The sequence below is a fragment of the Zingiber officinale genome, chromosome 6B (assembly GCF_018446385.1).
Source record: "Zingiber officinale cultivar Zhangliang chromosome 6B, Zo_v1.1, whole genome shotgun sequence".
NCBI classification, from domain to species: Eukaryota; Viridiplantae; Streptophyta; class Magnoliopsida; order Zingiberales; family Zingiberaceae; genus Zingiber; species Zingiber officinale.
In genome coordinates, this window is record NC_055996.1 from 13,627,081 (window position 1) to 13,699,169 (window position 72,089).

A 72,089-nucleotide genomic window follows, 5' to 3' on the forward strand; every position below is an offset into this window, starting at 1 on the left:
AAAGTCAGACAACTCAATCAACTCGCCTCAATGAACCTGAAACATCCCCAGTTTTTTTTTTATCCCTCTCATCAACTACTATAGAATGATCATAAGGCAGTACTATCAAAGAAGTTATCATAACCAATGAGCACGATAGCATCAAACTAGGTTTATCAAGATGAACAAAAACTCCTCAAACATTTCCCACCCGAATGATAAAGAAATGAAAAATCCCTCGCAGTAAACCCAGTAGGCTCTGCACTCCCGGACAACGGACAGAACCATGCGTCCATCCCGCCTCCTCGCCTACTCCGTCCGAGGGTCTTCCGGCATAACTTGGAAGTCATCCTCACCTGTAATAAAAATGTAGTGAGTCTATGACCCAGCAAGTACAGACCAATATGCATAAGAGGATATCCATAAAGTAGAGGAGGTAGTAACTAGAAACCAAACGAAAGCATAAGTCAGATATCATATAGCAGAAGAAATACTCATTGCACAAGTCATCCTATATAGCTAATATGGTGAATATGTCACATATCCGGTAACCACAATTTGAGCCAGTCAACAGTCCCATGATCCTAGAGGTACCTCATAGAGAACATGCATTCAGTCATATAGCCGAAGCTAACCATATCAGTCAAGTTTGGATGGGCCCTCCCCGGAGCTCATCCCAGGTCACCCATCCTGTACTGCTACCACATATGCTCATATTCAACCATCTAGCTACATAAAAAAACTTAACCCACCTATAACATAACATAACTTAGTCATTAATTCCATTCTCCTGTAGCCAGTAACCATGCCATTTCACAATACCCTTTTCAATCAAACTTTACCTAACTTAAGAAAAATTATAAGCAGTATAGAATTCTCATGCAATGAAATAACTGATGAATAGTAATTAAAGCTTACAAAACAAGACCATGAACTTTAAAAAGGACAAATCCGTACCTATGGCAGTTATCAGTCCAAAAAATCCATCTCACAAAAATCCCAAACAGCATTGATTAAAGGTTCCAACAAAACAAGCTAACCAATTTCCTATCAAAGTCGGTCATGAATTTCTAACAACAACATAAGAAGACGAAAACATTAACAATCCAATCGATCCAACCCCACCAGAGCCCAGAAATTCTTGGAAACCTCAGTAAAGAAAACCGAGAACCAAAAGAAAAGAGAACACCATTCTAGTCAGCCGAAATCACCGGAAACAGATCAGAATTCCGAACCTATCAAGGAAGAAGAATACAACCCCGAATACACCATAATCCTCACAAAAACCTCAAATCATACCCATAAATGACATCACACAGTAGGGAATTGGTATCGAAAGGAACTGCACAAAGATTCCAAAACCCAAAATCTCCACAAGAATCCTCATCTTCAACCAAAATTTCATATCGAGCCTAACTCACAACAAGCATTTCTGTTCAGCAATTTAGCAAACAGGTAACGTGCATCACACCAAACTTCGTTCATTTACAGAAAACTCGAATCCAACATTAAACCCGCTTATCTAATACCAGTCAAATCCACCAAGAGAGTATAACGAAGAATTCGATTCCATCCAAAAGCCAAAGCACAGCCAAAAATCCCAATCCAAGACACAACTTAACAGAGCGAAGGCCAAATAGCAACATCTCTAAGGAAAACCAATCAAAAACATCTCCAACAAGACTACAAGAAAACCAATCGAACACATCTCCAACGAGAAGAACATTTGGATACATCTACAAGAAAACCAATCAAAAACATCTACCATCAGAGCAATCGGCAATCGGAACCTCCACAAGGAAAGAAACGAAAACAAACAGCATCCTCTACAAGAAGAACAACTGTTGGAACCTATATCATGCGTCTCAACTTCTCTAGGTTTTTTTTTTTCCCCATCCTTCTGTACCTTGCAGATATCAAGCTATCACAGTGGAATACACTTGCAACCGAATCTATCCAACCTTAGAGAACCCACGAGAAGAAACAAATGCTTTATAAATCAAAGAGAAAAGTACCATCATCTTGTCCCAAATCCTTCGACTGTACATGGAGGAAATCCAACACCAACGCAACAGATCAAGGCTATCAAAACATGAACCCTAACTCAAATCAACATGAAGAACCCGACAGAGCCAAGCCATCTTGCGGAAAACCCAAATTCACACTCGAAACCCGAAGGAAACCACAGGCGAAGCAAAAATCATCACAGAACATGGATTCACAGACCATTCGATCAAATAAACCTCATCCATAAGCATTTCACCTCCTATGTTACTCTCCCTTACCTCATGGATTTCAAGAAATCACAAGGATCTGAACTTGCCTTTCTCGGTTTTTTTTTCTTCCTCTCCACGACATTCCCAGCAGCCCTCGCGACTTCCGCCACTTGCTCGCGATTCCACGCCCGATCTGCTACCCTCGTTCACTCGTTGGCGTGCTGCTGATGTGGTGATCGCCGGACTCGTCGCCTGCTTGCAATGTCCTTGGAGGAGATGTTCGTTTAGGTCGGCGCCTGGCTGGGTCTTTGAGTTCGGCGGAGAGTTTGGTCGGAAGCGGTGGAGGTGAAATGGGTGAAGGAGGCGACGCGATTTGGGGAGAACAGTGAAGAAATCATGAACTTATACCTAGCCTTTATATATACCTAGGTCAATTAAATCTGAATCTTAAGTAATTGAGCTCAATTAACTCCTAACTTAATTGGGTATTTCTAAACATACCCAATTAAATCCCTTAAAACCTAACATATTTCCCTAAAAATTCATAAACATTTCAGTAAACTCCGTAAATTCATATCAAGTTAATTCCTGATAAATCATCCATAAAAATATATTTATTTATTTATTATTTAAATTCGAATATATTATAACATATTCGATTACACATAATTTAAACTAGCCACTTAAACTAAACTCCATTTTAATTATACTCAACCTAATTAAATATTTACTTTTAATTAAAACAATTAATTTGGGACATTACATAACCCCTACTCCGAGATTGGCAATATAAGCAGTGAGGACATGACACTAAATCATATGAACCTTAAATGAAGTGTTGTACCCTGAATAGTAAATGATAGATCTGAATACCCAGTAGCCTAAGTCAAAGTCTAGTCTATGTCGAAGAGCGTACATCAAAAAAAGATGAACTGGTCGCAAAACGCCCTGATCTCCAGATGATAAAGGATAAATGCAAGACACGATCATCTTATAAAAAGCATTGTCTCTTGGACTAAGGGGTACAGTTGACATCTTTTTAGGACGAGGTCCTTCAAAGAAGTCAGCATACATGAGATCTAGAGTCAGATGAGAGAAAGGAGCAGGTAACGGATCAGGAAGAGACTTCCTAAAAAAGATACGGTTAACTGACGGTCGGATCCGTAGAAATCGAAGAAACATGTCAAGATCAAATAACATGTCTCGAGTAGCAACTCTAATCCTAAAATGATGGGGATCAAGTTCACACAAGTTGTGGTAAAATTCCGAACAGAGAATAGGATTGTATGCATGTCTACAAAAGATGATGCTATCAAGTTTATAGTGTTGATTGATCTCTATGACCTCAGGACAAAAGGTTTGATAGAATTGGAGATCCAAACAACGAGTACCGATAACCTTAAATTTTTTATTAGGAAAAGATAGACGCAATTCTTTGGTAGAGAACCTAGGATCTTGGCTAGGATTAAGAGAGCTAGCCTCTCTTTGTGCAATAGCTCTACTTTTCTCACTATAACAAATAAATAAAATGCAATAAGTAACTTGTGCAAAAGTATTAAAAGGAATAGAATAAAAGGAAGTTTACCGAGGCATATTTGGATGGGAAGAGGCTGGAATCGGCGAGTAGTATAGGAGATAGAAGAGTAGAAGAATGGATTTGGATGAGTTGTGAGGGTTGCTCTCTTCTGCTTATATAGAAGATGATCGGTCGACCGATCAAGGGTTCGGTCGACCGATTAAGGGTTCGGTCGACCGATCCCTTAAATCTCTCATCCTTTTGACCGGTGAGCAGACATTCGGTCGACCGATAAAACGGTTCGGTCGACCGGAACTTTAATTTTGGCACGGATACAGGGAAGGTGAAGGGTAGTTGAACAGATGAGAGTTATGTTTTCAGTCGACCGATAAAACGGTTCGGTCGACCAAATAATTAAACCAGTCGTCATGTGGCATAATAAAAGTGGCATATTAAAAGGGTTCGGTTCAGTCGACCGAACCAATTGTTCGGTCGACGGATCTTTAATAATTAATTTTTTTTAAATAAAAATAATTTTTAATAAGTTAAAATAATTTTTAATAAGTTAAAATAATTTTTAATAAGTTTAAAATAATTTTTTAATAAGTTTAAAATAATTTTTAATAAGTTTAAAATAATTTTTAATAAGTTTAAAATAATTTTTAATATTTTTAAAATAATTTTTAATAAGTTTAAAATAATTTTTAATAAGTTTAAAATAATTATTAATATTTTTAAAATAATTTTTAATAAGTTTAAAATAATTTTTAATATTTTTTAAAATAATTTTAATAAGATTAAAATAATTTTAATATTTTTAAAATAATTTTAATAAGTTTAAAATAATTTTTAATAAGTTTAAAATAATTTTAATATTTTTAAAATAATTTTAATAAGATTAAAATAATTTTAATAAGTTTAAAATAATTTTAATATTTTTAAAATAATTTTTAATAAGATTAAAATAATTTTTAATAAGTTTAAAATAATTTTAATAAATTTTAAATAATTTTAATAAGTTTAAAATAATTTTAATAAATTTAAAATAATTTTAATATTTTAAAATTAATTTTTAATAAGTTTAAAATAATTTTAATAAATTTAAAATAATTTTTAATAAGTTTAAAATAATTTTTTAATAAGATTAAAATAATTTTTAATAAGTTTAAAATAATTTTTAATAAGTTTAAAATAATTTTTAATAAATTTAAAATAATTTTTAATAAGTTTAAAATAATTTTTAATAAGTTTAAAATAATTTTTACTATTTTTAAAATAATTTTTAATAAGATTAAAATAATTTTTAATAAGTTTAAAATAATTTTTTAATAAGATTAAAATAATTTTTAATAAGTTTAAAATAATTTTTAATAAATTTAAAATAATTTTTAATAAATTTAAAATAATTTTTAATAAATTTTTAAGATAATTTTAGTTTGAATTAGAATTAAATTTTGTTTGAATTAGAATTGAATTTTGAAAGAGGTTATTGAACCCATGTTAGATTCAAACTTAGCTTTGGGTTAATCAAGCAGGCGTCCTAAGGATAAGTTTCAGTTCAGTGGCGAGGCATATGACCTACTTGAATATCATTAGACCACTTACTGAAGACTTTCCAAACTGTTCCTGCCCAAAAAACTTAATACTAAATTTTGGTCTAAATAGCCCATGTTTGACTGGGGTAGCTTCGGTCAGATCCAGGTAGAATTCCATATTCAACCTAGACATGCCTTCGATAGAGTTTCCTTGACGTACTATCATCCCAATCCATTCCGGTACTATGTTATAGGGTTTGGTAAACCTTTTTCATCTAACCGTTCTAATAATCCTAATCCTAAGTATTGAGTTTGTTTTAATTAAGTTGGTTGGATTGTTTTTCTAGTTGCTCCCCCTGAGTCATAGCTTAGATAAGGTCTATCTAAGTAATGGATTTGACTCTTAGGGACCAAGTAGTGGTTTGGTTTGATTGGTTTGGTTAAGTGTTTTGTTTGAACTCATGCTTGGACTTGACTTCTAACATTTTGACTAATTAGAGACATGTATGATTTGTTTGTTTTGTTCCGTTTGTAGCCAAGCCCCGATTTGTTGTACACGGCTCGTTGCGATCCAAGTACCATATTTAGACACTTGGATCTCATTTCGAACCTTTCAAAAGTTTTCTTGAGTCGCTCGACTTAACCTTTCAAATCGGAATTTCCTTTCTCGAGTTTTTCAACTTGAGTCGAAGTTCCGACTTGAACTTGGTTAGTCGAGTCACTCAAGCTAACTTGTTGCTTAAGGTGGTCTATTTCCTTAAGTAATAAGTTATTTTGTTTTTCCGATTTTGCTAATTTTTTAAACAAGCATTTAACTACTTTAAGTAAATTTGACTTTGAATAAATCGTTACCATATTCGGATCTTCCGATCCGGTGCTTCTCTCAGAATCGTACTCGTCCTCGGACTCGGAGTCGGAATCTTCATTTCTTGCCATAATGCAAGATGGCTTGAGTGCTTTGTTTGTTCCGTGTCAGATTCGTCGGAAGAGGTTTCGTCCCAAGTCGCTTGAAGTGCCTTCTTCCGTCTTGTCGATTTGGGTCGTTCTTCTTTCCGATTTGGGCATTCGTTTTTGAAATGCCCCTTTTTGTTGCATCCATAAGAAATCATTTCTGATTTGTTTTGGATCTGGTTTGGTGGAGTCTTTTTGGTATTTCTTCTGAACTTTTTCTTAGTCAACAATCTTCGGACCATATTGACTAGTTCTTCTTCGTTTGTTGAGTCTGAGTCTGACTCGCTTTCAGACTCGATCTTCGTTTTTGATTTTGTCTCTTTGCTTGAACCTGCATACAAAGCAACTCCTTTCTCGACATGGCTCATGTTAGATTGCTCATGTAATTCCAACTTGCAAAACAATTCATCTAATTTAAGAATTGAAAGATCTTTGGAAACTTTGTACGCATCTACAATTGATGCCCACAAAGCATTCCTCGGAAAAGTGTTTAGAGCGTACCTTATCGTATCGTGATTTTTGAGTTCGTGTCCGATCAGGTGAAGACCGTTGAGGATGTCCTTTAGTCGGGCATGTAGTTGCGAGGCCGTCTCTCCAGGAAACATTTTTATATTAAGTAAATTATTTAAAAGAAGATCTCGTTTGTTTACCTTCGAGTCATTGGTTCCTTCGTGTAATTTGACTAGTGAGTCCCACAAGTCTTTGGCGTTGTCGTAGGGACCAACTGGTTCAACTCCTCCATCATAAGTCCGCACTGAATGGTGTTGATCGCCTTGTAGTTCAGTTGTGCCTTCTTGATCATTTGGGGAGTCCATTCTTCTGGTTCTATTGTTGTTCCATCCTTCGTTGGGGGAGTATATCCTTTCAAAATTGTGAACCAGAGCTCGATGTCGGACTTCAAGTAACACTCCATTCTATTCTTCCAATAACTAAAATTCTCTCCCTTGAATAGTGGAGGTCGAACCGTGCTATAGCCTTCTTGATATGAGTTCGACATCCTTGCAAAACAAAGATCAAAAAGAAAAAGTATTTCCAAGACTTTTGTCTTGGGATTAGTAGTGCTTGAAAAATAAAAAATAATGAAAAGAAAAGATTTTAAAAGTTGCTTTGAAAATCGATTAAGAAATTTTAGAGCTAACCCGTTCTGATACCAATTGATAGGATCGAGTAGCGCGATAGAGGGGGGGAGGGTGAATATCGCATCCTTTTAAAATTAATCGTTTCTTTGAAATCAAAGTCGTGCACAGCGGAAAGTAAATAGAGACAGTTTGTTTACTTCGTTCGGAGCCTAGCTCGACTCCTACTCGAAGGCCCGCGGTCCTTGACCGCACCGATGGGCAAAACACTAAAACTCTTCTCTCCGAAGTCCTCGAAGTGAAGCAGATCATACAGGTACAATAGAATAAGATAGTAACAAGCCTACTATCTTATTTGCAATTAAGTGAAAAACAAAATCGTTGGGTTCGTCAGGCCGCGAAAATCGCTTTTTCGCGTCGCGGAAACCCCGAGTCACCCAAAGCCATGGATCTCGTGCAAAGATTCGTAAACAAAATTTTTCAAAAAACCTTTTTCTTGTACGAGTTTGTAAAACCTTTAGATCTACACTAAAGTTAAGATCATTACCCTTGATGCGCACCCCACGCGAATCCCGCTCGTCCAAATGGTGCCGGATCTCAAGACCGTCAAGCGTACGGTCCTCTAGAAGTATCCACACGGACACACTAGATGGAGGTGACCAAAAACCAAGGTGTGCTAGCACCTATGTGGTTCGGCCAAGGAAGGAGGAGAGGGAGAGAGCAAGAAGAACTCTAGGAGGAAGAAGAAGGAATGAATGATGGAATAATTTTCAAAATGAAAATTATTCTCCTCATTCAAGTGGCCGGCCACCTTCTCATGTCTAACTCCCATTTCCACATTAAATGCAATTAATGTGGAGTCATAAAAGAGTTGTAACCCCCATGAGGTGGTACTCTAGGATGATGTGGATCAACACTATTGGTCCACATCTTGTCACCTCACTAAATGACATGGCAACAAGTGTAACCTCCTCATTTAATGTGGGCCGGCCACATTAAATGCTATGGAGGCTTGTAACCTCCATGAGGTGGCACACATTGATGATGTGGAGCAATCCTATTGGTCCACATCTTGCCAACTCACTAGTGATGTGGCAAAAAGTCAAGTCAAACATGACTTTTTCTCTTCCTCTCAAATCAAGTCAAACTTGATCAAATCTCTCTCATGGTTGATCTAATCCAACCATATGATTCAAGCCAACTTAATATAATGAATCTAATTCATTAAATTAAGTTGATTTAATGAGTCATAATCTAAATTAGACTCATTGAATACATGAATCAACTTGAGTCCAACTCAATTAGCCCAATTTGGATTACTCTTAATCCAATATGATTCATCAAATGAATCTAATCCTCTTGGTTCATCATATGAACCAAATCTCCATCTAATTGTCCTTAGTGTGTGACCCTATAGGTTCTTGTAACGTTGGCAATGCCCTAAACCCATTTAGGAGCATAAGTAATGAGCGGTATCTAGCAACACATCATTACTACCCAAGTTACAAGAATGTCGAGATCCGACATCACCTTGTGACTACTAATTGTGACTCCTCACAATATATGTGACATTGTCCTTCTATCCTAGACATCTAGATTGATCAATGTGAGGCATAGACCGTGTCATCCTCTAATCAATCTAAATCTTGAACTCCAAGTAGACTCACTCGATCAAATGAGCTCAACATCTAATGTTGACTCATTTGGGCATGGCCATGCACTTAGTGGTCTCACTCTATCAAGAATAGCGATGTCACTCCCGTCATATGGGAGGGATAGATCCCATCTACATCACTCACATCCCTCTGCATAATTCGTTACATACCCAGTAATCGCCTTTATAGTCCACCCAGTTACGGGTGACGTTTGACGAAACCAAAGTACATAACTCTTTATGTAGGGATCCATGGTGACTTCAGGTCTAAGGACTACTAGTCATACTAATAGTCACATGAGAAAGTATATGACACTCATATAACGATCCATGATACTTTCTCATGGCGGGTCATTCAGTATACATTCTCTAATGCATACCCATGTGTCAGCTTGATATCTCTATATCCATGACTTGTGAGATCAAGTCATCGAGCTGACCTACATGCTAGTCTTATTGTATTAACATTGTCCCTGAATGTTAATACTCGACTAGGAATGATTTAGAATAGTGTTCCCTATATCATCTCACTATCGATTCAACTAATCGATTGATATAGGTATGAACATTCTACTCAAGGACGCTATTATACTTAGTCTATTTGGCACTAATACAAATAAGTATAATAACCAAACAAATGCCTTTATTAATATACAAGAATATGATATACATGAGTCCATACAATCATAAGATGATTGGCTCTAGGGCTCTAACTAACAAAAATATATATACCGACAAATGAATCGAAGATTTAGCGTAGGTCGGTGCTTTCGAATGACGCAGCTTGCTGTACTGATGAAGATGAGTCGCTTGAAGAGCAGTAACTTGTGATCAGAAAAGTTGTTCTGGCCTCTGACCTTGAGCCTGAATTTATAGGTGCACTGAGGTTCGGTCGACCGATCCCTCTGTTCAGTCGACCAAACTAGCTCCAATCACCCACAGCTGGAGTTTGACGATGGCTCGTAAATTCTGCATTAACTGGCCTTCAATGGTTCGGTCAACCGAACCCTTTTATCGGTCGACCGAACAAGGTTTTTCCTTGTTCGCTGAAATCTGCCGAGATCACCCTTTAATGCTGATTAAATGCTGATTGGATCGGTCGACCGATCCCCAGGTTCGGTCGACCGATCAGCTTCTATTTCCTTTGCTGTTGATCGATGCTGATGATCTGTCCTGTGCTGAGTCACTATGGTTCGATCGACCGATCTTCTGGTTCGGTCGACCGATCAAGCTTTTGACCGGACTGAACTCTGCTTTGCCTGATCTGAACTGATCTCTGGTCTGAGTCAAGCTGGTCGGTTGACCAATCCTCCTGTTCGGTCGACCGATCAAGCGGAATCTGCAAAACAGAGTTTAAACAATATTCCTGCAAAACAAGTATTAGCACAATAATATAATGCATGAGTAATATAGGCAGTAGAGTTGTCTTAATCTCAACTTGGAAACCTTCTCGGTTTCTTCAGTTGGATCAGCGACCTAAGGATGTTCCCTCTGGGAACCCGACCTCACTGTCGCTCCTCCAGTTTGCTTACCTCAACCTACCTGCCAAACTTTGATCCTCCAGATCCAGTTTGGACTTTTCACTCAGCCTTGATCGACTCCCCAGGACTTTTCTCTTGATCTTCAGTCCTCCAGACTTCTCGATCATACAGCCAAGCATTGGGTCCCCTTGACCTGCTTGGACTTGCACCTAGGTTCCACGATCTGCTAAGACTTTTCTGCCTAGCCTCCAGCTAGGACTTTCCCGGTTGAGTAAACATCCTGCACACTCAGTCAACTTGTTAGATCATAACAAGACTTAACTTGAACCTTTGACAACATCAAAACTCAGGTTTGATTCTGGTGCAGTTTGCATCAACACTTCCCTGTTCGTCGAGATTTTCCAAGATTCTCATTTACTGTGCATTAATGGTTGGTTGGTTCGGTCGACCGATCCATGGGTTCGGTCGACCGATCAACTCTATTTCCTTCTCCTTCTGATCGGTGTTGATTCTGTGCTGCGTCATCAGGTTCGGTCGACCGAACATATTGATCGGTCGACCGAACATATTTATCGGTCGACCGATCAAGCTTTGATCTGACTCGGTCTATTCTGGTCTGATCTGAACACTACTTTGATTTCTTCTTGTTCGGTCGACCTATTCACCTATTCGGTCGATCGATCCAGCCGGATCTACAAAATAATGTTAGACAAAACATCCTGCAAAATAAATGTTAGCAACAATAATATTATAATGCATGAGTAATATAAAAGACCGTAGAACTGTCTTGACCTCAACTTGGAAACCTTCCCGGTTTCTTCAGTTGGATCGGCAACTTAAGGTTGTTCCCTTCGGGAACCCGACCTCACTGTCGCTCCTCCAGTTGTTTACCTCAACCTACCTGCCAAACTTAGATCCTCCAGATCTAGTTTAGACTTTTCACTTAGTTTTGATCGGCTCGCCAGGATTTTTCTCTTGATCTTCGGTCCTCCAGACCTCTCGATCACACCGCCAAGTGTCAGGTCCCCTAGACCCACTTGGACTTGCACCTGGGTTCCACGATCTGCTAAGATTTCTCCTGCCTAGTCTCCAACTAGGTCTTTCCCGGTTGAGTAAACAGCCTGCACACTCAGTCAACTTGTTAGATCACAACAAGACTTAACTTGAACCTTTGACAATATCAAAACTTAGGTTTGATTCTGGTGCAATTTGCACCAACAATCTCCCCCTTTTTGATGTTTGGCAACCAAGGTTCAAAGTTAAGTTAAGTTAAAATATACAAAAAATTAAATAAACAAGCAATTTAACTTTTAATTCTCCCCCTGAGTTAAACAACTCCCCCTAAATTCTCTATCTCTCCCCCTTTGACACGCATCAAAAATAGGGGAACACTTCAAAACCAATTTAAAAGAAAATCTTTGAGTTTAAAAATAAGTTTTATAATCCAGTTAAAATTTCACAAAGTTTTTAAACCTATAGCAGTTTGTGAAATAATATTTGAAAAACATAACAAATTTTAGATAAATCTTTTGAAGAATTTGAAAAATATATGAAAAGTTAATGAAGTTAAGATTTTAGAAACATAGCAAAGTTAAAATTTTACCATAAGTAAAGTGTTTAGGAAAAATCCAATCTGAAAAATTATTGTTTTTATAAAAAATATATAGGAAGAGTGAAATAAAGATTTAGAAAAGACATATAAGAATTAAAGAATTTTTTGGTACAATATATAATAATTTTGAAAAAAAAATTGAGAAGTGTAAAATTGTGAAAAAATTTCAAAAAAAATTTAAAAATAATTGGGAAAATGAACTTATGAACAGGAAAAGATTTGGAAAATTTGTAAGGTAGACTTGAAAAATATTGCTCGAAGCTCCCCCTAAAGTTGATAATATCCTAAAAGTCCAAGCATGGTTAAAAAGCTAAGGAAAAAATGTCCTTATAATGAAATGTCCAACCTTTGTACAAAGCTAACTACCACAAGATAGTAGTTATTGACCCAGATTGGTCAATTTGAGTATTTAGGACTAACTAGGTTGTTACTAGATAGTTGACACAAATTGATCCATGTATGTTGTTTAAAGCCCAGATTTATAGCGATGCACTGACATAAGCATCTGAAATCTTAGGCTAGGTCCTAAGCATCTCACCCATTCTAAGTTATCAAGCAAGAGACCCTACTGTGTTTGTGAGATGTTGGCTCCTAGAACTATAGGATCATCCAATTCTACGGTAGAACCTAGGCTACTCTAGAAAATGAAAATATTTGAAAGAGTTTTGAAAACCAAAATTTGAAAAGGGAATTTGTACAAAAAATAATTTAAAAAACTACTAAGTAATATTTTGAAAGCATGTTAAGAAACCTATTCTATAAAACACAACCCTAATTGTCTTCTTAGGTTACTAAATTCTGCTTCAGGTAATGGTTTAGTAAAAATATCTGCCAAGTTAGATTTTGATTCAATATAATTAAGTTTAATATTTCCTTTGGACACATGATCCCTAATGAAGTGATGTTTAACCTCTATATGTTTAGTTCTAGAGTGATGAATTGGATTTTTAGTTAGGTTTATAGAACTTATATTATCAATGTAGGTTTTTACATTTTTATAATCTAGATTAAAGTCTTTTAATGTATGGGGCATCCATAGCAATTGGGCTACGCATTCGTCCATTGCTATGTATTTGGCTTCAGTGGTAGATAAGGCCACACATTGTTGCTTACAGCTAAACCAACTAACTAAAGATGATCCTAGCAATTGGCATTCTCCACTAGTACTCTTTCTGTCTAACTTACATCCAGCATAATCTGAATCAGAATACCCAACCAAGTCAAATTGTGAAGTTCTAGGGTACCACATTCCTACACTAATAGTTCCTTTTAAATATTTAATAATTCGTTTAACCAAGGATAAATGTGACTCTTTTGCACAAGTTTGGTAGTGGGTGCACATACTTACTGCAAATAAAATATCAGGTCTACTTACAGTTAAGTAGAGTAAACTACCTATCATGCTTCTATAATATTTTAAGTCAACGGGTGTACCATTTTCGTCACTATCAAGATTAATGTTACTTGTCATAGGTGTTTTAAGTTCTTTAGAGTTTTCCATACCAAATTTTTTAAGAAGATCTTTTGTGTACTTAGTTTGATCTACATAGTTACCATCTTTAGTTTGTATAATTTGAAGACCTAAAAAATAAGTTAATTCACCAACTAAACTCATTTCAAATTCATTTTCCATTAAAGTTACAAATTCCTTTAAGAATTTTGAGTTGGTTGAACCAAATACAATATCGTCAACATAAACTTGAGCAATGAAAATGTCTGAGTTAAAGGTCTTAATAAAAAGTGTAAGATCAATTTGCCCTTCTTTAAACCCTTTAGATTTTAAAAAACTAGACAGTCTCTCATACTAAGCCCTAGGTGTTTGTTTTAGTCCATATAATGCCTTTTTTAGCTTAAAGACATAGGTTGGGTTTTCTATATCCTTAAAACTAGGTGGTTGACTTACGTAGACTTCTTCCTTAATATATCCATTTAAAAAGGAAAATTTAACATCCATTTGGTATAACTTGAAACCTTTAAATGCTGCGTAGGCAAGCAACATTCGAATTGATTCAAGTCTGGCTACTGGAGCATAAGTCTCGTCGTAATCTAGTCCTTCTGTAAGACCGTTAGATTCGATAGAGGGGGGGGTGAATATCGATTCGAAAATCTCGAGTTAAAACGCAGCGGAAAAGTAAAGAAGTAAAGAGATGAACACTGTTGATTTTTACTTCGTTCGGAGCCTGTGACGACTCCTACTCGAAGGCCCGTACTCCTTGAGTACTTTCGTTGGGCAATTCACTAGCAATTCGGATAATTACAGTTTACGTACAAATATTGCTAATGAAAAAGAAAGAAAACAAAGCTATCCGACAAACAATGAATTAAAAAGAGAGCCGGAGTGAGTCGTCGGAGCTTTGTGAATGTTGTTGGAGCGCAGAGCAGCAGAGTGATTGGACTCAGAGTTCTCAGAAGACTGATGTTTTGAAGCTCCTGCCTGGGGCTTCTTTTATATGCTGCTCCGGGCGCCCTGGCGCCTGGAATGTAACGTAGCACTCCCAACGCATGCTCCAAGTGTCAACGTCGTCACAGGGATAAATTTGCCTCCGGCGGATCCTTCACCGGACTCAGCGCCGGGCCATTCGGCGCCGGACTTTTCCTACCCGCAAAGCAGTTAGTCCGAGGCAAATAAACCTGCTTTGTTAGCACATTTTACTGTGCGCTCGAATAAAATTAGCATCAGTATGACTTAGATTCGTCTTTCCGGAATCTAGTCACGATCTCGACTTAGATATCCGAAATGGATCTAAGCGGATCGACGCCTAATGTTCCTTCCGGGAGCGTCCTCAGATCCTCCCCTCCGGTGACTTACCTCACTTACACCGCGTCCGGTCGACCCGTCGGACTTCTTCTGCGTCCGGTCAGCCCGTCGACCGGCTTGGACTTCTCGCCTATTCGGTCCCCGTCGACCTTGGACTTCGCGTCCGGTCAGCCGTCGACCGCTTGGACTTCTCGCCACTATCCGGTCACCTAGGACTTTTCCTGCACACTTGATAAAAGTGTCAGACAACAACACAACTAACTTAACCCATTTGTCATTCATCAAAACCTGGGTTAGACCGTTAGTGCTACCCGCACCAACAATCTCCCCCTTTTTGATGGAATGACAACCTGGTTAAGTTAGTGAAAGCATATGTACGAAACAACATGCATTTGTGTGGTTTTAAAGTTAGTTTGAGTTTTCAAATTGGTTTAGCTAACTTAACCACCTAACCCTCCTCCCCCTTTGGCATTCATCAAAAAAGAACAAGGGTAAATAAGCATAGTGTTTAAGTTACCTAATCATGAAAAATAACTGAGTTTGGTTCAAAATTCAAGGATAAAAGTACACTCTTTAAATCCAAGAAAAATCAATTTGACTTTGGGGGAGCTTAAAAAAACTTGTTTAACGCATTTGTTCTTTAGCTTTTGAAAATTTGCTAAGTGTAGATTGTCTAATTTTCAATCATAAGTGTATAAGGTCTAATGTTTCAAACCAAATTTCCAAAACAAGTTTGAGAAAATATATTTTCAAAACTGATTTATTTTTCAACACTAAGTTTGTAAAAGATTCAATTTTCAAAATCAAAGAAAATGATTTTGAGAAGCTTAGTTTGTAAAATTTAGCTTTGAAATTAAGATCATATTTTTAGAATGTGTTTGTAAAATTTGTTTTCTAAAATCAAATTTTCAAAGTGTAAAAGTGTTAAACCCATGGTTTAAAATACTTGAAAAGGTCAGTTTTCAAAGACTAGGAAAAATGGATAATAAGTTTGTGAGGTAAAAGAATTTCACAATTTTAAACAAGTTGTTTTTAAACTTTGATTTTCAAAATTAAGTTTAAAATTCAATTTGGAAAACTAAAGTAGTTTTATTTCTCCCCCTGAAATTGATACTTAACTCTAACCAGCTGTCTAACCAATTAGGTACTAACTAACTATCAGAAGATAGTAGCTTTCACTAGGTTAGTCAGATTAAGGAAATTATAATCAGTCAGTGTTTGACTTGACTGATGAACTTTAATCTGATTAATATCTGAATTGTATTTAACGTCCAAACTTATGTTGATGCACTGAAATAAGCATCTTAAGTCCAGACAGTTGGCCTATGCATCTCACCCCTTTCTATGTTTGTCAAACACAAGCAAGGTAACCCTAGGGTGTTGGTGAGATGCTCAAAAACTAGTCCTATGGGTACATGCTTTCTAAGGATGTAAACCTAGTCTAAGGCCAAAACTGTTTTTGAAAATCTAAAAATGGAAAGTTTGAAAACAAACAAGTTTAGCCTATAAGTTGGTGAAATCAATTTCGAAAGTATTTTTGAGATTTCCTAGTCTATTAAGATAGAACATATTCAATGTAAGTTTGAAATGCCACTAGATAAATCCAAAATATTTTACAAATAGTGTAGCTACAGAAGTAAGTCATCACTAAAGCTACTGAGATGATGAAGGGGGTGGTCCAGATCCCAAGGATCGAAGAAGTGCCATCAGCTCAGTGTGGCGGGTGTCCCCGGCAGCTCGTAACTCGGCAACCTCTCGCTGTATGTCCCGATGAAAGTCGGAGTTCTCCTGCTGGAGACTCGCCATGGCTCTCTCTAGTCCGGTCATACGGTCGGCTAGAGTGCGGGGAGCGTGTCGTGGTGCTCGAGCTGGGGGTGGTGGTGGAGCCGGTGCGGCTTCCTCCGGAAATAGTGCGAGCATGAACTCGTCCATCTGTGCGTCTGGATCGGGCTGGTGCTGTGCCCCCCTCCGCCAAGTCATAGTCCCATCATCTCTATCTACCTGCATGCCGGCTAGGGAAAAGTTCCGAGAGGATATAACATCGAACTCGGTCATATGGGCAACGTCTCCTCTAGTGACATCAATGTGCAGCGAGGACATATAGGCTGTCAGAATGTGACCAAATGGCATATGGACTCGACTGTCAGTCACGTATCCGGCTGAGTAAATGATGGTGGAAAAGATATGTAGGCTAATGTCAATCTCTAACCTATGAATCAGGGCATAAAGTAGGAATGAATGGAATGGGCGCATCAGAGCGATGTCCCGAGTGGTCAGTGGTAAAATGCAAAGAACTACAACCCTATAAAGAGCGTAGTCCTGCACTCTAAGTTCTACTGACCTAAACTGTGTCACAGTGGGATCTCTCGCTCCCCCAAAAAAATACGAATACATCGTATCGAGAGTAATATGTGAGTAGGGATCGTCGAACGGTAGATCCCTCGGAGGATAGCATAAAAAGGGGCAAGTAGAAGGACGCAACTCTAAAAACTCTCGGATAGTCGTAGGGGAAAATACGATATCAGTGCCTGCCGCCCTAGTGGTATAGGTGAAGTCGTCTACTTTTACTAGGTTATTGCAAAATTCGGCACATAGACTTATGTTTATTGGACTGGTACATTCGACAAGGTTCCTTAAATTGTAGTGGCCTATAACCTCTAAGGCAGAGGGACATGACCTTAGGAAGAACGCTCTATCTATGCAAGTAGTCCTAATGGCCTTATAAATGGTGGACTCAAATTTAATCCTAAGTTCGTCTGTGGGAAACCTAGGGTCTGTACTAGCATTGGAGGGTCCAGCACCAGTATTTGTTCGTTTCCTACTGTATATAAAGAATACTTAAAAAAAATTTAGAAGACAGAAGAAATTTTTAGAGAGTGGAAGAGTGTTTTACCGAGGAGCCATCGAAGAAAAAAAATATATAGATTTGACGACCTCGGTTGAATCGCAACAGCGTCGTCACCGGAAGAAGATTTTGATTTAGAGTACTTTCGCACTGAGGTTCAAAGTGAACCTTGGCAAAAGTGAGAGGGAGTGGGGCAGATGTTGGGGGCGCCTGCTGCTCCTTATTTATAGGGGACTCCGGGCGCCCGGGGATGCTGGGGCGAGGCGCCCGGCCCGGGCGCCCCCGACCAGAATACCAGGGGCGCCCGCCCCTAGTTTTGGACTTCCTTTTTTTTTTTTTTTTTGAAATTAATTTAAGTTAAAGTTTTTTTTTTTTTTTGAAAAAAAATTTAAGTTAAAATTTTGAAAATAATTTTTAAGTTTAAAATTTTTAAGTTAAAATTTTGAAAATAATTTTTAAGTTTAAAATTAAAGTTTTTAAGTTAAAACTTTGAAAATAATTTTTAAGTTTAAAATTTTGAAGATAATTTTTAAGTTTAAAATTAAAGTTTTTAAGTTAAAATTTTGAAAATAATTTTTAAGTTTAAAATTTTGAAGATAATTTTTAAGTTAAAATTTTGAAAATAATTTTTAAGTTTAAAATTAAAGTTTTTAAGTTAAAATTTTGAAAATAATTTTTAAGTTTTGAAAATAATTTTTAAGTTAAAATTTTGAAAATAATTTTTAAGTTTAAAATTTTGAAGATAATTTTTAAGTTTAAAATTAAAGTTTTTAAGTTAAAATTTTGAAAATAATTTTTAAGTTTTGAAAATAATTTTTAAGTTAAAATTTTGAAATTAATTTTTAAAGCCTTATTCATCTCACCCGAACTATATTATTAATCAGGGAAACCTATGGTTTTGTGAGATGAAATTGGTTTGATTATAGAGTTTTGGTTTAACTAGTGTTAGATTCAGACTTAGCTTTGGTTTCCACAAATAGGCATTCTTCGGATAAACTTCTAAGCTTGGTGAGTCTCATGGACATCATTAGAAGTAACCAACCTTTCGAAGTTTTCCGAATAGTCCTATCCACGGAACTTAGTACTAAATCTTGGTCTAACTGGTTAGGATTCGTTTAAGGGTAGCTTCGGTCAGTTCCACTTGGCCAAATGCACCAGATCGAAGCCATATCTTTCTAGACATGCGATGCCCAAGCTTCCTAACGACTATCATCCAAAAACTTCACGGTACCATGAGTCAAGTTAAACTTGGTCTCTTTTTACTAATCCATTACCTGTCGGGTTAGTTTGTTTTGGGTTACCACTGCCGGGTATGTTAGTTTTGGAGGTGCCGGCTATTCGGAGCCTCCCGAATTATTGGCCCTTAATTTAGATTTTGGGTTTGTGTCGATTCTTTTATAGTTATAACCAACTTGGTGATAATCTAAATTTTGTTGAGTTTTGAATTTTGATTTTAAGTTAAATTTATATTTTAGTTTTTGATCTGATTTATTCAAGTTTATATAATGTATTTTATCTTTAGGTATATAGAATTGATTAAGTCCTACTTGCGTGGTTAAGCACGCTTTCGGGACCCAAGCTTGTTTAGTTGCTTTGTGTTGGGTTAATAATGATTTAAAGGTTTTGTTTGAGTTTGACGTATATCCAAGTCCGGTTTTATTATAGCATGCCTTTTGGTTATTTAGAATTAAATCTAAATTTTTAGATCTTGTTGTGAATTTTTCCAACAATTCTTTTAACTTATTAATTTCATTTTTTAATGATAAATTCTCCTCCTCAAGTGTTCGATCTTGAGTTGGATTCGAATTTTTTAATTGTTCCTTGAGGTTTTGATTTTCCTCAAGAAGCGATTTATTTTCATTTTCCAACTTAACTACTTTTTTATTTAAACACGAGATAATTCTAAAGAATTTACGATTTAAGTTTAGGTATACCTCTTCGGAACCTTCGGAAACGAGTGCGGACTCGTGGCTCGATTCGGGTTCGGACCCGTCTTCCGATTCCTCTGATTCGTCTTCCGTTTCAGCTTCGCGAGCCATCAGCGCGAGGTGACTTTGGTGCTTTTGCCTTTCTCCCTCCGATTCGTCTGAGGAGGAATCGTCCCATGTTGCTTTGAGGGCTTTCTTCTTTGTTGACTTTGGTTTGTCAAGTTTCAATCTTGGGCATTCATTCTTGTAGTGCCCCTTTTTGTTACATCCGAAACATGTGACATTTCTTGAGTCGGCTGGCGAACTGATCTTCTGAAGATCCTGTTTGCTGAAGCTTCTCTTTTTCCTGGTGAACATTTTCCTTACCAGGTTCACCAGGTGTTCTTCGTCTTCAGAGTCTTGATCGGAATCTTCTTCAGATTCGGGTTTGTTCTTCTTTTCAGGAACCTGCAAATAAAGCTACACCTTTCTCGACCCGGCGTTAGTTTGCTCATGAAGTTCTAATTCACGAAGAGTTCATCCAATTTTAATTTAGATAAATTTTTGAAATTTTGTAGGCATCTCGATTGATGCCCACAAATTGTTTCCGGAAAAGCATTTAACGCGTACTGATTAAGTCTCGGTTCTCCATTTGGTGGCCTATCGCGTGGAGACCGTTGAGGATATGTTTGACCCTCGCGTGGAGTGACTTGCCGTTTCTCCTTCCTGCATTTTATATTAAAAATTTTATTTAACAGCAAATCTCTTTTTGTTACCTTTGCGTCGCTTGTTCCTGTAGTTTGATCGGTTTATCCCAAAGCTCCTTAAGCGTTTTCATGTGGTCCGACCGTTCAGTTCTTCTCGTGTTAGTCCGATGTAGAGTATTGATGGCTTTGTTTTCAATTGATGCCTTTTCTTTATATCATTTGTCCATTCTTGAGGGTCTACTATTTTCCGGAGTTGTCTCTGGAATTTTGTAAGCCTTTGTGACGCACATCCATTGGTCGTAGATCTTCATGTAGACCTCCATTCTCCTCTTCCACGAAAAGTCATCCCGTTGAATAGGGGAGGTGTGCTAAAGCCTTCTTGTTGAGACATCTTATCCTGCACACACTAAATTAACTGGAAAAAAATCCCAAGACTTCGTCTTGGATTAGCAATCGGGAGAAATAGAAACTCTAAGTTGGTGTTGTACCAATTTTGATTTTAAATGCAAAAAAACTTCCAAAAGATAATAATATCAGTTTGGAATTGTTAAAAAATGATTTCACCCCTCGATTGGTGGTTGCACCAAATCGAGGCTACTGCTCCGATACCACTTGTAGGACCGTTAGATTCAATAGAGGGGTGAATATCGATTCGAAAATCTCGAGTTAAAACGCAGCGGAAAAGTAAAGAAGAGATGAACACTTGATTTTTACTTGTTCGAACTGTGACTCCTACTCGAAGGCCCGTACTCCTTGAGTACTTTCGTTGGGCAATTCACTAGCAATTCGGATAATTACAGTTTACGTACAAATATTGCTAATGAAAAAGAAAGAAAACAAAGCTAACCGACAAACAATGAATTAAAAAGAGAGCCGGAGTGAGTCGTCGGAGCTTTGTGAACGTTGTTGGAGCGCAGAGCAGCAGAGTGATTGGACTCAGAGTTCTCAGAAGACTGATGTTTTAAAGCTCCTGCCTGGGGCTTCTTTTATATGCTGCTCTGGGCGCCTGGATCCCCTCCGGGCGCCTGGAATGTGACGTAGCACTCCCAACCAGCATGCTCCAAGTGTCAACGTCGTCCTGGGGATAAAATTTGCCTCCGGGCGCCCAGACCCCCACTGTTTCCTACCTGCAAAACAGTGTTAGTCCGAGACAAATAAACCCTGCAGCACAGTTTGTTTAGCTTCAGATACACTGAAAAAAAGAGCATCAAAGTATGACTTAGATTCCGTCTTTCCGAGACCGAATCTAGTCACGATCTCGACTTAGATATCCGAAATGGATCTAAGCGGATCGGCGCCTAATGTTCCCTTCAACGCGTCCTCATGATCCTCCCCTCGATGACTTACCTCACTTACGCGGACGTCCGGTCCAGCCCGTCGACCCATCGGACTTCTTGCCAGCGTCCGGTCAGCCCGACCCACTTGGACTTCTCGCCTCATGTCAACTCCCTAGTGGACTTCTCGCCAAGCGTCCGGTCAGCCCGTCGACCCGCTTGGACTTCTCGCCAGCTATCTGGTCAGCCCGTCGACCTAGCTGGACTTTTCCTGCACACTTGATAAAAGTGTCAGACAACAACACAACTAACTTAACCCATTTGTCATTCATCAAAACCTGGGTTAGACCGTTAGTGCTACCCGCACCAACACCTTCGACTTGACTGAAGCCCTTGGCTACTAAACGAGCTTTATTCCTTAAGATTTCACCTTGATCATCTAATTTATTCCTAAATACCCATTTAGTGTCTATGACTGTCTTACCTTTTGGTCGAGGTACTAAATCCCAAACCTGACTCCTTTCAAATTGATTTAACTCTTCTTGCATTGCAATTACCTAGTCAGGTTCTGTTAATGCATCATTTATGTTTTTTGGTTCAATTTTAGATATTAGTGCTATTTGACTTAGGTTTCTAAAAGTAGATCTGGTTTGAACCCTTAATTCAGGATTTCCTATGATTTGGTCAACTGGATGATTAGGGTTAGATTTTAATATTCGTGGATTAGAATTGCCAAAATGTTTGGTTTGTGTTAATTTTTCTTCTTCTTCTTGATTAACGGAATCATGTTGATTAATTGAAATATTGTCATTTTCATTAAAGGTTACATTGGTGGTTTCCTCAATTTTCAAAGTAGATTTATTATAAATCCTATAAGCTCTACTTATAGTTGAATAGCCAAGAAAGATTCCTTGATTAGTTTTCGGAGTAAATTTTCCTAAGTAATCCTTAAGGTTTAAAATATGCACATGACAAACAAAGATTTTAAAATATTTTATGTTAGGAATTTTGTTAAAATAAATTTCATAAGATGTTTTATTTTGATCTTTATTAATTATAATTCGATTTTGGACATAACAAGTTGTACTAACAGCTTCAGCCCAAAAATAATTAGGTAGATTGTATTCATTTAACATTGTTCGTGCAGCCTCTTGTAAAGTTCTGTTTTTACGTTCAACTAGGCTATTTTTTTATGACACGAAAACTCATGGTGATAACCATTTTCTAGGCATAAATTAGTAAAATTTTGATTTTTGAATTCTCCTCCATTATCACTTCTGATTTTCTTGATTTTAATTTCTTTATCATTTTCAATTTGTTTACAGAAATTTCTAAAAGTTTCAAAAGTTTCATATTTATTAGATAAGAACTTAACACAAGTATATTTAGAGCAGTCATCAATAATGACTAGGCAATAAAGACTTTCATTTAGTGATTTAATTCCATAAGAGTCAAATAAGTCCAAATGTAAAAGGTCAAGAATTCTATTGGTTCTAATTTGATTAGTAGGTTTGTGAGTTGATTTAATTTGTTTTCCTTGTTGACAAGAATTACAAAATTTATTTATAGGATTTCCTAATTTTGGCAAGCCCTTGACTAATCCACTTTTGTTTAATTTTAGTAAATTTCTAAAGTGGGTGTGAGCTAATATCCTATGTCACAACCAAGTTTCATCATGATTTGTTAAAAAACATTTGGGTAGCGTTTTAGGTAGATGAATTGAGTATATATTTTTTTATCTCTAAAGCCTTTTAATGATATATTAGATGAGTCATTGTAACTTATTAAGCATTTAGAAGATAAAAATTTAACCTTAAATTCTAAATCACAGAGTTGACTTATATTAAGCAAATTATATTAAAAATGTTCAACAAGTAAAACTTTTTTAATTGAAATGTTAGCCTGTAATTGAATTTCACCTGTGTCGATTACCTTCAGTTTGTCATTATTTCCAAAGACAACTGATCCTAGATTTTTGAATTTGATATTAGCAAATTTGTGTTGATCCCCAGTCATGTGTCTGGAGCAGCCGCTGTCCAAGATCCATTTATCGAAAGCTTTGGACTCCTACATAAAACATAGGATTTTAAAAAAAAAGTTTCGCTAATAGATGATTTTAAGTATGTAGGTAAATTTTTAGATTCTATTGGTATTATTGATAAGTTTAATAAGTCTGATCAGGTTTTAAAAATGATTAAGGTTTAATAGGTTTAAAAATAATTTTAATTAAGTGTTTTTTTAAAAAAATAATTTTAATTAAGTTTTTTTTTAAAAAATAATTTTAATTAAGTTTTTTTTTAAAAAATAATTAAGTTTTTTAAAAAATAATTTTAATTAAGTTTTAAAGATAATTTTAATTTAGTTAAGTTTTTAAAATAAATTTAATTTTAAAATAATTTAAGTTTTTTTAAAAATAAATTTAATTAAGTTTTTTTTAAAAAAAAATAATTTTAATTAAGTTTTAAAATAATTTTAATTATTTTTTTTAAAAATAATTTTAATTAATTTAATTTAATTTTTAAAAATAATTTTAATTAAGTTTTTAAGATAAATTTAATTTAATTAAGTTTTTAAAATAATTTTAATTAAGTTTTTTAAATAATTTTAATTAATTTTTAAAATGAATTTTTTAAATAATTTTAATTAATTTTTTAAATAATTTTAATTAATTTTTTAAATAATTTTAATTAATTTTTTAAATAATTTTAATTTAAAATAAATTTTTAAATAATTTTAATTAAGTTTTTAAAATAATTTTAATTAAGTTTTTAAAATAATTTTAATTAATTTTTTAAATAATTTTAATTAAGTTTTTAAAATAAATTTAATTTTAAATAAATTTTTTAAAATAATTTAAGTTAAGTTTTTAAAATATTTTTAATAGGTTTGATATTAATTAAGTTTATGGTTATTTTGAATTATTGAAAAAAGTTATTGAACCCATGTTAGATTCAAACTTAGCTTTGGGTTAATCAAGCAGGCTTCCTAAGGATAAATTTTCAGTTCAGTGGCGAGGCATATGACCTTCTTGTGTATCAACGGTGGACCACTTGCTAAAGACTTTCCAAACTGTTCCCGCTCAAAAAACTTAATACTAAATTTTGATCTAATTAGCCCATGTTTAACTGGGGTAGCTTCGGTCAGATCCACTAAGTCTAGTGCACCAGGTAGAATACACAAGATTCAGTCTAGACATGCCTTCGACAAAGCTTTCTTGACGTACTATCATCCCAATCCGTTCTGATGCTATGTTGTAGGGTTTGGCAAACTTTTTGTATCTAACCATTCTAAGTAGAAAGTAAACCTAATCCTAAGTGTATGAGTTTGATTAATCATGTTGGTTGAATTGTCTTTCTAGTTGCTCCCCCTGAGTCATAGCTTAGATAAGATCTATTTAAGTAATGAATTTGACTCTTAGGGATTAAGTATAGGTTTGGTTTAATTGATTTGGTTAAATGTTTTGTTTGAACCCATGCTTGGACTTGACTTCTAACATTTTGACCAATTAATGACAAGTATGATTTGTTTGTTTGTTTAGGATTGTAACCAAGTCCAGATTTGTTATACACGGCTCGTTGTGATCCAAGTATCATGTTTAAACACTTGGACCTCAGTTCAAACTTTTCCAATGTTTTCTTGAGTCGCTCGACTTGACCTTTCAAGTCAGAATTTTCTTCCTCAAGTTTTCAACTTGAGTTGAAGTTCCGTCTTGAACTTGGTTAGTCGAGTCACTCAAGTTAACTTGCTGCTTAAGGTGGTCTATTTCCTTAAGTAACAAGTTATTTTGTTTTTCAGATTTTGACAATTTTTTAAACAAGCATTTAACTACTTTAAGCAAGTTAGACTTAGAATAAATCGTTACCATATTTGGATCTTCCGATCTGTTGCTTCTTTCAGACTCGATGTCGATCTCGGACTCGTACTCTTCATTGGACTCAGAGTCGAAATCTTCGTTTCTTGCCATAAATGCAAGATGACTTTAATGCTTTGTTTGCTCCATGTCAGATTCGTCGGAAGAGGTCTTGTCCCATGTTGCTTGGAGGGCTTTCTTTCGTCTTGTCGATTTAGGCCTTTCTTCCATCCGATTTGGGCATTCATTTTTGAATTGCCCCTTTTTGTTGCATCCGTAACAAATAACTTCTGATTTATTTTGAGTCTGGTTGAGTGGTGTCTTCTTGGCACTTTTTCTGAATTTTTTCTTCGTCAACAATCTCTGGACCATATTGACTAACTCTTCTTCATTTGTTGAGTCAGCGTCTGACTCGCTTTTAGACTCGATCTTTGTTCTTGTTTTAGTTTCCTTGCTTGGACCTGCATACAAAGCTAATCCTTTCTTGACATGGCTTACGTTAGATTGTTCATGTAATTCCAATTCACAGAATAACTCATCTAACTTAAGAATTGAAAGATCCTTAGAAACTTTGTACGCATCAATAAGTGATGCCCATAAAGCATTCCTCAGAAAAGCGTTTAATGCATACCTTATTGTGTCATAGTTTTCAAGATTATGTCCGATCAAATGAAGACCATTGAGGATGTCCTTCAGTCGAGCGTGGAGTTACGAAGCAGTCTCTCCAGGGAACATTTTAATGTTGAATAAATTATTTAAAAGCAAATCCCTTTTATTTACCTCAGATTCGTCAGTCCCTTCATCTAGTTTGACTAAGGAGTCCCACGGTTCTTTAGCGTTGTCGTAGGGACCGACTCAGTTCAACTCCTCCATTGTGAGCCCGCACTGAATGGTGTTAATCGCCTTGTAGTTTAGTTATGCCTTCTTGATCATTGGAGGAGTCCAATCTTCAGGTTCTAATGATGTTCCGTCTTTCGTCGGTGCAGTGTAGCCTTTCAAGATCGTGAACCAAAGTTTGATATCAGACTTCAAGTAACACTCCATTCTATTCTTCCAATAACTGAAATTTTCTCCTTTGAATAGTGGAGGTCGGACAGTGTTGTATCCTTCTTGATACGAGTTTGACATCCTTAAAATAATAACAAATAGATTTCCAAGACTCTCATCTTGGGATTAGTAGTGCTTGAAAAATACAAACAATAAGAAAAAAATTCTAAAATAATTGATAAAAAGAAGAAGTTTTTAAAAAGGTGCTTCGAGGCTCTGATATCAATTGTTGGATCGGATGAGTGCGATAGAGGGGGGGTGAATATCGCGCTTTCTAAAACTTTTCTTTTTCTTTTAGAAATCAAAGTCGTGTAGCGGAAAGTAAAATGAAAGACTAGTTCGTTTACTTCATTCGGAGTCTAGGCCGACTCCTACTCGAAGGCCCGCGATCCTTAACCGCACTGATGGGCAATCCACTATAACCCTTCTTTCCAAAATCCTCGGAAAGAAGCAGATCATGCAGATACAAAGATATAAGATAGTAACAATCCTACTATCTTATATGAATTTAAATGCAATATAAAAATATACCGATGATAGTAAGTAAAGGTTGAAGCTCGGTCGGTACTTCCGGACGGAGTAGCTTGAAGAGTCATAGAAGACTTGTAGCACAGTCCGCTTGCAGAGATGAGCTTTGAGATGATAAAAAAATAGTGTTGTTAAGCCTCAGATCTCGAGCCCCTTTTTATAAGTGTAATTGACATTCAGTTGACTGAACCAACTCCCTTCTATCCTGGCTGGAGTCTGACGCTGATTCGATCTTCAGCATTAACTGGTCATTAAGGGTTCGGTCGACCGATCCTTCTTTTCGGTCGACCGAATATGCTCCTTCCCTGTTCGTTGAGATTTGCCGAAATTCGCATTTACTGTGCATTAATGGTTAATTGGTTTGGTCGATCGATCCATAGGTTCGATCGACCGATCAGCTCTATTTCCTTCTCCTTCTGCTCAGTGTTGATTCTGTGCTGAGTCATCAGGTTCGGTCGACCGAACATATTTATCGGTCGATCGATCAAGCTTTGATCTGACTCGGTCTGTTCTGGTTTGATCTGAATACTACTTTGATTTCTTCTTGTTCGGTCGACCTATTCACCTGTTCGATCGACCGATCCAGCCGGATCTACAAAACAATGTTAGACAAAACATCCTGCAAAATAGATGTTAGCAACAATAATATTATAATGCATGAGTAATATAAAAGGCAGTAGAAATGTCTTGATCTCAACTTGGAAACCTTCCCGGTTTCTTTAGTTAGATCAGCGACCTAAGGTTGTTCCCTTCGAGAACCCAACCTCACTGTCACTCCTCCAGTTGTTTACCTCAACCTACCTGCCAAACTTAGATCCTCCAAATCTAGTTTGGACTTTTCACTTAGCTTTGATCGGCTCGCCAAGGCTTTTCTCTTGATCTTCGGTCCTCCAGACCTCTCGATCACACCGCCAAGCGGCAGGTCCCCTAGACCCACTTGGACTTGCACCTGGGTTCCACGATCTGCTAAGATTTCTCCTGCCTAGTCTCCAACTAGGTCTTTCCCGGTTGAGTAAACAGCTTGCACACTCAGTCAACTTATTAGATCACAACAAGACTTAACTTGAACCTTTGACAACATCAAAACTTAGGTTTGATTCTGGTGCAACTTGCACCAACACTAATATGTTCTCATATCAGGCCCACCGTTGGGCCTGATATGATCCCATATTAGGCCCATGGTGGGTCTGGTATTTTCCTATATCAGGCCTTCTCTGAGCCTGATATGGTCCAATATCAGGCCCAGCGTGGGCCTGATATTTTATATATCAAGCCCAGCCTGAGCTTGATATTTTCCATAATCAGACCCCAACTGGATCTAATATTTTCCCATATCATGCATGTTGGGTATGATATGGAAAATATCAGGCCCACGTTGGGCCCGATGTGGTCCAATATCAGGCCCAGTGTAGGCATGATATTTTCCCATATCAGGCTCATGTATTGAAAAACAGCATGGGATTTAGGAGGTTGGTGAGAGGGGTAGGAAGGGAATAATACTATTGTTGATGCTCTTTTTGGTAGTTTTGAAACCAGGGTATTTCTTTTGGTAAATAAGGAAACATGGTCGCTCCTTTTGATAAAAAGTCGTAAAAAAATTCTCATTACAGAATATCAAATTTAATCATACACTGGAAAAATAATGAGTTGTTGTGCTTAATCTTAAGTATATGGTAATCCAATAAGATCATGCAGCATGTAAATCCAAAGATATCCCAATGAGATCATGTTGCAAATTTTTTAATATCTTTTTCTATTCTCTCTCTATATATAATGAGTCCTAATAAAATTGGGATTCTAGTCATAGGTCTTAGTAGCCTATGCCTAAAGTCGGCCTTAAATCCGATCTTCGACCTTCTTAAATTTCTCGTATCATACATCCGATCTTCCAAGAGCTTCTTTTGTAAACTCATAATTTATATTAGATCCAACGTATTAACGTAAACTTAAATAATTATTAAAATATTGAAATTGTCAGATATGATTATACCAATAAATAATAACGATAATAAAAAGGTAGAAGGAAGAAGAAGAAAACGAAAGGCTGCTGGGAAAAAACATGGGTGAAAAGAGAGCTCTGATACATATAAAGAAAATACAGAGTACACTAGAAGGAAAAAAAAACAATTAACTTTTGTTCATTTATCTTTGTCCTAAGATCATAGGATATATATAATGTATATCAAATACTTAGTTAATTGTTCATTAATAAAGAATAGAATTATTTTAATAATTATTAAATTCGAATGCTAATTTGATTTTATCTCGATCTAAGCTTTTACCCTCTTCTTCTTGTTTTTTTTTTTTGTTCTAATCAAACTTGCAAGATCTAAGTTTTTGGTTACCTCATTGTAGCGTGATGTTTTTGGTGGTTGATGGAGATGGATTAAGACATGTTTGGGTGTGCCGTTTAGCATTGAGCATAACGGAGGTTGTGATTCGTGGTTCAGGACGATCTCAGCCAAACTCCAAAAACTTCCATCGAAATATCTGGAGTGGTATCATAATGTGCCCACTCGTCTTCTACTTCTGTATGTCTTGACCTTCAAAGTGGAATTCCACATTAGAGGTCTATTTTTCTTTCACCAAAACTTCATCTCAATTTGTAATTCAGTAACTTCTCTATTAGCAAGATCTCATTATCTCCTTAACTTTCAGGATTGCTGCACTAAGTGCCTATCAAGGGGCAGGGGCCTAGCTATATGGGGCATAGGGATGCGGCCGCCCCCTAAAATTTGAGGGAAAAAATAATATGAAATTTTTTTAAAAAAGTATTTAATTATAAAGTCTAAAAATTTTAGAATGTTTCATAAAATATTCAATTAAAATAAGAATCGAGCATTATTTTTTCTCTCTACGCAAACCTTTTTTTTTATCTCACGATATTTTTTTCCCTCTCTCTCCTCTTGTGTTTTCTTTTTTCCTCTCAATTTTCTTTCCTTTTTTCTCTCTTGTAGTGTTCTTCCTCTCATAATCCTTTTATTATTTTTTTCTTATTCCTAATTTTACCCTTAAATCCTCCATTGTATATTGATATCGTTGTTGTCCATGTTGCTATCGCCAACACCATTATCATTTGTTGACAGTGCTATCGTCGTCGCTTCACCGACGCTCCATAATAAACACTTTTTGATTGAGGTAAAATTTTATTGTTTTATCTCTTTAGATTATGAATTTAAGTATTGGAAAAATATATAGTGTTAATTTTTCATATATTTATATTTTTATTTGCTAGTTAAGTATGTCAAATATTTAGATCCTCTATGTATTTAATGTTTGATTTGTTATACGAAGATGATCAATTTTATTGACAATTGTTTGAAAATTTGATCAATTTAATTATATCATTTATTACAACTCATCGTATAATTCATGTCACTAATCAGCGATGAAATAAATTATGATATCTAATTTAGAGATAAAAATTAAATTTCATTATCAATTCCATCTCTATACTTATTTAATCTATTTAATTAGCTACCAAAATTCAATTCCATTACTATTTTGGCAATGGAATAAGTTTTAGTCACTATTTAGCCACTAAATTAAGTTTTCATCACTAATTGACTTTCTAATAATTTTCATTTTCAATTTTTTCTTCCTATTGTCCTAAAATCTTCTTCTATGATCGATCACCTCTCTGATCTTTGACATGCTCCTCTCCTCCCCTCTTCTCTCCGATCTTCGACATTGACATGCATCTTGTTAGTATACTCGATCATCTCCCCTTCCCTCTCCTTTCTTAGCGGCAAGGTCTCACTTTAACTACGGCCTTACAGTGAGGTCTTACCTTGACCACAGCTTTCCAGCGAGGTGGCGAGGTAAAGCACGACCTCAGTAACGTGTCATCGTCAACTTGAATCCCCTGCAAATTGACTACCCACGAGACTGTCAAGGGGCCTTCCTCACCATGAATACATCCATTACGCACCTTTTCCGTGTGTTGTCGAAGTCTTGGCCCCGCCACGATATGCCAGATCAAGAATTTACTTCTAATCTCGAGCTTAAAATGTTCTGAACTACTACTCAGTTTCATAAATTGAAATTTTATAGGCAGCAATTTTACTGGTTCCGAGCCAAGAGTATGGTTGCCGTTGCGATGACCACTTGCTGAACATTTCCTCCGTCAGTCAAGACAGTGATGAGTCGACCCCGACAGAAAGTAGACCTTTTGACTGAGACTGCGCCTGGAATTCCACAAGTAACAGCAAATCGACGAGCACCACTTGTTTCCTGAAGTCGTCGAGGTCAACACAGTTGATCAGAGAGCTCCAACGCAACACAATTTGGTTCTTGTGATTATTCGAAGAATGCGCTAGCTATAGAATTCCACATCGAAGTGCAGATTGACGAGCATAAATGACTCAACAAAGTAGCGCAGAGTTTATCGTCCGGGGAAGGAGCTGGCTTCTTGTCCACTATGAGATGGTTCTGTTATCCTTGTTCCTCTTCCAATGGCTGTTACCCTCTTCTTCCTCCACACACATAGGTTATAGTGCACTATTTGGGGGTTCGAACTGCTCAAATGCCCCCTACCCTTTTGAAATCAGTAACGAAAACCCAAGCCTTTCCAAGTCCCTTCCAGGCCTCCAACTCTGCTGCAACCAAAGCTGCAACAACAGTCTCAAAGTCCTGATCGGGGGCTCCTTCATCGACGTCATGGAGATCTCATTGGAAGAGGGCTATCTGAGCGTGCTCGTCGACCACGCCATAAAGTTTGGCTGCAGTCGCATATCAGATAGATCCCCGAAAGGCAACCTGCTCGACCTTCGGGGCACCCCCTACACCTTCCATACCAGGAACAAGTTCACGGTGCTTGGCTGCGATGCGATGGCTACGGTCAGGGATTCGTTCAGTGGCAACATCGTCAGCGGGTGCGTCGCCTTCTGTGTCAGCTACGCCGATGAGCAACATGGCCAGAGCCACTGCTCCGGCGTCGGGTGCTGCCGGGACGCTATTCCTCCGCGGCTTCAGTACGCCACCGTGGAACTGTCCAGCATCCGAAAATTGACAGAATCTATGGAAAATATAACAATGGTGTCAGGGGGGTGCAACGAGGCGTTCTTGATGGACGGGAACGACTCATTCATCCCAGTCCTAAATACGAGAAGGCCGATCGTCCTGGATTGGTCCATAGGAAACAAGTCTTGCGAGGATGTGACATCCTCGCATATTTGCGGCCCGAACGCCTCCTGCTACAACTCGTCGGACGGATTGGGTTATCGGTGCAAATGCCAAGCCGGCTACGAAGGCAACCCTTATCTACAAGAAGGTTGCCAAGGTAATTCCAACAATAGCCTAAAATCCATTCGAAGGTCATGCTCCAGTGTGATCGCTTCTGTTCACGTCGAATCGTCTTGTGATGGATTTGAAATTTGCAGATATCGACGAATGCAAGGATCATTCGCACAATTGCTCGGGGAAATGCGTTAACATACCCGGGGACTACAATTGTACTTGTCCACTAGGGACCAAAGGAGATGGTAAAAAAGACGGCGTTGGTTGCAAAAGAGACACTTATATTGAGATTGGTTTAGGTGGTCGTCAATACAAATTCTGAATTACTATTCTTCAGATAAATTCTGCTTAAAGATCTAATCATCTTTCTCTGTTTCAGGAACTTCGTTGGCTCTTCTGGTCATATTACTAACAACAGGCTTCTGGATTTTCTGTGAACTGAAGAAAAGGAAGCAGAGTAAATTAAAGCTGAAGCATTTTCTCCAAAATGGTGGCTTGCTGCTGCGACAGTACGTCTCTGAAAACCAATTCTTCGCTCGCATCTTCACCATCGAGGAACTTGAGCGAGCGACCGATAATTTCAACGAGAAAAACGTCGTCGGTCGCGGCGGATATGGGACTGTCTACAGAGGAACGGTGCTGCCGGATGGCGAGGTGGTGGCCATCAAGAAATCCAAGTTCGTGGACGAGACCCAAATCGAGCAGTTCATCAACGAGGTGGTGATCCTCTCCAAAATCACCCACAGGAACGTGGTCAAGCTCCTGGGCTGCTGCTTGGAGACGGATGTACCGCTGTTAGTCTACGAGTTCATATCCAACGGCACGCTCTCGCAGCATCTTCATGAACAGAGAATGCCTACTTCCGGCCGGCTATCATGGGAAACTCGGTTAAGAATCGCGACGGAAACGGCAGGAGCCCTCGCGTTCTTACACTGCAAGGCCGCCTCCGTTCCGATCGTCCACAGAGACGTGAAGTCGGCCAACATACTCTTGGACGAGAATTGCACGGCGAAGGTGTCGGATTTCGGAGCTTCGAGGCTGATCCCGATGAACCAGACTCATGTGACGACGCTAGTTCAAGGGACGATCGGGTACTTGGATCCGGAATACTTCCAGACATGCCAATTGACGGAGAAGAGCGACGTCTACAGCTTCGGAGTGGTTCTACTGGAGCTGCTGACGTCTGAAAAACCAGTGTTGTTTTGCAGAATGGGGACGGAGAGGAATCTGGCGTCGCATTTCATGGAGTACATGGCGGAGAAGGGCGGCCGCGCGGGGGTCTCGGAGTTTCTGGATCGGCAGCTAGTGTGGGAGGCCAGGACGGCGTTGCCTGTGCTGGCGGTGGCGCAGTTGGCCAGGAGATGCCTGAACTTGAATGGGGAAGACAGACCGACGATGACAGAGGTAGCAGTCGAGCTCAGCGCGTTGAGGCGGCTCGCGATGCAGAGCGAGGAGTGGCGTGACCGGCGAATTAGCATGAGTCCGCGGCGGTTGGCTGCTGTGGACGAGTCGATGTTTAACGAGGAAGATCGTCTGCTGCCGTAAAGACATTGCAGAACTAAATTGCTATCTGCAAATACTATTTAACTGTTAAATGTATAATCTTATATTTTCTAATTCTAATATTGATTGATAGTGTCTGTGATTTCTAAATGGACCATGGGTGGTTACGGGTCATTATCTTTCCATCAAAATTGGACGCTAACTTTTGTCATCGAAAAAGATATTGGAATCAATCTAGTTCCATTTGATATCGTTCTTTCCATCTCGTAATTTAGTATTTAGAGGTGAAATAACTGGAGTTTGAAAATTCCGGATTTGGATGGTTTTAGAAAAAAATGCAAACTTCAGCGGCTAAATGGAAATTTTCCTGGACGGCTTGGAATGTGTGCCCTCTGTTTTTCTAATAATTAGGTTAATCAGTCCGCAGCTTGTGCGCATAAATAGATTTAAGGAGGTTGCCTCGGTGGGGAGCGACGGCCTTCTGCCCGCGGTTGGAAGGCGGCGAAGGGAAGGTTGGTTATGCCCTACCGCCAAGAGGTATCGTCGACCTTTTCCTTTTCGTTCCTTCATCTTCTCCTTCGATTTCCTCTTTCAATTGCCAGCAATTCGTGCTGGATCACGATCCAGCTGTTGTTTCTTCGTTTTCTGTTTGCTCCTGCGATTGCATCCCTCGATGGACGCGAACGCCTCGGTAGCACTTTGGAATACGGAGCTAGGCGTTAGCCCCGATAGATCTGCTTTCGCGCTGAGATCTTAGTGTGGCCTCTCATTATCGTTTCTCCGTTTAATGCTCGATTTTTCATGGTTGTATGATGCCCTTAGGCTTGATTCTATGTAATTTCTGAGTATAGATCTGTCATTGCTGCTGTTATGTTAAGAAATTTTCGATTTTGCTTATGAATTTGCTTATTTCGACCTGGGGTTTTCCAGGGGTGCACAATTGCTTAGCCCTTTGGTTACCAACGGATTGCTGAGTTTTCTAGGTGGTTTCCTGTTGGATTATATCTTTTATGTAGATAGATATGTTCTGGCGATGCAATTGCAACTAATTCTCTAATTCGTTAAAAGAGTCCTGCATTTTCCCCCATTAGTTCCCTTTTGATTAGGACGGAATCGCTACACAGTAATAGTTATGAAATTCCTTGGACATGCTTGCAAAAAATAACTTGAATTTCATTTTTGATGCCAGAAACATTGTTCTAACCCATTAGGTCAAATTAACATTTTTCTATTTTGGTATTAAATAGGAAATAATCATAATACCAATTACCTTATTTAGTATTTTCATGTTTGTTGTTGAGTCAGGCTATAAAAGAAGGCAAATGCCATGTGATCTATCATGTCTGAATTAATAAAAATCTAATTCATATTCTTTGTTTTCAATTTTCCTCTGGGTGAGGTAATTAACTTCTTCAACTTTGTTCTAAGTTCCTGGGTGACATTTCAATTTTGGCATTGGTTCACTTCCTTAGTTCCTTACCACTTGTTCTATCATCAGTACACTCATGCAACATTGCAACATCATGAGCACCACCTCCTCAATCTTAACCAAAGTTGTTGCTCACCATTTCGCACTTGCAATTTCTTCAACCTCACTATCAACAACAATGAATGTAACAACGTTAGTGGTGATGAGGTTGTTGTTGATAAACTTGTAATAGGTTAGAGCCCACCTTCTACATGCCATAATGATCCATGCAATAGTAGTACAATAGGGGACATTAAAGGTGATAAGTGCTGTAGTGAAGTATAACTCTAACATTGAAGTTATTATCAGACCTTGTAATGTTGCTCCTCCTTTTTTTTTATCTTATCTTTGATCTCGTTCTTTTTGTCTTTGTCATTTCTTGCATATTTGGTGCCATCATTCTCCACTTTGGTAATTGCTTTAGTGGTTTCTCTCCATAGGTTTAGGGTTCACATTGACTTTAGGATTGGCGGTGGTTTCTGTGCATTTTAAGTTTGAGGATGAATATTATACCGAGAAGCTTTTACCCTTTGAAGATCAGATGAACTCGTCAACTTTAGTCCAGAGCATTGGATTGTCAAAGACTATTTGCTACTTTGATGTTTTTTTTGTTATCCATGTCAAGTGCTAAATCATTCTTATTTTTTGTCTGTCAGGCTGTTTCAATTGTGTGGCAAACTAGTAGTTGATCAATGTTTATGTTCCAACTTGCAAAAGAGTGTTAGTGTTAATAATTATACATGTTAACTTAAAGATATAGGTCTAGTATCTCATTGAATGATAACTACTAGTTGTTGTTTAAATCATTGTATTTGAATGTAATCGTCTCTTTAGATGAGAACTGTACAATTTTGTCCCTGCCATCTTATTACATGAGAGAAAATTATAATTGGATTTATATGCATTGTCCTGCTTGGATATCCTTGCAAACAAGGTTCTTTGGCATTCCACATCATGGTTGTCATTTTCATGGACTCTATCTTGCTGTAAAACAATATGTACCTTATATTTTTCACTCCACATCAATTCGTAATTCATGATGGCATTTAAGCACTTCAATATTTGAAACAGAACTAATCTAATGGACTGTGAAGGTTTCATACAAGGTCATGAAGATCTCTGTCTGAACAAGACATGGAGCAATATATTGTGTGTTATTAATGTAATCTGGTAATACCAGCCATTTCAGTTGGTCAAAAACTCAATGATTCAATAAAAACAATGTTGGCCTAGTTTAACTTTGTGACTGTTTTTTATGACTTGATTTTTGGTCTCTAAATGGAGCTTATGTATCTTCAGCAACACCTATATAGGTTATTTGATATATGTAAATTGATCTAGCTGATAAAACTTGCAAATTTGGAGAGATCATATCCATAAACTGATGAGTTCATACAATAACCATCCTATTGTCTTGTTTATCTCGACAAAATATAGTTAGGAAGGCATGGGTGTATTTTGTGATTCTATTAACTTGTGCAGTTACTAACAATTGCTTGAGAAATTGTATCAATTTTTTTTAGATTTTGCAGATTTATGCTCCCGTGGGTTTCAAATTTGCAGTTCATACATGGAGCAAGATCATTCTTGGAGGCCTTTCTCTCTTTTCCAAGTCTTCTTATTCCAGGAAACTCTTTGTTGGCGGTTCATTGCTCTTGGAAATTTCCTCCTTGTCTCTTTTGTCAACTATACTTGAGGCAAGCTACTGTTCCATCACCACAAGGACCAGACCATATGCAGCTTTCTTCTATTGTTAGTGTTTCATCAACAATCTTTTACAAGGAAAAAATCAACTTGTTTATGCTGTACTTTATGAGTTCTCAGTTTCAGTTTGCTCTGATACAGGTCTTCGTTAGCCGTGTCCACCTGCACATCATCATAAATTCAGGCTCTTCTGCTCTTGAGGTTGAAGGAATATTCAGTATATATTGCTTTTGTCCTTTCTTGCACCATCAACTTCAAGTTTTATCTTTATTATGATTTAATAAGGTTGAATTAGATACTTTCAGTTTCCTTCCATCCTTACTTAAGCATTCCACATGCTTTTCATACAGCCAAAATGATTTATTAATAGTTGATTGCAACTTTGTTTAAGGTTCAAGGCATTCAAGAAATTAGTTAACTGATTGCTGAAACGTAATACTTCTGTGTATGGCCATCAAGATGATCTAGCATCTATCACATTTCAAATCATAGTGGATCTTTCCTGAAGCTTGTCAAAGTTTGATAGCATACATAAAAGAGTTCTTTTGTTGAAGCATTAGTTTTGTTTTGGTTCTATCGTGTTGTTGGAGATTCTACGGAAATTCAGCTCCAACAACAATGGAAAGGTCAGTCGAATAGCATTTAGTGCTGTTTTGACATGCAATGTTGAGACATGATGATCAATTAATTGTTATAGGTACAAACTAATTAAAGAAGTTGGAGATGGAACTTTTGGAAGTGTTTGGCGTGCACTTAATAAACTGACTGGACAAATTGTATGTTATTTCTCTTTACTGTTTATCTATATCTATCAAATGCTATAGCCGTAGTATTTTTTTGTCATCTTTTTCATGTTAGTAAGGTGGTTTTGTAGGTTGCAATTAAGAAAATGAAGAGGAAATATTACTCATGGGATGAGTGTATGAATCTTCGAGAAGTTAAAGTAAACCACATTTTTTCTGCATTTTGTAACTCATTTATCTTCTTTTTTATATTTGGTATACTAAAGAAGGTTATAACATTTTTTTTTTTTCAGTCTTTGCGGCGCATGAACCATCCAAATATTGTCAAGCTTAAGGAGGTTATAAGAGAGAATGATATTTTGTACTTCGTGTTTGAATACATGGTATAACAATTCATATTTTCTTACAGTTTATTTCTATAATAGTCTCAGATATTTAAGAACTTGCAATCTGTATAGGAATTCAACCTTTTCCAAATTATGAAAGACAGAGGCAAGGGTTTCTCGGAGGCAGAAATTCGTAATTGGTCTTTTCAGATATTTCAAGCCCTTTCTTACATGCATCATCGTGGCTATTTTCACCGAGACCTTAAGCCTGGTATTGCCTATTGTGATTATATAATTGCTAAGTGGTGTATACATCTTGAAAATTACTGGACACATTTGGTTTGATTAGTGAATTAACTAAAATGATACATGGTTGTAGTAGTCAGAAAAAACTTGATATTTAACATTGTTCTCTCTTAAGATCAAGATTTATACTTAAATCGGACGTACTGCATGATCAGAAGCTACAACTACTAGTCATGTTTGTGGTCAAAATAGATATGTTGATAACCTATGTTACTAGCGGTGATAACTGAAGTTTAGTCAGGAAAACTTTATAATGAAATGACATATCAACTCAGCAAAGCATATAACAAGCTAGTGAGAAAAAAAGAGAGTTTTTTTTTAGTAAACGGTCAAGTGTGGCATGGAAGTGTTGCACAGGTACAAGGGAAGGTGAAGAGTCTGAGTACCAGAAGTAATTATTAAAAGCTTTGTTAGAAAAAATTCTTCAAGGCCACAGTATATAATAGTTAGATGTTAGCTTCCAGAGGCATAACAAGAAATTCTTGTTGGGAAAAGACAATTTTTTTGGTTAAAACAATTTCATAATCAATGGAGGGATTATAGGCTGTGGAACTTGTTAGTAACTACTTGGGAACCCTAGTAAGAACTTGTTTGCTAGAAAGACCATTGGTCATCTTTGTCCAAATATTTCCCAGTTGGTTTATTTCCAACTTGGTTCGTGAAGCTGTTCTTTAGTGTCCTTCATGGTACTTATTCTTAAATGTTATTGTTTCTTAAGAAATTTAATTTAGAAGTTGGAATTTTGTGAATGAGAGTTCTCGATCTGAATATTGATCCTGTTATGCCCTTGAAAGTCCATTTACGATATTGTTAGGTTTATGAAAGCCATTTAGCTCATCTTTTTATTCTGAGATATAAAAACAGGAGAAGGCGATAGGGAAACTTTATGTCATTCCATTAGAAATCATAGGTCATTCTTATGTTCGTAAAAGTCAAGCAATACTAATTTATTTCCAGAGTTAAAACTGTGGCCACATTGATATAGCTTGTGACAGCTTGTATTGAATAGTTCACCCCCAAGTCTGATTAATGATATGCTTTTGAAACTTTTTGAAGGTCAGTGTAAATACTTTTCTCAGTTGTCATACATTGAACACATAAAACCATGCTTTGTTTTATCTGTTCACATCCTTTTCATCAATCTATCTATCACTTAAAGCTGTGAATGCCTGCTATCCAATTTGTTGTTTTCACTAATCACTGGAACTTGAACTTGACTTGTTTGGAAATTGATTCATGAATGAAAATATGAAATCATGGATATTCATGTTGTTTCTGCAATTTCTTCAAATATTTGTGTTGATTAAAAGTATTCCTAATGTAGGCATATATTTTTGAGGCAATTCTTATTTTAAACATTGTTTGCTGCAATATTCAGAGAACTTATTGGTCACAAAGGACATCATAAAGATAGCAGATTTTGGCCTTGCTCGAGAAGTTTGTTCACAACCACCTTACACCGAATATGTTTCTACTCGCTGGTAAACTTCTTATCCCTTTTATCATTAAATTGTAGTAGTTTTACATATTCTGACTTTCCTATCCATGAATGTGCTAGGTACCGGGCACCTGAAGTCTTGTTGCAGTCATCCATGTATGATGCCTCAGTAGGTAAGTTATTAATCAATGACAAACTTGTCAGTCTAAAGCTATGTTTATGTGATTAGTTATATTTGTCGCATTTCTCTTGGTTTAGATATGTGGGCAATGGGTGCTATCATGGCAGAACTATTTACTCTAAGGCCACTTTTTCCCGGTGCAAGGTAATCATGATGATTCACTTATGTAATTCATTTGAAAAAGCTAAAACTGTGGCTTTCTATTTAGTTTATTATCTTGTTTAGTTTGTTTTACAATTGACAAGGATTTTTGTATAAACTAAACTTAAATGATAAACTGCAAAGTTGTGTGCTGTTCACTGATCAGATTTCATAAAAATTAATAAATGCAAAAATAATTACATCCTTAAAGACAATTTGCTAGACTAAAAAATCAACTCACTGATCAAGTTGCTTTACTCACATGGAAAATTTTCTGCTTTTATGATTATTTCTACTGGGATATTCTTTGAGCATTAAATCTCATTCAGAATTGTGGTTTTTGATAAACCTTTTAATATATGTTGAGAAAACTCAGGGTGAACTATGACTAGCCTTTTGTTTCTAGATTCAAAGTTTTGCCTACACTATTATTATAGAATGAATTTATATTCCAATTTAATTTCATTTTAGTTTTCATAAAGTGCTTGACCAGCGAGGCAATCCCCAGGATTAGGATACAGAAGAACTATAATTGAAGTGTTAACTCCACTTGGTTATTCTTTTAATGTGTTCAATTTTCCTACTCATTTCTTTCTTGTGTATTATTTCTTTCCCCCTTCTGTTTTACAGTGAAGTGGACGAGATCTACAAGATCTGCAGTGTGATTGGTAGTCCAAATGAGAAATCTTGGGCTGAAGGGTTGCAGCTTGCAGATGTGATGAAATATCAGTTTCCTGTGGTAATTTGTTTGCAAAGTTGTATCCACAAATGCTGGTGACTTGCATAGCGTCAGTCAGCTGTTTGTTATACAAACTGGATTCTACAGTGGCAATTTACTGATAATATGTTCTATCTGAGATATTATCTACTAGTGCACCAGTCATCCTGTCCTGTAATTCATTTTCTACTGAAATGAGTGTACTGTTGCATTTTTTTCCAGAACCAAAAGATTTTTTTTTCATGCATCAGTCAGAAATTATTTTCTTGGATTTTGAGACCTGATGTCCTTGTTGAGCCCACCATTAAGCATTCTTCTAAACTTGTAGCCACCCAGCTCATTCTCTGTGAGTATTAATTGTTAAAGTTATGTTGAACAAGTGAATATAAACCTCATCAAACCAGCTCTATGAATAATTAGAAGTGGGAAGGGGAAGGAGAGATGCATTGAGTTGATTATCACATGCAATTTTTTGCTTTATAACTGGTGACTTGAGAAGCGAAGTAAATGAATGTTAATGGAAAGATTGGGATTAAAAATGTAGGAAGGTATTCTGGATGTTACTCTTCTTGTTTGGTAACTTTTCATGGAGAGTAGCTATTCTATTAGTTAATTTAATTGTCTTAGATATTTTGGTTTTGAGGACTTTTGCATGCTTATTATTTGGTCATTTGGTTTCACTTTACACATTTTTTCCTTTCTCGTGCGCATTTGCGCATAACAACTCCATTGATCCAGACATGTAGACAAATGCTCATTTCTCCCCCATTCCATTCCTCCTCTTTCTGGTACACTTTTTTTACTAAATGTGATTGCTTGAGACTAGTTTCTTTTTTAATGCCCATCATAACATTTTAAGAGGTGTCATGGTTTCTTAGGTTGGTAAAAAAACAAATGCAAATTCTTTTGTTCTCAAAGATTTTAGTTGTCTGAATGCATGTTAAAATTCATTGTAGATGTTACAAGCGTGAAAGTCATCAGTTCTTAGGGACAAGCCTCTCTGTTCTTATTTGCTTCTATTTCATTGGATTACTTATTTCTTAGGTTGTGCTGGTTGCTGCAATCTTTTTTCTTCAAGAGTTTCTATCTACCAATTTCTAGTGTCACAAAGGCTTATATCATCATGGTGTTGCTATATCTCATGTATTGTTGTGTAATATAATATACCATCAATGTGAAACATAACTTTGTTTCTTGCACAAACTTTATTAAAAAGGTTTTTTTTTCCTGTTCCGGCAGTGTTCTGGTGTCCATCTATCGTCACTAATTCCATCAGCCAGTGAAGAGGCAGTCAATCTAATTTCAGTAAGCTTTGTTGACTTTATCTGGATGTTTTTACAAGAGACAAATATATTCTTTATGCCATATTAGCTGAATCATTTTGTTCCATTAGTAAGTTTTATGTGCTATTAATGTTACATGTAGGCACTTTGTTCCTGGGATCCATGCCAGAGACCAAAAGCCGCTGAAACTCTTCAGCATCCCTTCTTTCAAGTGAGCATCTCCTTCCTTTAGAATTGTGTTTGCACATAAATTTATGCTGGTTTTTGAACGTGAACAGGTGCTAATACTATCATTATTGTTGCAGTCTTGCTTTCATATCCATCCACCTCTTCATTCTAGGGAGGGAAGATTATCTCACACGCCTCCTGGTTCGTGTTAATTATTTTGCATCCTTATTCCCATGCTTTCAGTATCACATAACATTCTCAAACTTCTCAAACTCTATTTTGTTCCAGTTGGGATTAAGGGAGCTATGGAGCAGCATAGTAGTAGAAGAAATTCAGCTGGATCTCTTTCTGTTACAAGATCAGCTAATAATGTTGTGCTAACAAAGGCGAATTCTCCTCTGAGAGCTGGTATTTTCTTATGTAGTTTGACATTGAGCATCGCATAAAATAGGAACATCAGATTTAAAAGATGAAAATTAATATGGCACAATTGAACTTGTGAAATCACATTAAATTTCTGATTTTTAGTTTGTTAACTCAGTAGACTTGATCATTACCTCACTCTATCTGGTAGATCTTCATCACCTATATCACTAGCTGCAATTTAGGAATTCAATCAAACATGGCCCTGAATTTGTTACTAAGATGGAAAATCTATTCCAGTGTTGATTAATGAAGCTGAAAATCTCTGAAACTCAACATCAGACTTACTGTTGGAAAGGAACCCATTAGTTATTATTGAAGTTACAAAGGCACAGCTCATAAACTGTTGATTGAGATATCAAAATCTTTGCAATTGATTTGCAAGTTTAACTAAGAAGATCACAATGATAATTGGATAACAATCCTAACATTTTTAGTTTCTGTTATATTCATAGGTAGAAACCAACTGAAATTTATGCTGTATGAAAATATGATTAGTCTGACTACAAAATGTGGGGAAAAAAAGACTAGTATAAACTTCCATCTAGAGCTAAATTTTTATCTTCCTTTGCTTTTTATAGGTGCACAGAGGAAACTGGAAATGGATAAACAGGTGAGCTACTTGCAGATTTTCTTGGTGGCCTCTTTGTATTCTACCTTTTTTTTTCGTCTCATTTATATGCTATTATTGTTCACTGCAACTAGGAACTCGAAAAAAGAGAGAAATCTGTGAAGGACAACCTGAAGCAATCTCGCTATAAACCACCTGCAAGAAACGTTCCAGGCAAATATACTTTCTGTGCCTGCCATTTCACTATGATTTTCTGCTTCTTTTTTTAGCATTCTTTGATCGTCCATCTGTCTTCATGCAGCATACTCAGGCCACAGCACTCGTAAGATGGCCGATTCGCGAGAGAAGATGTGTGCTGAAACAGCGGACAAACTGGCACGGATGTCAGTGAGCTCTGGCACACAGCTGAAGAGCACAAGACTGCCCCCGCCACCACCTCCAATGAAAGCCGGTGGTTGGCACGGCCGAACGGATTTTCTCGCTCGATCACATGAGATTCCTTCGGCCAAAAGGTACTCGAGGAAAGTCATGGGCTGAGATTCCTGCGCCCTTGGCGCATGCTGGCCTCAGGGTCGACGACTTGCAAGCTTCCAGTAAAAATAAATATATCTCGACTGCTAATCTGTATATTCCTTGCCCGTTTGCTCGAGTTGCTTCTGGTTAATCTGCTTGGAAATTAACACAATGAAATCTGTGAACGTTTGCTAGTTTTGCCTGGTATTTTGCTGAGAAAGTGTTTTAGGGTGAATGCGGGTTGGCTAGGCCAATTGTATTAGATTCAATCTTTATTATTGAATTTCTAAGTCAATGGTATTTTAAATGACATATTTAATGCAATACAAAAAAAAAAACAATTATGAATTTGAATGATACCTTTTCAATATAAAAACTTTCTTCCTAGAGCAATTGCTCAATGACTTATGATAATATTAACTAACTAAACAAATTAGGGAGAGCAATTTACATTCCTAACGGAGATTACAGTTTTGTAGCTTATTACAAGTCAAACACTGCTCTGCATGGTTCCCCAAAATTATTCTACTATCCTCCCAGTGCACAATATTACTTCAAGTTCAACAACAACAAATATACCATCAATGATTAACCACAATGACTGTTTTATATGGCCGGTGTATCGCAAACCTACTTCGCCATCCTATCACACTGCTGCCTGTGCGTAACTAGTTCCCCAGCCGACCAAGTCAATGTCTTCGTCCATCCATCTACCAAACTCATAATTAAGATCATAATTAAGACCACTAATCTCATTGCTTGACATCATCATTACGTCGAATAACTGCTCCTCGCCACCGAGCTCAAAGTGTTGCATATCGAGATGATCAGGAGGAGCGTCGACTCGCGGGCTCAAGTCTTTTTGATTGTTCATCTTCAGGTTGAGGTCATCAATAGACATTGATCTTCTGCTCAAGTGCGTATTCCAGTGGTTCTTGATCTCGTTGTCCGTTCGTCCGGGCAATCTTCTAGCAATCAACGACCATCTAGAAAAAAAATTAATCAATATTTTTTTAATATATATATATATATATAAAACTTGTGGAAAAGGAACGAATCCGGTAAAAAATAAAAATCCAATCGTAGATCAATCATTTGTATCGGCTCCCATCTTTTCGTATCACGCGTAGTTGTCGCTATTGAAGACAACAACGAGTCACGTGGCATAGTTCCGTTGGATCAGTACGGCTAAAACTTTTCCTTAATAAAATAATATAAAATCGACAAAAATAAAATTTATATCTATTTAAAAAAAAAAAACAATTTGGGCCCGACTGACCTGTTGCCGAGAAGGTTATGAAGTCGAATGATAAGATCCTCTTCCTCGTCGGTGATGTTCCCTCTCTTGATGCCCGGCCTCAAATAGTTCAACCACCTCAACCGGCAGCTCTTGCCACATCTCTTCAGCCCTACACATAACGAAGAAGAAGAAGATGTTAAACTTGATTAATTAGCAAAAATGGAAATTAATTAAGGTTAATTAATTAATTAATCGCGTACCGGCTTCGGCAGGAAGGGTTCTCCAGTTCTTTTCGCCATGGCACTGGACGTACTCCGCCAGCTTGCGATCCTCCTCCGCAGTCCACGTTCCTCTGTTCACCACCATGCTCACCACTCCTTTCTTCTTCCTCCTGCTCTTCCCCTCCCTCTCCTCCTTCCTCTTCCCCGTCTTCATTAAATGTGGATGTACCATTGTACCTTCTGCCCGCAGGCAGCAGCAGTCTTGCAGTTGCTCATATATAACGTAGCAGAGACAAGTGTACTGTTGCATGGGGCCATATATATTCCTTGCCACCCAATGCATGCATGACGGAGACTATTCTCATACCAGTACGTACTCTGCGGTAAACCCTGCAGTAGTCTCTATCTACTGCCCAAAGAAAAAGAGAGAAGAATAAGAAGAAAGGTTGGTGAGATTTGCTGGACGAATCGCTTTGATTACTGATCGAGAATAATTAATTCATGTGTGTGGTTTGGCTTTTCTAATAAAGTGTGGCCCTCTGCAGCTTTTTTTTGCATCCAGGCAATTGTTTTTTCCTCGTTTTTTTTTAAAATTAAAATAAAATTAAAATTAAAAAGTAGTGAGGATGCAGATTTACGTATTGCTCGTGAACTGAGAACGTCATGTATAAGAATAAGTTAGGTGAAGCGCACAAAGCAGAGTTAGTTGGGGAATAAGTTAGTTTTAGTCTTTTTTTTTTAAATTTATGTATTTTATTTTTTTTAGAAAATATTTTTTTATTAAAACAAAGAGTGACGTCAAATAAAAATAAAATAATGACTTAAGAGATAGTGGAATAAAAACAAAATGAAAAAGCAGAAGGGACATTTTTTTATGTCTATATTTAGATTAATAAAAGTGGCATATTTTTATTTTTGAGACCAGAATAAACGAAAATAACAAGGACAGTGGCATATTTTTATTTTTGACGTAGACAGTTGATGTCGGCTAGTTGTTTTACCTAGGACAAAGCTAGTTAATTTTACGGGATTAAATTACGGATATGTGACAATTTAAATATTTTATAATGGCATCATAGTCCCGGGACTATGTTGCTTTACATATCAACTTAGGGCATGATGTTAAGCTCCTTCGATCATTATAAATCCTAATTAGCTTTTAATTTTGTACGAATTTATGACTTTAGCAAAATTAACTTGTACATACAAATCGTATAATACTCAATCTGATTGGCAGCTCTACTTGTGAATCGTCTAATATCATCTTTTAATGTATAACTCGTTTGGTATAGTTTACTAAACCGATTGATACAGTCCGATCTCGGAGCGGTTGATAAAAGCCAAGCCACTCCTACCAGCCCTACAAGTCCTAGTTCAAGTTCTAAAAGACTTGTTGGTGTAGAATTGAGCAGTGCCTTGATATATATACTGAAGCATCTACCTTTCTTCTTAAGAATCATCCATGCCTTAGCTCATCTGTTGTTCCAACAAGGCCTCTGAGACTTTCGGTTGGATAAGGAAATAAAAGAGTTTTCTCATACTACTAGAGATTTAGGACGCTCGGGTTCAAGACTACGGTTGAACTTGTTAGATTATAGTTTTTAGGATAATTTGTTTTTTTTTTCTTTTGTATTTAGGGTTTAAGATTTCTTAATTGATTTCTTAATTTAATTATATAAGGACTTATCTTCATTATTTTTACTATGAATTTTGGATTTAATAATATAACTAGATTTTTTTTTTAAATTTCTATATGGTATCAGAGCGGTTCTCCTTCTCTGACCTAATTTTTTCTATTGCCCCTGTTATTGCTTTCTGTCGTCTCCTATTGCTACTGTCGATTTCGGCGCCGACACCCTATGCTGTCGTTTTGACACCGACATTTTTTTTCTACCAATTTTGGCATTGACGCCCTGTGCTGCCGATTTTGACGTCGATGCTCTTTTCTGTCGATTTCGATGCCGACCCCCTATGTTGTCGATTTCAGCACCGACATCCTTTTTCTGTTGATTTTGGCACCAACGTCCTATCCTACCGATTTCTACGCCGACATCTTTTTTGCCTTGAATTCTTTGTGCGACTACGAGTCATCTTAACACCAGTTTTTACAAATCGTACATATGTGCATCCTTACGGTTTGGTTATTTTGAGCATTATTCGTTTTGTCATCATGACTGATCATACAGATGTTTCAAGGAAATCTTATCCGTATATGTTAGAGCAGTTTCAATAGTTCTTTACTTCACAACTTTCTGTCACATTAGTTTTCTCTCATATATATAGGTTTGTCATCGTCTAGTATTTCAGATATATCTACATCCTTGTGGATTTTGAACTATGGTGTCTCCCATCACATGTTATCTAATATATTATCTTTTATTTCTTTTCTCCCAGTTTATCTATATCTATTGTGATTGCTAATAGTATGTCTATGTCATTAATTAATAGATGTTGGTTCAATTGTTACATCTTATTTATCTCTTACTAATATTTATTATATTCTGAGTCTTACTTTAAATCTTATTTCTATTAGTCAATTATGTGAGTTTGGATACCTAGTCTCTTTTTCTTCATTCAATTATTATGTTCAAGACCCACAATCTTAGAGGCTGATTAGGATAAGTCATGGGCAAGGAGGACTCTATGTTTTAGATCAACTCAAAGTATGAGAAGTTGTATCTTCGAGTGTGGATTTATCATCTTTTCATTTGAGTCGTTCATCTCCTGATTTTTATTTGTGGCACTCTCATTTAGGTCATGTTTCAGCATCTCGTTTATAGTTTTTAGCTTCTACAGGAGTATTAAAATTTTTTAAAAGTTCTGATATTTCTGATTGTAGTAGTTGTAAACTGGCCAAATTTCTTACATTATCATTTTCTAAAAGTCTTTCTTTTTCTTCTACTCCATTTGATCTTATTTATTCTGATGTGTAGGGACCCCTCCTATTCCACTATAAAAAAATCATGTGAATAACGACGGAATCTCTGACTAGAATTAATTTCAGTTTGTATTTATTGACTGATTTATATTCAGTCGGTAATCACTGACTGGAATAAATTCAATTGGAGATTATTGACTGAATGTCAATTTCAGTCGATAAATACCGACTGAAAATGAATGCAGTTGGTGAACTACCGATGGAACTGACATTTCATCGGAAACTACCAATGGAATTGACATCCCGTCGGAAAACTCCAACCCTAAACTGTGGAAGCGTGGCGTGGATTTGACATTTTCTGACTGAAATGGATTCAATCGGTAATTCCAAATAAAAACTAGGGCACAGGCTTTCTCACACGCACATGACCTCCTCTCCTTTTCCCGACAATCAGTGAACCCCTCTTCCGTTCTCGGCGATCAGCAACCCCTCTCCTCTCCTAATTTGGGCGACTCGGAGTACGCTCCTCTCCTCCTCCCTCCTCTCTTCTTGTCAATTTCTCACGCGCACACGAGGCGGCCTCAGGCTTGCTCACGGTCAGCCGCCGCAGGCTTGCTCGGGATTGGTCGCCGCAGGCCTACTTGCAACCGGCAGGCTGCTGCAGTGGCCTGTTCGTGGCTCGCCGAGGCCTACTCGCGACCGGCCGGCTGCTGCAATGGCATGTTTGCGGTCGGCCGACCATCGCATTGGCCTGCTAGCGGCCGGCTGCCGCAGTGGCCTACTGGCGGCCGGCCTCCGTAGTGGCCTGCTGGCGGTCGGCCTTCGCAGTGGCCTGCTGGCAGGCGGCCTCCACAGTGGCCTGCTAGCTGCCGGCCTCCGCAGTGGCCTGCTCGCGGCCAACAGCCGCAGTGGCTTGCTCGCGGTCGGCCGCCGCACTGCACTGCTCGCCGCCGACCGTCGTAGTGCCCTGCTCACGGTCGGCCGCCGCAGTGCCGTGCTCGTGGTCGGCCGTCGCAGTGCCTTACTCACGGCCGGCCGCCACAATGCCCTGCTCGCGGTCGGCCGCCGCAGTGGCCTGCTCGCGGTCGGCTGCCACAGTTACCTGTTCGCGGCCACAACCGACCGTCGCAGGGGCCTGCTCGCGGCCAGCTGTAGGCGCTTGCTCAGCCGTAGAGGTTTTTAATAGTTTCATTACATATTTGTGGCTAATATCTATTTATTTGAACCTCTTTAAACTCATGCAGAGGATCTCAAATATTTGAGACAAACAAAACTTAGATGTGATGTTCAGGTGGATTTGGTAATTTGCATGGCCATTGTTCTATAAATTAGATTTGTTTTACTTGCATTATCTTTTATTTATTAGAGTTAGTTTTATTATATATATTTCTATTTCATTTAATGATACCCTAAGCAATGACATGAGTTTATTGGAAATTCTAAGTGTATAATGATACCTTATGCAATAACATAAAATTCTAAGTTTGTAATGATACCCTAAGCAATGCCATTATATTCTAAATTTATCATTCATTTACTTTAGTGTAGAGGGGATTTTTGGTAATATGATACAAAGATCATGAGATGAAATTGAGCTCATGCTTTATTTAAGCTTATTTCAAATTATACAAGTTTAATAATATTTCAAATTATATTCTCATTAGGTAACAATATATATGAACAAACCTTGAATGTACAATTGATTAGAGAATATATTTATCAGAGATGATTTTATTGCTGAAGTTGAATAGTTTGTGAATTTTACTAAAAGCCGTCTAGAATGTATGAATGATGTCGAGTTACGGTGTCCGTGCAATCATAAAAAATATCAAAATAGAGCTTTTCGTGATGAGGATACTATAAAAATACATATATGTAGAAATAGTTTTATGTCAAATTATTACAATTGTTACTGTCATAGAGAGCCTTATTTAAATGAACCAATTGGGTCTTCCGGTGGTTTGCCATCTGGGACAACTATTACCGTTCCTGAAGCATAAACTAATATTGATATTGAAATACAATCAATGGTTCATGATGCGATGAATGCAGTTAATTATTCCAATATAGATGCAATAACAACACTTGAATATCAGCAACTATATGAAATGTTAAAGATTAGTGAAAGAGAAGTGTGGGAAGACATTTTTTCTAATAATTCGTAACTATCAGCTACTGTAAGGTTATTGAATATGAAAGAAGAACATCATTTTTCTGAAAGATGTTACGATGACATCTGTCAATTGATGTTAGAGTTGCTCCCTGCAAATAACATAATGACTAATAGCTTCTATAAAATAAAGATATTAATCAAAGGTTTAGGTTTGTTTGTAAAGAAGATTGATTGTTGTATAAACAACTGTATGATATTTTGGAATGAAGATAGTGATATGAATGAATGCAAAATATGTACTTACCCTCGTTTTAAGCATCGTACTCATATATCAGGAAAGAAAAAGAAAAATATTATTTGGAAAGTGATATATTATTTTCTGTTAACTGCTAGACTTCAACGCTTGCATGCATCTGCCACTACAGCTTGCCACATGATGTAGTATCATGAGCATGAGCATGAGCACGAAGGAGGTATAATGTGTCATCTTTATGATTCCCCTATATGAAAATATCTTGATATTGTATTTCCCTCCTTTACAATTGTAACGACCCGGCCCTTTGGCCTCTTGGGCGGCCCTTGTGGCGACCCTTATGTCGTCGGCCCATTTGGCGACCTCTCATGTCGTCGACCGACGACCCTTGGCCGTGCCGTTACTCACTAGGTCTTCCCACCCCTGGCCAGTGGATTTTTGCCTCCCCCAGGATTCGAACTCTAAACCTCCAGGCTTAAGTATTAGAGTTTATGAATCCTGGTAACCAAGTGAGATCATCTCACTTGGTTACCAGAATTCATAAACTCTAAGGGTGCGTTTGGTTCAAGTCATCATGTATAACCTTGGTTATGTGATTACTAGGTAATCACATAACCAAGGTTATAGGGAATAAAACATAACCAAATATTGTTTGGTTCAACTTAGGTAATGCAACAAAAACTTGTTTGTTTGAAGGTTTTAATGAATACCCTACTTTAATATTTTACCGTATTACCCTCAGTTACAAAACTAACTATACATAATATTATTATTATTATTATTATTATTATTTATTTATTTTTTAATGTTTTTTTACTGTTCTTTTTCTTGTATATTTTTTTACTTTTTTATGTGTTTTTTTTTAATGTTTTATATTTTTATATTATTTATATTTATATTTTTTATTTTTTTACATTTTTTTAATTTTAATTTTTATTTATTTATTTTTAAATTTTTTAAATTTTTAAATTTTTTTTTTTTAAAAAAAAATTTTAAATTTTTTTTAAAATTTTTTTTAAATTTTTAAATTTTTTAAAAAAATTTAAATTTTTTAATTTTTAAAATTTTTATAATTTTTTTTTTAAATTTTTTTTAAATTTTTATAACATTTTTTAAATTTTTTTTAACATTTTTAAATTTTTATTTTTTATTTTTTTAAATTATTTATTTTTTAAAAAAGTTAAATTTTTAAATTTTTTAAAACATTTTTTTATATTTTTTTCATGTTTTTTCTTATCAGAGGGTATTTTTGGTAAAAAAAATTCGTTAACCCCGGAATCAAGAAAAACCTTCGTTTTCTGAGGTTTTCCGATTCCGGGCTGTATGACCCTTTTGCTGATGTGTCGGGCATGGAACATTACTTGGGAATCATCGAATACCTAAACCAAACAAGGTTTTTGTTAATAACCTTGGATGGATAACCAAGATTATCAAGAATAACCCCGAACCAAACGCAGCCTAATACTTAAGCTTGGAGGTTTAGAGTTCGAATCCTGGAGGAGGCAAAAATCCACTACCAGGGGTGGAAAGTCCTAGTGAGTAACGACACGGCCGACGGTCGACGGTCGACAACCCGAGGGTCGCCGAATGGGCCGCCAAATGGGTCGGGTCATTACAATAAAAAGGCGCCTTTTTATTGTAACGACCCGGCCCTTTTAGCCTCTTGGGCGGCCCTTGTGGCGGCCCTTATGTCGTCGGCCCATTTGGCGACCTCTCATGTCGTCGACCAACGACCCTTTGGTCGTGCCGTTACTCACTAGGACTTTCCACCCTTCGAACTCTAAACCTCCAGGCTTAAGTATTAGAGTTTATGAATCCTGGTAACCAAGTGAGATCTCACTTGGTTACCAGGATTCATAAACTCTAATACTTAAGCCTGGAGGTTTAGAGTTCGAATCCTGGGGGAGGTAAAAATCCACTGCCAGGGGTGGAAAGTCCTAGTGAGTAACGGCACGGCCAAAGGGTCAACGACATGAGAGGTCGCCAAATGGGCCGACGACATAAGGGCCGTCAGTTGGGCCGCCACAAGGGCCGCCTAAGAGGCCAAAAGGGCCAGGTCATTACAACAATGGAACCACGTAATGTGAGATTAGGACTTTCTGCAGATGTATTTCAACCATTTGGTTAGTCGGGACAATAACATTCATCTTGGCCAGTCATATTAACACCATACAATTTATCTCAATGGATGTGCATGAAAGATGAATTTATGTTCCTTACCGTACTTACTTCTGGTCCAACCAATCCCAAAGATAAGATAGATGTTTTCTTACAATCTCTGGTTGTCGAGCTGAATGAATTATGGAATATAGGGTCAATAACTTATGATGTTGCAAGTAAAACTAATTTTATAGTGCATGCTGCCTTATTATGGATGATCAATAATTTTCCAGCATACTCAATGTTGTCGGGATGGAGCACAGTTGATAAATTAGCACGCTCACATTGCATGACAGAGTTCGATGCATTTTTATTATCTTACAATGGAAAGGTATCTTGGTTTGATAATCATCATAAATTTTTACTAGTTGATCACCCTTTTAGACGGAAAAAAAAATTCTAAAGAATATTGTAGTAAAAAAATCTCCCTCAATAATCCATGCTTAAAGTGAAGAAATCATTGAACACATAGATAGTTATGGATTTCTCCCAGTATCTCAGCTTAATTATAGTGAGATAAATAAATATCTTGTTAGGATGTGCAAGTGTGGTTGGAAGAAAAGGAGCATTTTCTAGGAACTGCCTTATTGGAAGTATCTACTTATTCGATATAATATAAATGTGATGCATGTTGAAAAAAAAATCTTTGGTAATATCTTCAGCATTGTGATGAATATGCCTAAAAGAACTAAAGACACTGCAAAATCTCGTGAGGAATTAAAAGAATTAGTCAACAGACCAGAGTTGCATCAGAATGAAACAACCAATAAATTTCTAAAAGCTTGGTATACATTGGACAAAGATGGTAAACAAGTTTTATGTAGTTGATTGAAAGAAATCAAATTCCCAGATGGATATGTTTTGAATATGGCTCAATGCGTAGATATGAACAAGTTAAATATGTTTGGAATGAAGAGTCATGACTACCACGTGTTCATGCAAAGACTTATTCTAATAGCTTTTTATGCTTTACTTCCCAATAATATTTGGCAAACACTTAGGCCACGTTTGGTAGAATGTAATCTGCCTTGTAATGTAATCAGGATTCCATTACAAGGCTGATTATTTTGTTTGTTTTAACTTTAAACCTGTAATGTAATGTAATCTTGATTACAAAAGGTAGTGAATTTTTGTATTCTCGATTACAAAGCAAATACTATGTAATCCGATTACATTACGAGGTCACTGTTTAATCAAAATTTGAATACCGAATATACCCCTAGTCAGTCGACCGCCTGTTGCCGGCAGGCCATCGCCGCCTGTCGTCGGCAGGCCACTGCTGCCGACCGTCGATGACTGCCACCGTCGCCGACCGCTGTCACCGCCAGTCGCTGACCGCCACGGCCGCCGCCGCCGGCTGTCACCGGACGCAAGCTCCGACAAAGGTGCGGCGTCCATCGATAGAAGTCGCAGGATATTTTTGCCATTTTATAATAATATGAATTACATTCCTTATAAAAAATAATGGATACCAAACAAAAGAATGTAATCACCCTTGTAATCAAAGATTACATACATTATATTACCAAACGTAGTAATGTAATCAAGATTACATTACATTACATTACATTACAAATTTGATTACATTATAAGCTCGATTACATTACACCTAACCAAACGTAGCCTTATAGAGTTGAGTTAGTTTTTCAGAGATTTGATAGCGAGGTGTATTATGATGGTTGATATGCTTCAGCTCGAAACAGATATTCCTCTCAGACTTTGTATGCTAGAGCACATATTTTTACTTAGTTTTTTTGATTTAATGGAATATCTACTAGTATATTTACCATATGAGGCATGAATAACTGGTCATGTGCAGTACAAATGGATGTATCCATTTGAATGATTTTTGAGAAAAATTAAAGAATAATGTTCATAACAAAGAAAGAGTTAAGGGGTCAATGTTTTTTATTTTCAAATTTTATGGTAAACCAATGAGTGTATCTGTTTCTAAATGGTTAACTGAACAATAATACCATGCTGCAAGAACATACATATTCTTAAACTGTAATGAGGTCAAATCATATATAAAGTAAGTTGACTTTCTCTAATCAAACATTTATCTCTTTGTATTTGTTTGCTTGATATCCTAATTATTTTAAAATTACCTTCTTTCATAATTTGTACGAACAATAATTATATCTATAAAATCTATTAATGGGTGCAAGTGAGGTAGCTGAAAAGTTAGAGACTGAATTTATATTATGGTTTTAAATATATGTAAGTTAGAGAAATTTTCATAATTATTCATTAAATTAATGAATCTTCCTAATTTATATCATAACTATTTTGATAGGTGAAAGATCGTAGAATATCAAATGTGTAAGATGATAGAATAATTAATCTTGCATCAGGACCCTTCCGTCAAATAATAGTCTACTCTGATTACTATGTTAATGGTCTCAAATTTCATGTGCCACAATGAGATTCACGGAGATTAACTTATAATTCTGGTATTTGCATTAAAGGATCTATCAACAACAATAACACAGAGTTTGATTACTATAGTAGACTTGAGAAATCATAGAGGTTGAATATCCTACATTGTCTATAAAAAGGTGTGTGTTGTTCAAATATTCATGGTATGATCTGACCCTAAGAACAGGTATCATAATACATCCAAACTATAATTTAGTTGAGATTAATGCAAATAGAAGGTTCAACAAGTTTGAACCTTTCATTTTTGAGGTACAAGCGAGTCAAGTTTTTTTTTTATTTTGAATACCTTATAAAGAGAAGAAGATCTAGTGAATGATTGTCTATTTGTCTAATTAAGCCTCATTCGACAATAGTGTTGGGATTTTCGGGCTGCAAAAACCGCTTTTACGTTGCGGAAACCCCGAATCTCATGCCACCGGATCCGTGTGAAGTTATAAAATTTCGTAAAAACTTCGTGTACATGTTTTCTAGCCTAGATCTACACTAGATCTACAAGGAAGAGACTTATACCTTTGTAGCGAAGCCCTTCGCGTATCCCGCTCATCCAAGGTTCGTCGGATCTCAAGGTTGTCAAGTGTGTTGGGATCCTTCGTACGGCTAGAGAGGGGGGTGTGAATAGCCGACCCCAAATCTCTCGCGTTTCTTCCTACAATTCGTTAGCGCAGCGGAAAATACAAAGAAACGAAAGAGAAGAAAACCAAACCTTAACACGAGGATGTAACGAGGTTCGGAGATTAGGGCTCCTACTCCTCGGCGTGTCCGTAAGGTGGACGAGTCCAGTCAATCCGTCGGTGGATGAGTCCCCGGAGAATCGGCTAATACAATATACTCCTTGTGGGTGGAGAAACCTCGCCACAAACGTTTGCAACAGCAAACAAAGAGTACAAGAACAAAGAGTAAGCAAGAAATACAATAAGAATACACAAGCACTCTACCAATCTTGCTTTCTCGTCGACTGGAGTCCGGATGAAGCAGCAGCTTCAAAAACTCTAACAGCAGCAGCTGTTCCAGTCGGTGAAGCTCACGCGAAGCTTTGGACGAGCTCAACAAAACTCAAGCACAGCAGCACTTAGCAACAGGAAGGAGGAAGAAGAGTTGTCGCACAGAAGATGCCCTCGATCCTTTTATACCTGCGAAGAAGAAACAGCGAAGAAACTAGCCGTTGCGTCAACGGCTAGAACTCGATCGGTCACCGACCGATCAGCCCCAGGCGATGAACCCTCGACACCGATCGGTCCCGACCGATCGGTGTCGCGATCAATCTCGATCGGTCCCCGCATCGATCCCGCCTCCAGCCTCTCACGCATGCAGAATCGCACTCGCCTTGATCGACCGTGGAGACCGATCGGCATACACCGATCGGTCCTCGGACCGATCAGAGCTTTTTCTCCGCTCGATGTTGCGATCGGTCGTGGACCGATCAGAACCCATAGTATGCCATCGGTGGAATCTGATCGGTCACAAGACCGATCAGAACATCGCTGGATCGATCCGGTAGACCGATCCAGAGCTTGGTTTTGCCCAAACCAAGTCCAACCAATATCCGGTCAACCTTGACCTATTGGTTCATCATGCTTAGCATCCGGTCACCCTTGACCGCTAAGACTCCCCACCAAGTGTCCGTCAATCCTTTGACCTACTTGGACTTTCCAACACCAGAAGTCCGATCATCCCTGATCCATCTGGATTTTCCAACACCAGAAGTCCGATCATCCCTGATCCATCTGGATTTTCCAACACCTGAAGTCCGATCATCCCTGATCCATCTGGATTTTCCCCTGCCTGGTTTCACTCACCAGGACTTTCCAACTGCCTAACATCCCAGTTAGGACTTTCCCACTGCCTGGCTTCACTCACCAGGACTTTCCACACTGCCTAACATCCCAGTTAGGACTTTCTCATTGCCTAACATCCCAGTTAGGACTTTTCCTCGTGCCAAGCTCACTGCTTGGACTTCTCCGTGCCAAGTCTCCATACTTGGACTTTTCCAGTGCCAAGTCTCCATACTTGGACTTTTCCCGTGCCAAGTCTCCATACTTGGACTTTTCCGTTGCCAAGTCTCCATACTTGGACTTTTTCCCGAATCAGGTCAACCAGGTCAACCTTGACCTACGGTTGCACCTACAATCTCCCAAACATCTATTCTTGTCCCATATCAAGAATAGAACTCTCTCACGAGTGTCAAACATCAACATGCAACTCAACTAGGTCAATCTTGACCTAAAGTTGCATCAACAATCTTCCCAAGTCAAACATCAAAATACAACTCGAGTCAAGTCAACTCGAGTCGGGTCAACCAGGTCAACCTTGACCTAAGGTTGCACCAACAATCTCCCCCTTTTTGATGTTTGACAAAACCATAATCAAGTTTGGTTAACCCGATAACCTAACTTAGGTTTCTCCAATAATTCTCCCCCTTTTTGACACACATCAAAAAGAATTCCAATGTTCTACCTTGAACATTCCTTGACATTCTTCCCCTAGCTTAGGTTAACCCGATAACCTAACTTGGGTTCTCCAATAATTCTCCAATGAACACTCTCCCTTTTTGACACACATCAAAAAGAAAAAGGAGAGTATCAAGGTCAAGAGTTTCTTCCTAATGAAAGTCCCATACCTTTCATTGAAACTCTTAATTTCCCCCTTGATACTAAACTCAACAATCAACTTAGTGATAACCCCATATCACTAATCCTCAAAAGTCTTAAGGAGTAAAAACTCCTCCTAAAAGTCAACTCCCCCTTGACAATTAGGTAAAACTCCCCCTAAAGGTCAACTCCCCCTTGACCATTGCACCAACAATGTCTTGGAGAGTTTCAAACCCTTAGAAACCTAAACCACAAACTTTCACAGCTGGAATTTCAGATATACAGTTGAAATTCAGCTTTTGGCATGCCCTGATCGGTCACCAGACCGATCAGGATCCCATTGGATCGGTCCCCAGACCGATCCACATTCACTGGGATCGGACTGCCTCTTACTGGATTGGTCTCCGGACCGATCCACACTTCCCTGGATCGGTCCAGTGACCGATCCACTCCTTTCTGGATCGGTCCAGTGACCGATCCAAGATCCCTTATCAGAATTCCTGAATTTTTACCCGAAATTCAGAAACCCATAAACAATTCTAGAAAATTTCAAAAATTATGAAACTTTGAGGATACACTCCTCATAACACATACTATCAAGGAAAAATAGTTTTCTATGAAAATAACTTCCATTTTTCAATCTTGATACAAAATTCAAAAGCTTTGAAATAGTTCAAAGTTAAGTCAACTTTGTATCACAATGTTCAATGATGAATGCTATCACTATGAAAGCTTCATCAAGGTTTTTCAAATCAATTTTAAAATGCTTTTAAAACCATTTGAATTTAGGACCATAATCTTAGGGCTAAATGTACATGACTTGTACACAAGCTTTCCCTATGATCCTTCATTTCTTGAATTAGGCTCATCTAGGTACAAGACCTATGTACCTTGATCCTAACTCATGATCCTAATATCTCACACACATCTAAAGTGTATCAAACACATCCAAGTCAATTTTGATGTGAGATATGGGTTTAGGTTATCTTAGACTAAGTTCTCATGCATTTGCTAAACTACACTTTGATCTCAATATCAAAATGTGTTTTTATCCTTAAATCAAATTCATTGATTATTAATGCAAGAGATGATGACATGGCATAAATGATATCATAAATGGAAAACATGTGCCAAAGTCATGATGTCATGGCATAAAGTATGAAACTTGACTAGAGCATGACATATAGATAACCTAAGCATTATCATGACATTTCAAATGATAATAAGATAAATATGATGTCATGGCATGGCATATGGCAACCAATCATGGTAAGTTAGCACAAATAAAATACCTAAATTCCCTATCTAAGTATCCTTAGCCTTAGCTAACTTAAAATCTAACCCTAGATTGCCCATATGTCCCTAAGAGAAAACCAAAATCCCAATTATGGTATTTCTCTAGGTTTTCTAAGATTGTGCCAAATAAGATTAAAATCGATATTTTTCAAATATGGCACAATTTACTCTTCAAGGAGTAAATAATAATTCTATTTCATTTTCAAAAGTTATCAAAACCTTGAAAATGCTCCTTGAGTGTCAATTTCCTCAAAGTTGGGTTAACTACCCTTCTAATTGGAGTTGACACTCTCTAACCCATCTATGGGTAGAGAAGATGCTCCTAGGAACCCAATACCTATTAGAGCTCATTGGGTTCACTAAATATTCACTAGGGATAACTTCCCTAGCAACCCTCCTAATGACCCTCTTAGGCTTTGAAGCCTTGGTCATTTGGGTCTCATCAAGGTCAACTATAGGGGTGACTCCCCTTGTAACCTTGGTAATGGTCTTCCTAGCCCTAGGTTTTGTTCCATAATCAAATGGAACATTGTGGTAAGTGGGCTTGACCATTTGGGACTTAGGTTTGTGACCCAAACCTTTCTTGTCCTTGGACTTGAGTTTTTGACTCTTAAACCCTAGAGATGACTTCTCCATGTTTTTAAGAGCCTTTTCTAAATTATCAAGTCTTGACCTCAAGACTTGATTTTCCCTCTCCAATACCTCAAGTTTTAATTTGTCATTTTCTCTTGAGATATTCCTAGGCATGTGTCTAGTCTTCTTGGGATTTCTACCTAGGTTTTCCTTAACTTTAGAAGCGTTAATCCTAGGGTTGGTATTTCTAGTGTTATTCTTACCTAGGCTAACATGTTTAGCTCCTAAACACATGTATTGGTTCCTAAAGTTAACATGCTTATCATTATTAACAATTGCAACAAAACTACTAGCATGAGTTTTATTAGAATTGCAATAATGAACCTTAGAGGTTACCTTAGGGTTTGCCTTAGCTCCCCCTATCGATGTGCCCGGTCTCTTGCCCTTGTGAGGTTGCCTCCCCCTCGGACATTGGCTCCTATAGTGTCCCCTTTGCTTGCATTGGAAGCACACCACGTGCTTCTTGCCTTTGCGTGTTGGGACTCCGGCTACCTTGACCTTTGGCGCCGGTGGAGTCTTCCTAACTCTCTTTGGACATTTGCTCTTGTAATGTCCATACTCCCTACACTCAAAGCATAATATATGTAATTTATTTGAAACTAAAATGCTTGAGTTACCTAGGGTTTGGGATGGATGACTCTCTCCTTCATCCCTTCCGGAGGTAGAATCTTCTTCTTGCTCCGATCTTGAACAAGAGGAACTCTCCTCCTCTTCTTCCTTGGATGTTGAGTAGCCCTCAACTCCCAATTCGCTCCCTCCATGATGTGAGCTACTTGGCTCACTAGGCTCCTCTTCATGGCTTGAAGTGGAGCTCTCCTCATGGTACTTGGCCAAGTTATCCCATAATTCCTTGGCATTGTTGTAACCTATCTTACACAAGATGTTAGTAGGCAATGAAAATTCAATTATTCTCGTTACCTCTTCGTTGATTTCGGATTTGTGAATTTGTTCTCTTGTCCACTCCTCCTTCTCAAGTGGTTTTCCTTCCTTATCCACCGGAGGAGTAAAACCTTCTTGTACACAAAACCAATTCATTATGTTAGTCATAAGAAAGTACTTCATCCTTACCTTCCAATACGCGAAGTCGCCACATTCGTAGAAAGGTGGAATGGTGACATCTTCTCCATAGAGATCCATTCTCTAGCCCGTGCTCCCCCGGGTGTTGATCCGTCGAAGAGCGGCCTCGCTCTGATACCACTTGTTGGGATCCTTCGTACGGCTAGAGAGGGGGGTGTGAATAGCCGACCCCAAATCTCTCGCGTTTCTTCCTACAATTCGTTAGCGCAGCGGAAAATACAAAGAAACGAAAGAGAAGAAAACCAAACCTTAACACGAGGATGTAACGAGGTTCGGAGATTAGGGCTCCTACTCCTCGGCGTGTCCGTAAGGTGGACGAGTCCAGTCAATCCGTCGGTGGATGAGTCCCCGGAGAACCGGCTAATACAATATACTCCTTGTGGGTGGAGAAACCTCGCCACAAACGTTTGCAACAGCAAACAAAGAGTACAAGAACAAAGAGTAAGCAAGAAATACAATAAGAATACACAAGCACTCTACCAATCTTGCTTTCTCGTCGACTGGAGTCCGGATGAAGCAGCAGCTTCAAAAACTCTAACAGCAGCAGCTGTTCCAGTCGGTGAAGCTCACGCGAAGCTTTGGACGAGCTCAACAAAACTCAAGCACAGCAGCACTTAGCAACAGGAAGGAGGAAGAAGAGTTGTCGCACAGAAGATGCCCTCGATCCTTTTATACCTGCGAAGAAGAAACAGAAGAAACTAGCCGTTGCGTCGCAACTTGATCGGTCAGTAGACCGATCAGAAAGCGTGCCAGGCTTACCTGATCGGTCCCCGCACCGATCAGTGTCGCGATCAATCCGATCGGGCGGACCGATCAGCTCTATCCTCGACGGTCCCCGCACCGATCGATCGGTCCCCTCCCAGCCTCTCACGCATGCAGAATCGCACTCGCCTTGATCGACCGTGAGACCGATCGATACACCGATCGGTCCCCGGACCGATCAGAGCTTTTCTCCGCTCGATCGTTGCGATCGGTTGGACCGATCAGAACCCACGATGCTAAATCGATCGGTCACAAGACCGATCAGAACATCACTCGATCGGGCAGACCGATCCAGAGCTTGGTTTTTGCCCAAACCAAGTCCAAACCAATATCCGGTCAACCTTGACCTATTGGTTCATCATGCTTAGCATCCGGTCACCCTTGACTGCTAAGACTCCCACGTGTCCGGTCAATCCTTTGACCTACTTGGACTTTCCAACACCAAGTCCGATCATCCCCGATCCATCCGGATTTTCCAACACCAGAAGTCCGATCATCCCCGATCCATCCGGATTTTCCAACACCAAGTCCGATCATCCCCGATCCATCTGGATTTTCTGCCTGGTTTCACTCACGGGACTTTCCAACCGCCTAACATCCCGTTAGGACTTTCCCACCGCCTGGCTTCACTCACGGACTTTCCACCCGCCTAACATCCCAGTTAGGACTTTCTCATTGCCTAACATCCAGTTAGGACTTTTCCTCGTGCCAAGCTCACTGCTTGGACTTCTCCGTGCCAAGTTAGGACTTTTCCAGTGCCAAGTCTCCATACTTGGACTTTTCCCGTACCAAGTCTCCATACTTGGACTTTTCCGTTGCCAAGTCTCCATACTTGGACTTTTTCCCGAATCAGGTCAACCTTGACCTACGGTTGCACCTACAATCTCCCAAACATCTATTCTTGTCCCATATCAAGAATAGAACTCTCTCACGAGTGTCAAACATCAACATGCAACTCAACTAGGTCAATCTTGACCTAAAGTTGCATCAACAATCTTCCCAAGTCAAACATCAAAATACAACTCGAGTCAAGTCAACTCGAGTCGGGTCAACCAGGTCAACCTTGACCTAAGGTTGCACCAACAAAGTGTACAACCCTCTATGTGTATCCACACGAACAAATCGATGGAGAGAATCTCTAAAGATGTGCTAGCAACCTTAGAGGATCAGCAATGATGGAGGAGAGGGAGAGAAAAAAGGTAGAGAGGAAGAAGGAGGTTACACACATAAAATGAAACTCCCACAATGACATAAAGTGGCTGGCCACATTGAAATGAGGTTATATACCTCCATGGGATATCAAGAGTCACAACTCTTGATCTCCCTCATGATGTGGCACACACATAAGCCAACCTTGATGATGTGGAACATCATCATTGGCCCACTTAATGCTAACTCACAAATGAGGTGGCAATGGTCAAGTCAAACTTGACCTTTCATCTTCCTCTCAAGTCAAGTCAAACTTGACCACTTCTCTCCCATGGTTGATCAAATCTAACCATTGGTTCAAGTCAATTTTAATTTAATGAATCTCTATCCATTGAATTAAATTGACTCAATGAGTCTAAGTCTAAATTTTAGACTCATTTAACACAAGAACCAAATTGAGTCCAACTCAATTAGTTTACTTTGGATTACTCTTAATCCAATTTGGTTCATCACATGAACCTAATCTTCTTGGTTCATCAAATAAACCTAATCTCCATCTAATTGCCCTTTATGTGTGACCCTATAGGTTCTTGTAACGTTGACAATGCTCCTAAACCCTTTTAGAAGCATAAGTAATGAGCAGTATCTAGCAACACATCAATACTACCCAAGTTACAAGAATGTTGAGATTCAACATTACCTTGTGACTACTAATTGTGACTCTTCACAATATATGACAAGTGTCCTTCTATCCTAGATATCTAGATTGATCAATGTGAGGCATAGACCGTGTCATCCTCTAATCAATCTAAATCTTGAATCCCAAGTAGACTCACTCAATCAAATGAGCTCAACATCTCATATTGACTCATTTGGGCATGGCCATGCACTTAGTGGTCTCACTCTATCAAGAATAATGATGGCACTCCCGTCATATGGGAGGGATAGATCTCATCTACATCACTCACATCCCTCTGCATAATTTGTTACATACCCAGTAATCGCCTTTATAGTCCACCCAGTTACAGGTGATGTTTGACGGAGCCAAAGTATGTAACTCCTTATGTAGGGAACCATGGTGACTTCAGGTCCAAGGACTAATAGTCATACTAATAGCCACATGAGAAAGTATATGACACTCATATAACGATCCATGATACTTTCTCATGACGGGTCATTCAGTATACATTCTCCAATGTATACCCATGTGTCAACTTGATATCTCTATATCCATGACTTGTGAGATCAAGTCATCGAGTTAACCTACATGCTAGTCTCGTCGCATTAACATTGTCCCTGAATGTTAATACTTGACTAGGAATGATTAAGAGTAGTGTTCCCTATATCATCTCATTATCGATTCAACCAATCGATTGATATAGGTAAGAACCTTCTACTCAAGGAGGCTATTATACTTAGTTATTTGGCATCAATACAAGTAAGCATAATAACCATAAACAAATGCCTTTATTTATAAGAAATATGATACAATGAGTCCATACAACAATCATCAAATGATTGGCTCTAGGGCTTTAACTAACACATAGAAATGTCGAACGCCATCACTGCTCAAAACCATGATGTATTTTAGAATGACGAAGTAGAGTGACATTCAGTTGATTCACAACTCCAATTCACATCACAATTACTTGTAGATGTTAATGTCACTTACGAGGAGATAGATGATAGAGAGATATCCAGTAGTGAGCATCTTGTTAAACTAACAAAATCTAGTGATGACGACTTAGAAATTGTTAATGTTGAGTAGAAATGATTTCAGAGTCTAGCATTGATTAAATATTAGTATTATTGTTCATCAAGTAAGTTATGCTTCCATCATGTTTTGTTGCTTAATTATCATGTTAATAAACTTTATTATGATGTGCTATAATATTATTTTATAGATATTATATATCATGGTAGACCATCTAGCACCACTCCGTGGATCTATAATGCTTAGGGTTGTTGGAGAGTCGTAAGTATTTTTTATTATTAGTAATTCAAGTTCTTTATTTATAACATATATCTTATATCTTAATATTTTTTATATGTAGGTTTACTCCAGATGGTCATCAAGTAGCGACATATATTATCAGGAAATTTAAAGAAAGAGTCTGTATTTCTAGTACTATATGGAGGCATGCAGACCATGAGACGAAGGATTTTTATTATAATAAATTTGTAGTAAGTAAATTGAATATGTACAATATATTTATCCTTTAATATACTAAATTTTTAATTTTTAATTACAGAAAAATATACATGAGAGGATGGACACGAGGCAGAATTTGCAACGACTTGGAATATTATTGTGTCAAATTATACAACGACCTCTTATATTATATTAGAAGGAATGCCACAAGGCCAACTTATGTATCCGACAAGATCCGGGGAGCATAGACGACCACTTGGTCTGTAGAGAGATGGTAGGCAAAATCTCTAAAAACTCGAGAAAATAGGAATATAAAGTCAAGTGGCCCAAGCACCGGATCCGCTCAGCATACATCAGGATCTCAATCCATTGTTGAGCACGCTATGGATCTGGTGAATTTAATTTAAAGTTATATAAATGAAATTTTTATTTATAAACAAACTTGTATAATTTGGGCCCAACTTATTTGTGTATGCAAGAATGTTCTTTAGAAAGACAACCCACTTGCCTGGAGATCTTTCTCAAGACTCACCAAAGAAAGGATGGAACATATATTGATTTTCAACTGAAGAGCATTGGGGTTCAAATTATTAACTTTATTATATTTAATCATTAATAATGATTAATTAGCTTTAGTAATTGTGTAAAAGATATAAATCGTATATTTTTTTCCCACATAGGAGGAAATGACAAGTAGGGTGGCTCAGACATCTCAGCCACCAGTAGAGGGATGAGAGTCACAGGATTTATCCACCAAGTAAATAAATGATATTATTATGATATTATGGGTGGAAGGACAGAAAACTCCTCTACATCCTTGGATCCTAGGCTAAGGTGGTATTTGATCGATTGATGACTCCTAAAGGCTGCGCTAGTTCCTCTTATTCTTCTTCTAAGGTGGAGTCATTAAGAAAAAAAATCAAGAATTGAAGACTCAATTGACCATGATGGATCAGAGGTGGGAGGAGAGGTGGGTTGCTTAGGAGCAAAGGTGGGCTACTCAGTCGGCGAGCAATGAGCAGGCATTAGCCTAGATGCAAATAGTCATTGCTGCATGGGCCTAGTTACATCCCCAGTCATAGCAGGCCCAGTCACAACATGATATTGAGCCACAGGAGACTTGAGACCCATCAGACCCTGTTGATGATTAGATTATTCTAAGGTATGTTCAACTACAACTTGATTTTTTTAATTTATCATACATAAATTAAGTAAAATATATTTATTCTATTTAGATATTATTAGATATTTATCTTCAATTGCATTACATTTTTTTAGGAGTTTGTATTGATACATTCACCAATCACCATCATCACCATCATTGGATATCCAAAATATAATCCAAGTATTTTTTACATATAAAATTAGTTATATATTAAATTTTTGAGTTATATATTACATTTACATTGATTCATTCTGATCATAATATCTTGTATTTGACTTTTACAGGATTGTATTTGGATATATGTCTAGGAGATGTATCATGGTATATATTTTGGATATTTTATTTTGGGCATTAGATACTTTTCATTCACTTTTAGATAGTTATGATTCTATGAGTATTTTGTATTTTGATAGTTATGATTGTGTTTTGTACTGAATTTTGGATATTTCGATAGTTATGATTGTGTTTTGTATTGAATTTTGGATAGTTTTATTGTTTGTATATTATGAGCATGTTGTAGTTGTGATTATATTTGTTAGTATATTATATGGATTGTGATTTATGTGTGGATTGTGTTTGTATTGCCATCGTTTGTGATAGTTTTTATTGATATAAAAATTATATAGAGAATATGTTGTAAATATGCGTAGGTTTTTTTAAAAAAAATTTCATTTAATTTTATCGACAGAATAAGTATTTCGTCGATGATTTTTTACGGAAACCACCATTCCGTCAGAAAATATCAAATTTGTATAGTGAAATTTCAATACAATACCGATTGAATTACCGATTTAGTCAGTATTTATTGACTGAATTCCTGGTTTAGTCAGTATTTACCAACTAAATTCCTGGTTCAGTCGATAGTTTAGCGATCAAATTATGAATTTAGTCAATAAATACTGACTGAATTATCGATTCAGTCGGTAGTTTACCAACTGAATTACAGATTTAGTCAGTATTTCTACTGCCTAAATTTGAATCAGTCGATAAATTCCGTTATCCCACCATCTAGATATGCCAATGGGATAGTGATTCAGTCATTAAAATTTACCGATGGAAATTTAAATTCTGTCGGAGAATACCGACTGAATATCATTTCCGTTGGTAAGTTGCATTTTTAACCCCACGGTTTCCTGTATTATGTTTCATTTATTGATGATTGTACTCATTACTCTTGGACATATCTTATGAAATACATGTCTAATTATCTTATAATTTTTAATAACTTTAGAGCTTTGGTGAAAAATCAACATTCTAGTGTCATAAAGTGTTTTTGTTGTGATTTGGGGGATGAATACACTTCAAAAACTCAACATTCTTTGATGAATCCATTAAGGAATGCAGACTTTATGTCCATTTGAAATAATTTGAATTCCTTATGTGCTGCATAAGTTAGTAGCATCCTAATAGATTTAAGTTTGGCTACAGGTGCACAGGTTTCATCATAATCTAACCCTTCTACTTAGTTGAACACGTTAGCTACTAGTCTAGCTTTATTTCTTACTATTTCTCCTTTATCATCTAGTTTATTTCTAAAGACCCACTTGGTTCAATTATGGATTTATTTATGGGTTTAGGTACTAGTTCCCAGATTTGTTTTCTTTCAAATTAAGCTAGTTCTTCTTGCATTGTAATTATCCAATTTGGGTTAGGTAGGGCTTCTTGTATAGTCTTGGGTTAAATTTTGGAGATAAGGGCTATTGGGCTAAGTTTCTATAGGATGATTGAGTTCAAATTCCTAGGGTCAGGTCACTCAATATTTTGTCAGGTGAGTGGTTGGTTCTTACCCTAGGTGGTCTTATTTCAGGATTAGTACTTGGTTCTTCTGATTCACTTAATTCATGTTTAATTTCATTAACTTCATCATCTTCTATGTTTATTGTATTTTGATTATTATTTTCATTAATTAAATTAGGTAGGTTATTTTCTTCATCAAAAATTACATTGATTGTTTCTTTAACTTTTAGGGTATTTTTGTTACAGACTCTATAGGCTCTACTGGTTGTGGAATATCATAAGAAGATGTCAATTGTTGATTTTGATCTAAATTTACCTAAATAATCCTTAGTGTTTAATATGTATACTTTACATCTAAAAACTTTTATATAGCTTAGGTTGGGTATTTTATTATAATATATTTCATAATGGGTTTGATTGCAAAATTTATTTGTTAATATTCTATTTTGAATGTAACAAACTGTGTTTATTTCTTTTGTTTAAAATTGATTACTTAGGTTGTATTCGTTTTACATGGTTCTAGCAGCTTCTTGTAATGTCCTATTTTTTCTTTCCATTAGTCCATTTTGTTGATGGGTTCTATGACATGAAAATTTATGGTGATATCCATTAGTTTGGTAAAATTCAGTAAACATATGATTTTCAAATCCCTCTTGATCACTTCTGATTAATTTAATCTTGGTATCTTTTTTATTTTCTATTAATTTACAAAAATTATTAAAGGTTTCAAAGATTTCATCTTTGATTTTTAAAAATTTTACCCAAGTAAATCTTGAGTAGTCATCAATTATTACTAAGCATTATTAGTTTCTGTTTAGTGACTTGGCTCTGTTGGTTAGCCCTAGGAAAACGTACCGGTTCCACTGTACAAAAATTTTTGTACAAGTGTCGAACCTTTCCTTAAATAACCTATTGTGTTCTTTAGAAGTTAAATTAGGAATCGCAGACGGAACTTAACATCATTGATTCCAAATTTAACTTATATGTTCTTAATGGTTTAGATTTGAATCGCAAACAGAACTTAGCACTATTGATTCAAATCTACCTATGTTATTAATTTCATTAAATATTAATTTCCAAAATTGGCTTCCAGAGCAACTACCACCGCCTAGACAAAGCCTTTTAAGGAAAGCTAATATTTAATTTCCTTAAATAACTCTAGGTTAACCAAAAAGAACAATCGAATCACAAATTCGAAAAACAAAACAAAAAGAAACACATCTTCGAAACAAATCCGAAAATCTAGAATCTAATACCTCTTGTGTTTGGAATTCATACAAAAGAAATACAACTAGTATGATGCGGAAATTAATTACTAATTATACTTTCCTTTTGTATGCAACGACCTCTTGATCTTCTACCGTATTCCTCTTTTTATCCCGGACGTTGTGTGGGTAATGATCTACCGAGATGAGAATCCACCTAAGCCACCTTCTTCTCCAAGCATGATTCGGCCACCACAAATATTCCATGAATAGATGTGATTCGGCCACCACCACCAAGCTCCAAGGGATGCTTCCTTTCTCTCCTTCTTCTCCATGCTAAAATCCGGCCATCTTCAAGCTCCATGAGATTACAAGGTCCGGCCAATGAAGAAGAAAGAAAAGGAAGAAGGAAAAATAATAGGGGCTGGCCACCATCAAGGAAGAAAAGAGAGGAAGAAAAATAATAGAGTCGTTTTCCATGAAGGCACCTCTACCTCCTCTTTTATATTCCTTGGTCTTGGCAAATAAGGAAATTTAATTAAAAACTTCCTTAATTCTTTTGCCATGAAAAGAAAAAATTTATTTAATTAAAAACAATTTTCCTTTTCATTATTACATGGCCGACCACTTATTTCCACAAAACAAGGAGAGTTTTAATTAAAACAAAAATTAAAACTTCCTAATTTGTTTCCGGAAATTTATAAAAAAATTCTCCAATAATTTTTCCCTTCACGGTGGGTTAAAAAAGAAATTTTATAAATTAAAATCTTTCTTTTAAACATGTGGATAATTTCCAAAAAGGAAAGTTATCTCTAAAAATTAAAATCTCTTTTCAATCTACAAATAAGGAAAGATATCAAATCTTTTCTTAATCTTTTGTAGAAACTAATAAAAGAGAATATTTGATTTTTAAAACTCTCTTTTAAATTATGATTATGGTTAAAAAGGAAAGTTTTCTCAAAATTAAAATTTCCTTTCAATCTAAAATAAGGAAAGATTTCAAATCTTTTCTTAATCTTTTGTAGAAAGTTATAAAAGGAAAGATTTAAATTTTAAACTCTCTTTTAAAACCATGATATCCACATAAGAAATAATTTTAATAAAAATCATTTTTAATATTCTAGTGGCCGGCCACCTAAGCTTGGGACCCAAGCTTTGGCCCACCAATTGCTCATCCACTTGGTCTTGGCCCTAGCTTGGGTTCCAAGCTAGCTGCCGGCCCCATTAGATGGGTAAGAAGATGAGTATGTGGTGGGTATAAATCTCAAGAGGCCACGATAGGGACCGAGAGGAGGAATTGGTTTTGTCTCCCGATGAAATTCGCCCCGAACACACAACTTCATCAATAATAATTCATACCACTAAAGAATTATTATTGAACTATCGCACCAATCCCAAATTATATTTTTGGGCTCCTTCTTATTATGAGTGTGTTAGTCTCCCTGTGTTTAAAGATGCGAATGCCCACTAATTAAGTGAGTTACTGACAACTCATTTAATTAATATCTTAGTCCAAGAGTAGTACCACTCAACCTTATCGTCATGTCAGACTAAGTCCACCTGCAGGGTTTAACATGACAATCTTTATGAGCTCCTCTTGGGGACATTATCAACCTAGATTACTAGGGTACAGTTTCCTTCTATAATCAACAAGTCACACTATAAGTAACATCATTTCCCAACTTATCGGGCATTTTGATTTATCGAACTAAATCTCACCCTTTGATAAGTCAAAGAAATAAATATTAAATATATGTGCTTGTTATTATATTAGGATTAAGAGCACACACTTCCATAATAACTAAGGTCTAGTTCTTTTATTAAATCACTATAAAAAGAACTTACCTTAAATGTGTTAGGATGTATACTAAAAGCCTAGCTTTTGGTATAAACATTTATCTAGAAATAAGAATCACATTGGTCAAATGTCTACATTCATGATAAATGTAGTTGTTCAATTAATTTGTATTGTAGATAACATGGTATGTGGTGTCACACACAGAAGATCATGTTATCAGTACCTTATAAATTATAAACAGTAGCTCACGATCATGATGGAAAGGAACAAACCATTGGAAGGTCGTAGTGTAATTAGGTATTAGTTTATCTTAACTATATAATTACACTAGTACACTTAGAGTGTATTGAGTATGACCATTAGAGGTCGTTTCTTTTATACTGACTTTATAAAGGAACAAAGACCTCAGTTATTATGGAAGTTTGTACTCTTAATCCTAATATAATAACAAGCACATATATTTGATATTTATTTCTTTAATTTATCAATGGGTGAGATTTAGTTCGATAAATCAATAAGCCCGATAAGTTGGGAAATAATATCACTTATAGTGTGTGTTGTTGATTATAGAAGGAAACTATGTCCTAGTAATCTAGGTTGATAATATCCCCAAGAGGAGCTCATAAGGATTGTTATGTTAAACCCTGCAGGTGGACTTAGTCCGACATGACGATGAGGTTGAGTGGTACTACTCTTGGACTAAGATATTAATTAAGTGAGTTGTCAGTAACTCATTTAATTAATGGCCATTCGACATCTTAACCACAGGGAGACTGACACACTCATAATAAGAAGGAGCCCAAAATGTAATTTGGGATTGGTGTGGTAGTTCAATAATAGTTCTTTAGTGGAATGAATTATTATTGATGAAATAAAGTTGTGTGTTCGGGGCGAACACGGGAAGCTTAATTTCATCGGGAGACCAAAACCAATTCCTCCTCTCGGTCCCTATCGTAGCCTCTTGCATATAGAGATTTATACCCACCACATACCCACCTTCTTACCCATCTAATGGGGCCGGCCAAGCTAGCTTGGAACCCAAGCTAGGGCCGGCCAAGACCAAGTGGATGAGCCAAGTTGGTGGGCGGCCAAAGCTTGGGGTCCCAAGCTTAGGTGGCCGGCCACTAGAATATTAAAAAGGATTTTTATTAAAATTATTTCTTATGTGGATATCATGGTTTTAAAAGAGAGTTTAAAATTTAAATCTTTCCTTTTATAGCTTTCTACAAAAGATTAAGAGAAGAGATTAATCTCTTTCCTTATTTGTAGATTAAAAGGATGGTTTTAATTTTTGGTAAAAACTTTCCTTATTTGTAAATCATCTACATGTTTAAAAGAGAGTTTAAAATTTGAAATCTTTACTTATTTGTTGATTAAAAGGTGGATTTTAAATTTTAAGAAAACTTTCCTTTTTAACCATGTTCATGATTTAAAAGAGAGTTTAAAAATTAAATATTCTCTTTTATAAGTTTCTACAAAAGATTAAGAAAAGATTTGATATCTTTCCTTATTTGTAGATTAAAAGAGATTTTAATTTTTAGAGATAACTTTCTTTTTATCCAC

At 37.1% G+C, this 72,089-nt stretch overlaps 3 protein-coding genes across 9 annotated transcripts; 2 read left to right on the plus strand and 1 right to left on the minus strand.

The window, feature by feature from the left end:
- Window positions 1–31,212: 31,212 nt before the first annotated feature.
- On the plus strand, window positions 31,213–33,814 carry LOC121992033 (wall-associated receptor kinase 5-like). The gene is made up of 3 exons (XM_042546146.1): window positions 31,213–32,217; window positions 32,318–32,473; window positions 32,554–33,814. The coding sequence occupies exons 1-3, from the start codon at window positions 31,296–31,298 to the stop codon at window positions 33,717–33,719; spliced, it is 2,244 nt and encodes a 747-aa protein (XP_042402080.1). The 5' UTR covers window positions 31,213–31,295; the 3' UTR covers window positions 33,720–33,814.
- A 243-nt stretch (window positions 33,815–34,057) lies between these two features.
- Window positions 34,058–43,972, plus strand: LOC121992034 (cyclin-dependent kinase F-4-like). 7 transcript variants are annotated; one of them, XM_042546150.1, is made up of 19 exons: window positions 34,058–34,214; window positions 36,678–36,897; window positions 36,976–37,134; window positions 37,241–37,475; window positions 37,547–37,625; window positions 37,724–37,792; window positions 37,886–37,975; window positions 38,051–38,189; window positions 39,603–39,705; window positions 39,783–39,835; window positions 39,921–39,987; window positions 40,615–40,723; window positions 41,942–42,007; window positions 42,128–42,196; window positions 42,291–42,354; window positions 42,442–42,561; window positions 43,158–43,189; window positions 43,282–43,360; window positions 43,449–43,972. In XM_042546150.1, the coding sequence occupies exons 4-19, from the start codon at window positions 37,468–37,470 to the stop codon at window positions 43,682–43,684; spliced, it is 1,383 nt and encodes a 460-aa protein (XP_042402084.1). In that variant the 5' UTR covers window positions 34,058–34,214; window positions 36,678–36,897; window positions 36,976–37,134; window positions 37,241–37,467; the 3' UTR covers window positions 43,685–43,972. The 7 variants fall into 7 exon arrangements, with proteins under 7 accessions (XP_042402084.1, XP_042402085.1, XP_042402082.1 ...); XM_042546151.1 differs by having other exon boundaries at window positions 36,976–37,050; XM_042546148.1 differs by having other exon boundaries at window positions 36,991–37,134.
- A 121-nt stretch (window positions 43,973–44,093) lies between these two features.
- Window positions 44,094–45,389, minus strand: LOC121992036 (transcription factor MYB3-like). Its single transcript, XM_042546154.1, has 3 exons — window positions 45,161–45,389; window positions 44,940–45,069; window positions 44,094–44,646 (listed from the first exon to the last, which is right to left on the minus strand). Exons 1-3 carry the CDS (start codon window positions 45,351–45,353, stop codon window positions 44,307–44,309), a joined length of 663 nt encoding a protein of 220 aa, XP_042402088.1. The 5' UTR covers window positions 45,354–45,389; the 3' UTR covers window positions 44,094–44,306.
- Window positions 45,390–72,089: the final 26,700 nt, after the last annotated feature.

Excerpts from the sequence above, each read along its gene's own strand:
- LOC121992034 (XM_042546150.1), top strand. Across the intron at positions 42,562-43,157 it reads GAATTCTCCTCTGAGAGCTG|GTGCACAGAGGAAACTGGAA; the intron begins GTATTTTCTTAT and ends TGCTTTTTATAG. Across the intron at positions 43,361-43,448 it reads ACCTGCAAGAAACGTTCCAG|CATACTCAGGCCACAGCACT; the intron begins GCAAATATACTT and ends GTCTTCATGCAG.
- LOC121992036 (XM_042546154.1), bottom strand. The coding sequence starts at position 45,353 with ATGGTACATCCACATTTAATGAAGACGGGGAAGAGGAAGGAGGAGAGG. Across the intron at positions 45,070-45,160 it reads AACCCTTCCTGCCGAAGCCG|GGCTGAAGAGATGTGGCAAG; the intron begins GTACGCGATTAA and ends CGTTATGTGTAG. Across the intron at positions 44,647-44,939 it reads CATAACCTTCTCGGCAACAG|ATGGTCGTTGATTGCTAGAA; the intron begins GTCAGTCGGGCC and ends TTTTTTTTCTAG.
- LOC121992033 (XM_042546146.1), top strand. The coding sequence starts at position 31,296 with ATGACTCAACAAAGTAGCGCAGAGTTTATCGTCCGGGGAAGGAGCTGG. Across the intron at positions 32,218-32,317 it reads TCTACAAGAAGGTTGCCAAG|ATATCGACGAATGCAAGGAT; the intron begins GTAATTCCAACA and ends TGAAATTTGCAG. Across the intron at positions 32,474-32,553 it reads TTATATTGAGATTGGTTTAG|GAACTTCGTTGGCTCTTCTG; the intron begins GTGGTCGTCAAT and ends TCTCTGTTTCAG.